The following is a 52372-nucleotide window of genomic DNA, read 5'->3' as shown; positions in this document are numbered from 1 at the left end:
CATTATGTTGACAAAACCATGTATTGCATTCAAGCTCTGACATCAGGGTGACGTCAGATCTCTCAGTGCTGACAGTTTGACAAAGAAATCCATAAAGTCAGGATGATTTTGGGTCCACCACTGCTCTCTGAATCAAATCAAGATCAAAGCAGTCATTTCTGGTGCACTTTAACCTTTGTGAAGCTCTAAAAAGGCATTGCTATGGAGGACACCTTGCTGTGGCCCACTTGGTCCTGGTTTTGTGGTGCCTCTTTGCTCCAGATGATGCTGCTGACCAAGGCAAAGTGGAGTCCAGACAGCCTGCAGGGCCATGTTCATCCTCTGCTGCTTTATTTTTGCTTCTGGGTGGGAATCCAGCAGTTGGTTTTAATCCTGCTTTGAAGACATCTCTCAGAGCCTGGCTGCCTTTGTGCAACGCAGAGATATTCCGGGACACTCTTACAAACCATGACAGAGCTGCTTTCCCGGAGGCATGGAGTTTTTCCATGCAGGGCCATGTGTTTGAGCAATCCCAGATGAGAAATCTACTCTCCCTTGTGGCCCAGTGTAGCTTATTGCCGTCCCTAAAGCCATGCCACCCTTGCAGCCAGCTCCATGGCCTCCCTAAAGCCAGGTGCCCTGGGATCCGTGTGCTGGCCAGAGCAGCACAGGGCTGAGGACGGCACTTGAGGCAATGTGAGGACATGAAGCAATACGTCCATAGCAATGGGCTGTGCTCAGACTAGTGATCTCCTCAAGGGAGCCAGTGTGCTTTTTTGAAGGCAGATCTGTTATTCTTCAATGCCAAGTAATCCCTGCTGCTGAGATGAGAGGCAAACATTCTCAGCTGTGATCCCATCCTCCCAAACTGCAAATAATTGAGGAGCCCGTACTGACACGAGTAAGGGTATGTACACACTTACACCTCCTGGCTCCTCTCACAACCTTACCACCCATTCAGATGCAAATGGAGTTTAAGCCAATGTTTGTGATTTGGGGCCTAAAGCAAAGTGAGGCAGAAGGTCTGTAGTTTGCTTCTAACTCTCCTCCTTCCCTAAGTCAATACTGGGACAGGCAGCAGTGAAAAAAACTGACATACGGAGAAGGCATTTGAAGCCTGAAGAGCTTCAGAAGCCACCGGACCGAGCAGCCCCACAGGGCAGAGGGCAGTAGGGGCACCGGCAGGTGCTAAGTGGGCTGTGAGGCCATTTGTCTCCCAGAAAAAAAGACATTCGACTCCTTAGCTATTTACAATGGCTTCTGTCCACCCGAGCTGTCTCACCACTCATATATTTTAACCTCCTATGAGCAGGGCTTCATGCTGCTGTTTTCCTGTCCATGGTGGAGGACAAGGCCATGCTTTCCAGCACTGATCCAACCAGCCCCCAGCTGCACAGCTGCTGATGTTCTGGAGGAAAGCATTTCCTCAAAGCCTTCCTGTTGTCAGTTTGACTAAATCCTACTGCTTTGGAAAAGAATAATCTTGAAAGCTTCATAGATTCATTTGGACCTCCCGAGATTCTACTTGCTGCCTTCTTAATGAGATGTCCCCAACAAAGTTTCATAAAGATATGGATTTAAAAAACGTTTTTTTTTTTTTTTTTTTTGGTAATAGAAATACAATGCGAATGAAGAGAAAAATAGCTAAATAGCTAGGAAGAAGAAAAGCAGGTTTGGTGATAGATAGGAATTGCAAGAATTTATTTGGATTTACTTTGGCACCACAAATGTTTCTCCTGTCACAAAGAGAAGAAACGGAAAATTTGAATTCTTTTGACACCAAGGAGAACACATTTCTATTCCTCTTGACTATAAAAATAGAAAATAGGAATGGAGTGAACTGTTCCTACCCCACTCTTTTTCTACAATACCCTTGACTGACAAAGAGAGCCAGCAAAGAACATTGCTCTGATTTAGGCATCTTCTGTATCTTGCTACATATGTCATTCCAAGAGTAACACCTCCTATTTATTTCAGTGGAAACTGAACAGACACAAAAAGTACAATAACACTATTTGATAGAGTAAATTCTCACAACACTATTTTTCAACATTGTTACTGCCACAGAGCCAACATCATCCCAATAGCCCAGCTCATGAATTCAACAACAAGTTCTCTGGTCAAAACAGGGTGCACAAATCTCCATGTTCCCATACTTTTGACATAAAAAATATTTAACTCCTCCATCTGACTTAAAAAGCAAGAAAAAAAACCCAACAAACCACCACACTGTTCTATAGATGCCACAAGGAACCAAAGACAGACACAGCTGACTTATATTTTTCTCCTCTTTTCTTCCACACTTTAAAGAATGTTCTGATTAATCCATGTTGAATATCTGGGACCACTGAAAAGGCATCAAACCTTGTGATTCTATTGGGGCTGAATGGCAGACTTGGGACACTCATCCAGCTACACAAAGTAGCAGCACCTTCTCAACAATTGCAGTGAAATAATAGCGAGGTCATTTTGACTGAGGACATGAACCTAACCAATGAGGTGGCATTGGACACGATGACCGTTAAAGGACACTTTGTCATCTGATTCATCAGAGTTAGAAAATTGTACAGTAATCTGTTGGTCTTCAGTATTTCAGCATTCCTTCAGGGACTCCATTCAGTGTTTGCTTCTCAGAAACACTCAACAACAGCTTTCTGAAAACTGCTCCTCCTCAGCAGGAGTTTAACGTTCAGATACAGCCTTCAGCAAGAAAACAAAAATAAATAAATAAATAAAAACCCGTTGACAAGTAAGGTATAAATGTATGAGTAATTGCAATGCCCAAATTGCTTTGGGTAGAATAGTGAAATGCATAGGTTTACCCTCACAAAGAGGCTTGCTATGGCAGCAATCATAATACTTTCATGGATTTTTTTAAAATAACTTGGAGAATGTCCTGCAAAACGATGGTTGTGTACATGACACACTTTAACCACACTTGGTTTTCAAGGGTTAATCCAGCTAGTGGTACCAAAGTGAAAGTTTTAAAATACTGCTGCCATGGAGAGCAAATGCCTTCAAAGCGCCTATAGCGTATGGTATTTAAAAGAGCACTGAAACAACGTTCTGGTTTGAATTATTTTTCTTCACAGTGCTTCTCTAACTTTATTGCCAAAGAAAAGACTTCCAGAGCCAATTTTTAATCTTAATTATACCAGATTCAATCTGGAATATTTCCCTTGAAGCTGGAGTTACACCAGATTTACACAATACAGAATCTGTCCCAGTTTCCCCATTAGACACTTTGTTTGTTTCCAAAAGATATTTGAGACTAAAACCAGAGATACGTGACAAGAACAACCAGCAGTTTGAAAGTCAAAGCCTACCTAGATGTTCCCATTGCCTTCTTTCTTGAACCTCCCCCAAGCTATCGCTTCCCATCCGTGGCTGCAGGGAGCAGGGCTGTGCCTGCCTTTTCCTCATCTCACTTTCTCATTTCTCCCTCTGCGACCGCCCCACTCAAGTGAAGTGCAAACAACTAAGCGCCCTAAAGGACTCTCAACAATGGACAAGCAAATAAACACGTAACTGGAGCAGCAAGTACTCCCTGGAGAATGAGATGAGGTACAGGCTAAAACCTGTTGACCTCAGACAAAAGGAAAAGCCTCATTACTCATTTATCGATGTGACAGTAAAGAGAGGAAGGATTGTCCTCTACTTTTCAGTGTGTCAGTTCCTCCTACTGAAATAAAGCCTCTGACCACCTCCTGGAACTGCTCTAGATACAAATTCTTGACTTCCTCTGTCTCGGATCAGGGTTGTAAGAATAACCTGAATGTCATGTCTGAATGCAGTAAAAGCTCAGCACTGCAAGAATGGCAGCTCCTGCTGACACACCTCGAGCACAGCCTCAGTGCTGCAGCAAAGGAGCAGCTCAATTCATTTCCCAGTCTGGAGCTTTTGCTGCCTGTGTCAGCACAGATGTTTATTATTCCCATTTCAAAAGGCTGAACTATTTTTGAAGAGTACTGGGTGAAACTTGCAGCTTAGGAATCCCAGCTCTGCGGGCTTTTAGGAGGCACTGAGGGGTGAAACCCAACTCAGAATCTCTCCATGTCACAGTTTAAGACGGACAGTGCTTTGTTTGCCATCGTATTCAAGATCAGAAAACATCCGTGGAAAAGAGGGACCCTTTCAGAAAGTCACTTGCAATTCAGAAACAGTGGCTTTAGCTTCAGTTATTCTACAGCAGACTGTTGCAAAGGAATGTGTACCACAGGAAAAGTTACCATGGAATGGTGCCCTCCAGAGCCGGGCACCTGACGGTGCTCAGCTGCCTTGGCTCTTCCTTGCCCATGCAAGAGACACATGGTAGACACAGGCAGTCCAGGCACGTCCAAGGGACTGGCACTGGCCCAAACCGGGGCTGGCTGTACCCAGCATAAGGGTATTGGTGTCCCAGGCAGCTCCCCTGGGCACACCTGAAGGCCCCGAGCACAGCAGCCTGGAGGTGCAAAACCCACACCAATAGGAACCAGACACAAGAACAGAGCAGCCAGACTCAGCTGTGCCTGTGTCCTCCTGCAAACCTTTAATTGCTACAGTTCCAGAGAACAAAAGCAAAAATAACGGTCTGAGAATCCATGGATCAAAACCAAACCTGGGCTGAATCAGCAGAGGAGGTCCTTTTATTTTGGAGGGAAAACATCTCATTTGCGGTGGGGCAGAGACTGCTCTCGTAGCTTTGCTCGCCACATCCCAACAGCCTGGGACCTACGCAAGGCCGGACCCGCAGGAGTGAAACCTTCGCGCTGCTCCCCAAACCCGCTCATCCATAACTAAAAACAGCAAAAAAACAAGCACTCGCTGAGCAAACACCACCCTCCTCTGAACCTCGCTTATTTAAGACTCTAGATAATCACCCCCAGCTGCAACGCGCGCACCCAGCGCTTCGCTCCCTCCCTAATGCGGGAGGGGGGATGGCTTCGTTTTGCTGGGGGCGGGGGTCTGCCGGAGGGCTCTCCTCCGGTGCCCGCTCTCCCGGCCGGGCCGGCCCGGGCCGGCCCGGGCCGCTCCTCTCGCGGGCTGCGGTGCCCCCTAGCGTCCTGCTGCCCGCTCCGCCGCGATGCCTCGCCCTGAGCCGGGCTGGGACCGGAGCAGCCTGTTTATTCTGCCCCAGTCACAACGCCAGGGCGGGAGTAGAAGGAAAAGCAAAGCCTGTTTCTTTTTTCTCTCTCTCTTTTTTTTCTTTTTCACCACAATGAATAAAGCCTTCCCGGCTGTTTTGGCAACTCCTAATGTGAAGAGCCAAATGTAACGCTAAAAGCAAAACAACTCGACGTCGCTGAAGCAGCGGCCTTAGCGGGAGCACGGCAGCCACGGGGAACTACTTTAAACACCATGGGGTGAATATAAATAAAGGTGGGGAGAGAAGGTTGGGGCCGGGGAGCTGCCGTTAGCTCCTTTTCTCTGGCCCCTGCTCGCCTAGAGACAACGGATCTCCGCTGAGATGTTGCTGAACAAACGGAAAGGGGGAGCTGTGGAAAGACTGGAAACAAATAACCTCAATGATAAACTCCCTCGGACCAAGCATCCCCGGTGGGGCCGGCGCATCCCTGTGCCTTGCTCCCGTTTGTCCCAGGCAGCCCTGGCGGCTGCGTTCTCCTCCCTCAATGATAGACTTGAGCACAGATTGGTAGTGACAAGGGAGGAGAGACCGCTCGGCTTTCTCCCTCTCTGGAGGTTTGACGGCTCTCTGCGCCGGGTTGGGGCTGCTCTATACAGTGCTGGGGTTCTCGCCTCGGTGAATGTTTTTGTTCTGGACAGGACAAAACCCCGGGGAGGGTGGGACGGAGGTGGTCGCCCCGTCGGGGCCCATTGGGGCCGTAGAGAGCCCCTGGGTGCGGGGCGGGGACGCAAACAGAGGGAGCGGCCCCAGCGCGGGCGCCGCGGTGCTGTTCAGAGCGTGCTGCTCCCATCTGTTGCCACATAAACACACGCTCCGGGATGCCTGATGCGGCAGCACGTCGGGGGGAGGAGGGGAGAGCAGAGGGGGCTGCCGTGCAGAGAATCCCCCCGCCCCCAGCCTGTCCTCTCGGTAACCCCGCGCCTCCTGGACGGGACCCCCCTGCGCCTTAAGGGGGGTGGGAGGCAGCGCTCGGGAGCCGTCCCCGGGATTTGTGTCAAATAATGCCCTCCTGCGCGGGACCAACCCGTAGGCACCGCCGCCGTCAGCTGGACGGGACCGAGGCGGGTGGCAGAGCCCGGAGCGGCCCCCGGGTCCCTCCCGCGGTCAGGGCCCTCTCCTCTTTTTTGCTGTGGTGGTGGAGCCCCGTCGGGGGGAAGGGACATTGCCGGCCCGGCCCGGCCCCGCGGGACACTTTGACAAGCCCAAATTCCACTTTTTGTTTGTTTGTTTGTTGGCTTTTTTTCTCGCTCTTGTGAGATCCCACATGGAAGCCGTTAACGAATGCTCGATAATGATCACGACAAAGGTATTATTCAAATGAGGCAGGTAATTGCAACCAGAAGGCGCCTTCTCCCCTTCCTTTTGCTTTTTCTTTTACCGAGAGCACCCTTCGCATCACATCTGATCCCGGCGATGCTCCATCAGGGATCGTCCCACCCGCACGTCCGCGGGGTTACCGCGGGGCTCCCAGGTGCTGCCCACAGCCACATCCTCGCGGCACTCGAAGCCCTCAGCTCCATAGAGGGAACTTTTCCTCCCCAAATTCCAGGGTCGGGCTGCTGGGGCTGCTGCGTGCGTTCGCCCCCGGGCAGAGAATCTTCGGGTGTATTGGTTTGTTTTTCTCTTGATTTTTTTCCCTCTATGCTTTTGATTCACTCGCAGCGTTGTTTATTCACAAGCATTCCGGTATCCTGTTAGCATTCCGAGCAGAAGCCGCTCGCAGATCCGACTCCGACGGTTTCCTGCAGAAACATGTGGAAGCAATAGCGGAGCCGTGTGCTCCCCCGAGCCGGTGAAGCCCCGGAGCGGAGCGTGCCCGAGGCCGGCACCCCGGGAGCCGCACTGGGGGGGGGGGCCCAGCTCCATCCCTCGAGAGCACGTCGGGGATGGCGGCCTCGGTTTTGCTCTCGCTACCTTCGGGGCATCTTCTCTTCGGAGGCTGAGCCTTCTGATAGGACGGAGAAAACCCACCGCATCCTGTCGCTGGAAATTAAGGACCAAATTTTGTTTCACGTCAAACAGGAAAAAATAAAGAAGTTTCAGACGGAAAGCATGAGACGGGCGAAGCCTCGGGGCTCAGCTCCGATGCCCTTCGTCCTCAGAGAGGCTGGGGCCCGCCATGTCCGGGGCAGCACTGCCCTCTGCCCGTGGCTCAGCGCCCGCGGGAGGAGCGGCTCCCGCTTATCGCCCGCAGATAGCGGCCCGGCGGTACCCGGCCGGGATCAAAGCCCCGAGCGGCCTCAGACGGGACGGACTCTGTTGGAGCGACACAAAGACGGAGAGAAGAGCTGTCCCGGTCCCGTCGGAGCAGCAGGGCTTGGGACGGCCAGCTCCCTGTGGCGGTTACCTCTCGTTGTGGCTCTCATTCATACCCACACTCCGTCTCGCCCCCTGTGTGTCAGTGCCTCCCGCTCCTGTGCCTCGCACCGTCCGCCCGCTCCGTCCCGAACCCCCGCTCCGCCGCGTACAAAGGACACGAGGGAGCCGCCAATTCGTTTCCAGCTCAAACCGCCTGGCCGCAGCCTCACACCGTGCCCGCCCCGTCGTCCCGGAGGGTGCGAGGAGGAAGGCTCATTCATGAAATGGGGAGCACTCGGAGTTTGCATGTAACTTTTTTTTTTTTTTCTTATAGATTTCTTTTTTTTCTTTCTTTCTTTCTTTTTTTTTTCCCCCACTCAGTGCAGAACGCTCAGATTCCCCCTCCCTCCCCCACGCCCCTGCCATATGGCGGCCGCCCCCTCCCCTGCGAGGCTGGGGAAGGCTGGAGGCTGAGGCTGGCCCCCTGCCTGCGTAAGAGCCTCCGCCCTTGGGGCCGGGGGCGCGGGCCGAGTCGGGACGGCTCTTATTGTGAAGGGGCCGGAGGGGGCTTCATTTCCTGACAGCTATTTACTTAAAGCAAATGATTAGTTTTGGAAGGATGGACTATAACATTGAATCAATTACGGGACGCGGGTTGTGAGACCATTGCAGTCGGAGCTGGAGGGAGGGCGAGCGGGAGGGAGCGCGCCTGAGCGGGGAGAGTCACAAAAGCCGTGGACATATTTTGGATATTTTACAATCTGCAGGACGGAATCTGCGTGTTATAAAGGAGGAGGTAAGAGGTGAGGGGCAGTTTTCCCACCTTTTTTTTTCCTTTGTTTTATTTTTTCCTTTCTCCAGTTGATTTTTTCTCTCTCTCCCTCTCTCACTCCTTTCTTTTTCTTTTTTCTCCCCACGTATTTATTTGTTGGTATTTCATTTTTCCCAGACGCTCTGTCCAAGCGCGACGGAGCCGGGCGTCTTTCGCGGAGCTGCGGGCGCTGCCGGCTCGGCGTCCGCGGCCGTCGGGGCGAGCGGCGCGGGCAGCGCTAATGATAAACACATTGGGACACGCGGCGGGGCCACCGCACCGCATTCCTACCTCCGCAGCTCTGCGGGCAGCGGCGGTGCGCGCCTGGAGGGGGCCGAGGGGGGACGCGCCCCGAAGTGAGGCAGGGGCGCGCCCAGAGCTCTCCCGCTTCTCGCAGTCGCACCTCTGCTCCCGCTGCTTTCTCCCGCTCCCTTCCCCCACCCTTTGTTTTTCGCCACCTCGGATCTCCCCTTCCCCACCTCACCCCCCGGCTCGTTTCCCTGATTCCCTCGGCGGGACACGCTCGGCCCTAGCCGCCCCGTCCCCACGCGCCCCGTCTTTTTTTACACGTCTCAGCGGAAGGGAAGATGCTGAATTCGGGCAGGACGGGTACCTGGAGCCCTTCCAGCTTCCATATACCGCTCTCGCAACGGGACCGCCACTGCCTCGCGGGACGGCCGGAGCTCACCGCCCCGCACACCGGGGTTCGAAGTCTTTGCGGCCGCCGTTCGGATTTTTGGTGCGCGGAGCTGCGGAGTTGCCAGCCGCTGCCAGGCTGGAGTCCCCTGGAAAAGTCCTGGGAGCGAGTAGGAAATGGCTTTTTGGCTGGCTGCGGCGTTGCTCAACATTTTTGGACGGAGACCCAGGAGCCGTTCCAGAGAACAGGACTCGGGCTGCTTTCTCTGGAGCGAGCAGTGACAGACCCAACGAGGCGGCAGCGGGGAGTTGCCGCTGCCCCAGTCTTCTTCCACCGCCCCTCGACGGCATTATCGGTGCGATTCTCTCAAACGCTTCGGCGTCAGGAGCCCGCCGCTACACGGCCCGACCGAGCAGCCTTTCGGGACGGGTAGGGACAGACGGAGCCGTCCCGGGATCGCGGACGCGTCTCTCAGAGCCGGGGCACGGCGCCCGTCCCCCGGGGGGGTCCGTGCTTCTTCCGACGGAGTGCGCTGGAGAAGGAGCGCAGCATACTTCAGGGCAAAGACTCTGTTTGCCTCTCTCCTTATCCTCCTGTCCCGCTTCGGTTTTTTTTTTTTTTTTTCTAGTTACCTCGTGGTTTTTTGGTTTTTTTTTTTTTGTTTTGTTTTTTGTTTTTGTTTGTTTGTTTAAAAGTGCTCCGGTTTGGCACAGCCTTTCCTATCGTTTCCTGCACAAATAGCGCAGTGGCCGGGAGTTACCGTATTTGCGAGGTCCGCTCGGTGTCCCGACAGCCTTTGATCCGCAGCAGCTTCAGCAGGGAGCTCGGGGACGCCCTGCTACCCGCCCCCTCGAGGACCACTCGAGCTTTCTGCGGGCAGAGGGAGGAAAAGCCCCGAGAATGGTGTCTGAAAAGTATGAGCCCATCTCGTTCCAGCTGGCTGAGGGTCTCCGCTATCTCCCCACTGGGGGACGGTGGGCGGTCGGCTATTCCACGTCTCACTGGTGTTGCCTCCTTTTGCTACAGCTCCCTCAGCTGATGCTGCTCAGGGCAGCGGGGACACCGTGAGGCACCCCGGAAAAAGAAGAATATCCTCAGCATCTCTCTGGGCTGGTGTGGAGCCCAACGCTGGCCCTGGATGGGGTCAGAGACGGGATCAAAACCAGTAGATGAGCTTCAAAGGTCCCTCTCTCGTTGGTGGATCAAAATCCCAACTGCGGAGATCTGATTTTTGACTCAGAATCTAGCAGTGAAAGAGCAAGCTCACCCAGCTAACAAAGAGTATTGTAGAGCCTACAGACAAGCAGCAGTTTAGCCAACCTCAACGCTTGAGAAAAAAAAAAAAAGAGACTGCACAAAGCAGTGGTATTTAAGAGTCGTAAGCAAAGTGGCTCTCCCAGCCTGCAGGCAGACTCCTGGCTGCAGAATGAGCCTGTTGTCCCAGTGTTGCTCCGAGGAATAGTGTGGCGCCGGGGCCATCTTTGCCACTTGTTGGTATATGGGAAACCTTCATGAGGTTGTAAGAGGAATACATAGGTATTAGGTTTCAAGAAAGCAGCAAGTAATAAATATTTTAAATGAATACATCTCCATGGTACTGCAACATCAAGAAAGGATTTGAGTACCATTGATATAGACAGAGAAAAGCTCTGACCTCGTTGCTTATGTGCAATGGTTCCAATTGGTGTAAAAATGGGTGAAATCGATAACCTTACAGAAACCTCCCCTCGCTTGTATCCTTAGGTCATCATGACCTGTCATGATGTATCTGTCATGATGTATACCTGTCATGACATGTCATATGTATCAACATTATGAATTTCATTGAGACATATCTACTTTCCTCATTTTAAAGACTAAGGTATAGTTTCTGAGAACTCCTTTTTTTCTGTTGCTGGCAAAAATTGCTGGTAATTTAAGAGAAACGAACAACCAGAACAACCAAGCAAGCAGTCCTGTCTCTCCCTCTTGCCTTGCTCTCCTGTTTGACTCATCTCTTGCATGTCAATAAGGCTTTGCATGGGTGCCCAAGGGAAAAGCTTGCAATAGTGAAGCTTTCTGGTTTCTACGGTGGATAGAAATTGTTTGGCTTTTCCATGCAGTGCTTCTGAGCACCTAAACTGGGATCTGAGGGGTTATCTGAAGTTCCTGAACCTGAGAACCTGAGTGAGATGCACTCCTTGGAAGTGTCCGTCATGATGTCTGTCTTCTGGGACTGCCTAGGAAGTCCTTTCTGTAAATTCAGATGTGAATTGCTCTCCATTGTAATTTCCTAGTCCAGTGGGGTCTGTCCCCACGAGTTAGGCTGAAAGGCTATGGCTGACCAGGAGGCTCACAGGGTGCCAGCCCTCTCATGACATCCTGCAGAGCCTTAAGATGTTGTTGGAGCTCAGCAGGGGCTCAGCTTGGTGTGTGGCTGTTCCCATGTAGCTCAGAAGGGACGTACAGGCTACGCTAGAGGCAAACATTTGCAAAGGGGTGTGAAATTAACCTCATTTTAGGAGAACATTCATGCTAGATTTTTCAGATAAGAAATTTTCTTGAGTTATTTGTGTTGTTTCTCCAGTGAAACCTTCAGATCCCCCTGTTTACTGTTTTTGCAGAGAAATGAGTTTGTAATTTGGGATATGCAAACCAAGAAAAGTTTCAGGAGGTCCTGACTGAATATTTACATTCAACCAGTGGTATATGCCACAGGGAGGAAACATTCTCCTCTTTTCTTGGTCTGGCTTTGGCTCCTGCTGGAAAAGATTTCCCAGCGGGACAGATTTCCACTCAGACAAAATCTCCCCTGAAATTATCCAGCCATGTCACAACAAGGATAATCACATCATTACGTGCCAAGATATGCAACTCACATACTATCGTATAATTTATGTAAAAACAAGCAATAGAGACTTTTTTTTCCAAAGAAGAAAAAGCGTCAAATTCGCATGAAATTAAGATACAATATATTGTATTTTAAGTTGATGTAGGAGAGCTGGTTTGGGTTCCAGCTGCTGCGCTGGAGACCAGCGTCTTCATCCTCTGAACGAGATTTGGTTTGTCAACGTGGATCAACATTGCCATCGTGTGGCCGAAAGGATGAACTGCAGCCACTCGGTAGCGGACAGGAAATGAGTTTTGTTGGTCTCCAGGCTCCTGGTAGATGGGATGGCTTTCTCCCCTGAATGAGCTCTTTGTTTGATTTACTGCAGTATAAAAATATAGACTGCTGGTTCTTTTTATTCCACCATCATGCTTTCCCTCTAGGTCAAGCAGAACAATCGCCTAGGAATATCATCGTCTTCTAAACACATATTTCCATCGGCTTTCTGGATATTGATTTAGCTTCGTCTTCTGCGCTGCAGCCAATGAAATCCTTCCTGGCAGAAAGCCAGCATTTGGCAGTGAGAATTTGGAAGACTGGCTCCTTGCTGATAAAAGTTCTTCTGATGTTTTTGCCTGATTTTTTTTTTTTTTATTATCATTAAAGCACACAACAGAAACACCAACTTTTCAGCCAGTTCCTTTTGAAGCCCAGTGATTAGGGCAGATGTGATGATTGCTTTACCCTGTGCAATCAGCTTCCACTCCTGTGAGCACAGCTAACCCTCCCTCCTCCCCTCCTACCCCCCCAGCATCATTGCGCTTTCACTGTGTGTTCCCATGTTTCCTATTTTAATATGTTCAAGCTATGCATGGAATCAAGGTTGGCTGATTCTTACACTGCATGCAAATTGGCAATACTTGCATAAATCTGTGGCATCAGCAAGATGATAGCAACTTGGGGTTTGATGTGGTGATGCTAGAAATAGAACTCGGTGTGTTTGTTTGGGGCTGAGATGAATGTAATTTAGGAAAAGGAGGGTTTCCCTGCCATATAGAATGTTAAAAAAAAAAAGCCAAATAAGTGCAGGAAAAAAATAAATAAAAGGTGTTTGTAAATAATCAACAAATGCTAAGCATCTCTGCTTGGAGTGAGAATGAGGAATCTCTCTTTTGCCCAAATCAGAGGTGTTAATTGTATGTATGTTAAACTGTGATTTTGGCATGCCTGAGCCTGGTGCACAAGGTAATTTAATCCAGTTCAAACAGATGTTGAGCATGGATGATGATGAGTCTTTAGCAGGCTATTCTGTCTTTCACAGTGAATAAATGTTGCACTGGCTTTTGCTGAGATTATGTGGTCATTCAGGCAAGATCAAAACTATCGATTCAGAAAGAATAGCCATCTGGAAAATGCAAATTTAGTAAATTCTTGTGTTACTTTAAACTGCAAGGGTAGGCTGAGGCACTCATCTCTTGCTGATTGCTATGGCAGTCCAACAGAGACACTGGATTCCAAGTAGCACATTGGCAATGCCAACGCCTGTGTTTAAACCAGATTAGTCACAGAACTGCAGTCCTCTCACAACTTTGCAGCAGTGTAAGTCCTCTTCAGCAGAGCTTCTGCAGTTTTGTGTGTCAATGGGTTAGTTTTGGGTTTTCTCCTTCTGAACTGTATCCCTTTGCATTGAATGGCCTGGCAAAAAAAAAAAACCCAAAAAATCCAAAAACACATTACAGCTTGGGGAGAGAGATCTGCTCTCTTCTGACAGAAAAGGAGAAGGAAAATTGGCAGACAATGGGGTAACACTGAATGTGGATCTTACTTGGGAGCTTAGGAATCAGATCAATGAAGCTGACTATGGGAATTCTTTAAAGATTTACAGTGGGTTGCTTTATCAGAAAAAAATACTGAGAGATATAGATGTGATAAAAATGAGTAAAGAGGTTGAAATGAAGGAGCTTCTTTGATGTCAGAGAGTCTGCTATCAATGGGAGATGATACATAAACACATGACAATTATTGCTAATTGAAGAATGGGGATAAACGGCTTGTCTCTGTTGGAATGTTGTCAGCTGAATTTCTGAGGTTGTTTCTTTGTGTCTGGAGGATTGGTATTTTGTAAGACTTCTAATTCTGCTTCTGAGACCTTTAAGTTTGATCAGAGTATCAAGTACTTTTTGCTTTGCAAAGGAGCACCACCTGCACCACACGTTGCAGGAGGAGAGAAGGACTGGTTCAGAAACACCCCTTGGCATGCTGCAATCATCTTGCTCCCATATGGTGTTGGCATTGCCTTTATGACTGAATGAACCTATGTGCTTTCCTGTCTCAGAACTGGGAGCAGAGTACCAGAGGATGAATTGAAATTCTCTGGGACCTTTGAAAAGTAGTCTCTGTCTTCACACACCATCCTTTATTTTACTACTTGGTCTGTGTTTCAGGTTCGGAGTTCTTCTGCACAGCCTTTTTTAAATGCATGTTGGATTTGTGCCAAAACCAGTTACTATTAAAATCAACAAGAAATCCTCATTGATCTCAATGGGAGCAGGGGTTATAGGAGCTGCTCTTTTGCAAAACATCCAGCAGTCTGCTCGAGGGCTTGGAGTAGACAAAAATTACCATGATGCTTGTTGCTGTTGTTGCCTCTTCACAACAGATGATTTCTGACTATGTGTTTGAAAGCTGAAATTATCATGTATGATGTATGGCTCCTCATGCTGCTGAGGAGAAGAGGCACTCAGTGATGGCAGTGCTGGCCTGCAGTCTGTCGAGTATTTATTCCATCAGAAGATGTTGGCATATGTTTTAAATAGCATGTCTCTCAATCAAGAGAATTCTAAATAAGCAATAAACGCTATTGTCTTGTATTGTATTCAGTAAGCTATATATATGTACATATGTACAATGGCAAGACAAAAATATCACTTACAATTGCGAGATTTATAATAAAAGTAGATTTAAAATACACAATTTCTCCCCCAAAAAGCTGCAAGCACCAAAAGGTCAGAATTCAGGAGTGGGATGGGCCAGAATGGGTGAGGAGCAGCAGTTGTGCCTTGGCCGCAGCCCCACGCACTACACCAAGATGTGTGTGCAAATGGGGTCCCAGGGATGTGCCTGCCTTTAGCAGCAAGGGATCCTGCAAGCTGCCATAGCTATTAACTGTCTCCCTGTTGCCTTCTTTTTGTTTCAGTTGTCGCCAGCTATGGGTCCTCCCCCAAGGACATTCCTGATCCTGGGATGTTTTCTCACAGGTAATATTCCTCACTCCTCCAAGCCATCCCCGCTCCTCTGTATATCCATTTTTAAGTTTCCCTTCACTGTGTCTGCAATAACCCACAGCACATGGCTGGCCAGCCACCTCTAGCTTCTATTTCTCTGCCCTTCCCGTTGGTAGGCCAAGACAAGGCATGGGTCCAGCTGCCAGCCCTGCCATGCAGGAGCACTTCGGCACAGACCGGGCTGCCTGTGTGGGCCCGGCAGCCCCGTCCCCACCACAGAGCTGCCCACATCTGCAGGACGCATGGCGCTGGAAGGGGAGGGCAAGGCTTGCCACAGGGCTGCCAAATATAGAACGGGCCCTGCAGGCTCAGATAACACGTGCAGATGTGGGAAACTGGTTTCAAAGGACGTCTAGCTCCCAGCGCTGGTTTGTTGTGCAGAGCTCACTTTCACACTGCTTCCCTGGTGAATTCCCCTTTCGTTTCCTTCAGGAACCGTGGGTGTGGACCTTCTCATTTTTCTTCTGGGACTTGGCCCTGCCCCAGCCCACCTACAAATTACCTATGCTTGCAAATCTGATCACATAAACATAGTTTGCATCTGAAAAGCGGTGCCATCTACAACATCTAGTTCAGCGAATTACAGTTTTATTTGGCCATAAACCCTCTGTACACTTTGGCTAGAGGTAGACCCATGCACAAACTTTGGATCCAAGCCCCTGCTCCAACCCTTTGCAGAAATAGAAGCCAGATGTAAAACACAGGTGTTGGCCTTGGGAAGCAGTTTCTAACTTTTGATTGCAAGCTTGAAAATTGTCTGACTGCTGACTTCCTGACTGTGTTACAAGGAGCAGCCCTGCAGCCCCGTCCTGCAGTGCCCGTGAACCAGCAAAGGGCAAAAAAGCAGTGCCCACAGCTGGGCAGGAAGCCGAGGTGTGTATTGGGAGCCTTCTCTAACCTCACCCTCTGTCTTTCACCTCTGGATTTGCCAAACAGCACGCTGCAAGCAAACACTGCTTGCTTAGCATTTCAAAAGGAGGCCATTTGCCTTCCACTGGGAGCAGCTCTGGCTTTTAACAAGGGTATATTTCCTGGGGTGTCAGCATGTCTGAAATGGCCATAAAGATGCCTTCTCCGGGCCCACACTGCATCCTCTCCCATTCCTGTGCTGAGGATGGGCTGTGTGCTCATGTGTTCTTTATTTGTGTCTTTTTCCAGGACCGCTCCTAACACTTTGCCAGCTTCCTCTGCCGACTATTGTTCCCAATAGAAATGAGATGGTTGTACAGCTGAATTCCAATTTCACACTCAAATGCTCTGGAGACAGCGAAGTGAGCTGGCAGTACCCAGTGACCGAGGGAAGCCACAGGATAGACATCAGACACGAGGAGAACAACAGTGGCCTCTTCGTAACAGTGCTTGAAGTCGGAAATGCCTCAGCCGCTCACACGGGCACGTATGTTTGCTATTATAACCACACGCAAGTGGAGGATGGGGAAGTTGAGGGGAAAGACATCTACATCTATGTGCCTGGTAAGTGGGGATGCCACGACCCTACTTGAGGGTTGGTGGGAGGGCTGCCATGTGTGTGCTCACAGGACACATACTCGCAGGGGCAGCTTGCAGTTAGGGAAAGGAAATGACCTCTGAACTGCTCCCTAATATGCAAATTGAGACCAGCACCTCTGAATCTATAGATGCATTCTTCTTTCTTTCTGCTTGTTTTCATGTTTTTGGTAGAAACTTCAGTTCTCAAGAAGGATGAGTTTGGAGTTGAACAGCATAATTGATCCTTTCATCGGTGACTTTGGTGGATGCTTTGGGATGCATGCTGGCCTAAGTAGTCTCATGCCAGACACTGAAGCAGTCACCAGCTGGGGAAGGCCATTTCTTGTTCTTCACTTAATTTAAACTGAGAATGAGGAGAAGCTCACACATGTACAGGGCCTGGGAAGCATAAAGCAGCAGAACTGTCTTGAAGTGGCTGTTTTAAGCAAGGCTGAAGCAAGAAATGCTGTGGCTAGCCAGCAATCTCACTGAGGCAAGATTAGAAATATGGTATTTCCATGAAGCATTTCGTGCAGTACCTGGTAATTTTCATGGCAACCACAGCCTTCCTTGTCCCTGTGCCACCCTTCCCTGTAGTGGTGAAAAATCTGTTGGACCCAGAAGATATGGCACCCTTTATTTTCAGAATTTCCTATCACAAGCTTTGCCCTTCCACTCCCTTCTTCTGGCTGGAAATTCCTTTGAAGGATTTCCATGCTATCCATCAAATAAGAATGTTTGGATTTTTTTTTCTTTTTCTTTTTTCCTGTGACTGTGATAGGCACTGCAGTCTGAACTGCAGCTAGCTGCCTGGCAAAGCACTGATCATTCCCTTGGTGTTCAGGGGATGAGTGGCAGAATAGCATGGCCAGAGGAGTCCAAGCTATGATGTTTGCAGTAAATAGTTTGAGCAGGAAATGAAGGAGAAAAGAAGGGATTGTAGGTAATCCTGCAAAACTTATTTAAGTTTTAGAGGAGATGATGTCTGAAACTGAAAGGAGAATTGTGGAAGGGGAAAAGGTCAGGAAAGTATAATGAAGCTTTTTTAAAGCTATTTTGAAGTGGTATTGAGTTTTTGCAGTTCATGATGTGTGATTTGAATACAGTGATTCTTCCAAGACTTTCTCTACATTTCCCACAATAAACTTAAAACGTTTGTATTCACTCTTGAAGCAGTAAGAGGTTTCAGGCTTTGGCACGTGCATTTCAATTTCCAACCAGGTCTACCCATATTGCCAAAAGATTTTGTTGTTAAGTAGGCTTGTAATTCACCTAGTAAAGGGATAGAAAGGCAAGAGACAATCTTTCCTCAAGAAAAGGTTTTTCAGTTTGATTTTGAAGTGCCTCTAGATTTCAGCCTACCACATATGCAAGGCAGAGACGCCCTGTAATTTTTTCCATTCACTGAACATGAAGATGTCATAAATGCAGAAACATATCCTTTTCTCCAAATTATAGAGAATGATTCTGTTTCCACTCTAAACTTTCTTTACAATTGTTTTTCCTGCACTGAATTATGAGGGCAATGGGTGGCAGCAACCCACTTTGGCCAAGAAAGATTACTTTGAGACTTCACACAATATCCTGGTTTCACTAAAAGCACAGAGAAAACTAAACTAGGTGAATCTTGTTTCTGTTTCAAATTACGTTGGGAAGATGAATACATGGATTTGGCAGTGTGTTTGGGATAGAGGGCTGTGTTTGGACTATTGCTACAAAGAGCCTGCCAGTGCAGCATAAATACTATTGTTGGAGGGATTTGTATTGCTGTTTATTAAATTTCATTATAAAGTTTCACACAGAAGCTTCAGGCTAGTGGGGATTATTTGTTTATTCCAAATGGCCAAGTGCAGATAATTTGAGGGCTCTGCTTTTTATGTTTGATATGTTATGCAATTATGTTTTGAACTCAGTCTTTGGACTGGCCGGATAGGAAAGCTGGCATGTGTTTTGTTGACTTTAGAAGAACTAAAATTACCAGGTGTTCATTTGTTTTTTTATGGTTGAATACTATAGTCTGAAAACCACATGCTGTGACCATAATTAACTATGTCTCATAACTGCAACGTTAGATATGTTAGAGAAGCATGAAGATGAGCACCCTGAAGTATTTTTGATGAAATGTGTCTTTAATGGTGTTATCCATATAAGCAATACCAAAACTTATTGGTACTGTACTAATTTCAGTTAAATCCTATATACAGTCACTGACATCCAATTTCTCTACATGGACCTCAAAAAAACAAGGTGATGTAAACTTGCCTCTTATTTCTTACAGACCCATACATGCCTTTTGTTCCTTCCTTACCAGAAGACCAATTCATCCTAGTAGAAGAAGGTGATCCCACCGTTATCCCTTGTCGAACAAGTGACCCAAGTGCTGAAGTGACTTTAGTTAACAGTTTAGACAAGCCTGTCTATGCTTTCTATGACAGTAAACAAGGCTTCATAGGGAACTTCCTTGCAGGACCATACACATGCAAAACAATCGTTAAAGGCGTGGAGTTCAAGTCTGATGAGTTCCTCGTCTATATTTTAAGAGGTATTTATTTATTTTCATTTGGAAAAAAAGAATAACAACCCAAGAAATAATGTGTAGGTCAGTTAATTTTTCATATATAAGAGCTATATTAGCACCAGCATCGTGGGGTTATATCTGGTACCTCTCTGATGAACTCCTTGCTGCTGCAGCTATAGTGTTAGTCACTTAGTTCCTAGCTCACTTAGCAGTCGCACACAATTTTCATGAGAATAAGATGTCTCGAACTTTACCCTCCTCTCTCAAAAGTTCACAAAAATCTTTTGTAATCCATGTGTTTTCATCCTGTTTGCTGAACCATAACTTAAAAGCCTGACATTTCCCAGTGATTTCAAATTGTAGGATTTTGGATAATCAGGAAAAAAAACAATTCAAATATTTTGAGGCCATGGTTTTATTGACAAGAAGTAGAATTTCAGATATAGTCACTGATTACAAATGGAAATTACTTTTGTACTGTGTGCTTTCTCACAGGTGCATTGAGATAGGAACATAAATTTTAGTTATGGATCATTTCTTAATTGAATTGGTTTAACTCAATGCCTATATACTTAATACTTTAAATATATAGTGTCTATTTAAATATATGATATTTACTGATATACATACTGATAAAATGATATACTGATTCATATAATATCAGCAGTACTTTCATTGAATTTTCCAGGTTATTGTGCAGGGGAAGTGAAATGGAATCTCCCTGAAATCACACAATGTGAACACTGCATACAGTTTTAAACTAAATTTGCACTTTCTCTCTTGTCTTAGCTACTTCACAGCTGCCAGTAGAAATTGAAGCTCTTAAAACTGTCTACAAAACAGGCGAGACCATCGTAGTAACTTGTGTGGTCTTTGACAATGAGGTGGTTAATTTACAGTGGAACTATCCTGGGAAAGTGGTAAATATATCTTTTTTGTTTGTTTGTTTGTTTGATTGGTTGTTTGAATGTTTGTAGTTACTTACTGGGAAGAAGGTAGTGTTGAAAATAATCTCTGCTCTGAATGAGGACAGCTAAGGGAAAAAAAAAGTAATTTATTTTACTTTCAGGGTACCGCAAAAGAAAGCTGGTATCAAAAGTTAGAGTGTGTTATTAGTAAGTATGCAAAGCATGAGTGGAAGGTGAGGTGTGACTGTGAGCCCATGTGCAGAGGGAGGAATGCTGCCTCTCAGGTCTTGTGCTGGCTCAGAAAAAGAAATGTGGAAATAGAAAGGTTTAGGAATGTGTCAGACATCTGCACATAGCGCTACTGCTGAGGGTGTGAATCTCTAAAATAGCTTTCCTAAATCCTGGATTCTTCAGCATAATATAGAATGATGGGGAATCAAGTTCAGAGCCTTAGTTACATCTTGTGCCAGTGTAAATTAAATGACTCTTGTAGTCAGTGTAATTACTTACTAAAGAGAACTTCCAAACAAAAAGAACGTATGAGAAAAAGATTGTAAGAAAGCCTTAAAACTTTGAGACAACCTCAGAACTTTTCAAACGTGCTTAACATCATTCTGCAGTAAACATTTTTATTCAGTGAAATTTGATTAATGTCATTGGAGAATTCCAGAGCATCCCGTATAAAAGTCTGGTAACTGAGGCCATGTAGTAGTAGAAGTGACTGCCTAATTTTGATCCCAAATAACAACTTTTAAGTAAGTTAATATCCCAAAAGAAAAAATATTTTTTGTTTTCTATGTTAAACACTATAGCCTCTGCTATATGACATCTATCAAAATGATCTGCAAAATATTTTTTATTCTAGCCTCTCCTGGTTGACCATTCTCACCATTCTTACTCTTGCAAGATTCTCCTCCTTGTTAAATTATTATTGTTTTGAGAACAGAGAGGACATAGCATCTAATAGATGGTTACTTTTTGTCTGATGGAGAGCATAAAACTCCACCCTACTGAACTAAAGAAAGAAAATTAAAAAAAAAAACCCAAAAACCCAGCTTTTCTATCTGAGGAGAAGGTAGCAGAATCAGTGAAATGCACTTATAGGCTGCTCGCTGTTTGGATGACATTTTGTTTCATATGAACAAAATACGAGCTCTAAATCTCCTCATTGGTCTGTGGCTGCCCCCAGAAGGACATGATTTTTATAGACACACCTTTTATGCCTGTGGCTTCAAAATATATCCCTGGCTGAATAAAGAATCCTTCTGCCATACAGGGTTTAGATGGTTGCCGTCATTCCACTGGCATCATAAATCCTCATTTTTCAGCTAATTTACTTAAGCAAGGTTCTTTTTTTCCTTCTCCAAATTGCAGAAAGAAAAAGGTCTGATAAAACTTGATGATATCAAAGTCCCATCGCAGAAGCTGGTTTACACCTTGACCATTCCTGATGCATCAGTGAAAGACACAGGGGATTATGAATGTACTGCTCGACACGCAACCAAGGAAGTTAAGGAAAATAAGAAAGTCGTCATTACAGTTCATGGTATAGTCTGATTTCAGTGTCAAAAAATATTAATGTGTTGGAAAACACTCTTCTTGAAAAATGCTGCACAGCATTGTTCATGCATGGCTTTTTCATTTACAGACAAAGGGTTCATTCATCTAGAGCCTCAGTTTAGCCCTTTGGAAGCTGTCAATCTACATGAAGTCAAAAATTTTGTCGTCGATGTGCAGGCGTACCCCGCTCCAAAAATGTACTGGTTGAAGGATAATGTGACTCTGATTGAAAATCTTACTGAGATTGTTACTAGTTCAAACAGAGTCCAGGAAACACGGTAAAAATACTCTTACGATTCTTACTTTGCCATGTTGGCTTGAGAGTTTCTTCCCTAGAAACCTGAGAACTTCTGCTTTCTCTTTCTACTGCAGTTTGCTTCTTCTTCCTCAATAATATTTAAAAATCCTTTGTTTTCTGCTTTCAGTGGTAATGCCTTAATAACATTAACATCTCCAAACCATACAAATCTTGGATTCTGGGTACGAATCCTCTTCAGTACCTCCAAGAAATCTTCACTCCAATAATCTTTAGCTATTTTCAGAAACATCACAGTCTTTATCAGAGCCATGCAGAATATAATATTGCCCACATCTTTCTTGGTTGTGTTTTGATAACTATTTACTATTTGAACAATGATTTTAGTGCAAAAGCGTGCCAGACAAATCATGTATCAGCACGTTATAATATTCACATATCCAGATTATATATTGCATTGAAGTAGATTTTTTAATGCCTGCTTTAAACATATAAACAAAATGTAAACATACAAAAATACAAACCAGAATTTTCATTTCTGAAGGTTTCAAAGTATACTAAAATTGATCCGGGCCAAGGAAGAAGACAGTGGGTACTATACTTTGGTTGCTGAAAATGAAGATGAGATTAAACGATACACCTTCTCACTGCTAATACAAGGTAAGAGCTCCCAAAGCCTTGCTCACTAGAGCTGATGGGCCACAGAAAGAACTTGATCCACTTTCACATGGGGTCAACAATGAGTACTGGACTGTCTGGACTATGGAGATAAGAAAAGCATGAACTGGGGTGTCTGGCACTGTGCATGTGTGCTGAGTCCTCACAGATCTTGTACTCTAATCATGGCCTTGACTTCTGCGCTGGCCTTGTGCCAGAAGGAAACTTTATCCTCCTGTCTAAGTTATTCCAGCTGACAGTGGGAACGATAACTCATTTAGCACAACATGAAGACGTGGCATACACACAGCTCTTTCTTTTCATGGCTCTAGCCTGTGATACCCCATGTTCCTCAACAGACTAGGACCTCTTGGCCAAGTCCCAAGCTCTAGCTGCCACTAAGCTGTCAGACAAAAAAATACCTGCCCTGCTTTATGTGAGATTTCAGGCTGCTTTTGTTGAATGTTTTAACAAACTCCCAACTCCTTTCCAGTTCCAGCCTTGATCTTAGACCTTATGGATGACCACCAGGGCTCTGCTGGCAGGCAAACAGTGAGATGCTTGGCTGAAGGGACTCCGCTTCCAGATGTGGAATGGCTGGTTTGCAAGGATATTAAGAAGTAAGAAGAGGAGGAGCTCTGTTATCTAAAACATGACTGCTTTGTTCTTGACTAGCTTAAAATTATTAATTATCGTGCCATGTTTTCCTCATCAAGGGCCACTAAGCTATAATTCTGATGTCTTTTCAGAGACATGTTACTTATATTTTGAGAGGTGTTTGGTACCCTTCCTGGTGTTTATGTCCTATAGAAGAATGCACAGTGCATTCATTTAACTTTGATAAAAGCTTTGTGTTCAATAATTGAATGTAATAGATGTTTTATGTACAAGCCCCTCCATTCTGGGGGCTCTTGCTACTTCACAACTAGCTCAGCTGCCTCATTAACACTCTTGTGTGCTTCTAGATAGTAAATTGAACAATTTTCCTCCAGATTATAATTTTCACCAAGTATTCTAGACATATGTAGTAATTATTCCTGTTTTTGCTGGTTCTAGACTGTTTCCTTCTGTAGCTGCTGGGATGCTGAACTCTCCCTGGGAGGCTGTATATGCCAAGGAAAAGGAGACTAAACATGGAAGGAGGCTAGGAGCCCTGGGACCTCCCAGCTATGCTCCATTCCCTTTGCACTAAAATCTACTCCTGTCATTTGGGACAGTTGTCCTCTTAGTTCTGCCCTGGGAACCCTTGTGTGGCATGAAGGGTTCAGGTAGAAGTTCTATGGGATACCTGGTATCACCAAGATCTATCTCTACTGGACCACTGGGCTACATTATCAAAATTTCAAAGTTTCAGCAATAATTAGACCAGAAGGCTGATTTCACAGAGGTGGTTTTAAATATTCCTGGTCTTTAAAATTACAATTGTCAGAAAAAAAATATAGGAAAAAATGATTCCTATTGTGGTGACTCTATCAACACCTACACTCAACATGTGTTTCCACTGTTACTCTCTGCAGATGCAGCAATGACACTTCCTGGACTCTTCTGACTAGCAATGTGTCTGATATACACATGGAAGTCCACCTGGATGAGAAGAACACGGTGGAAAGCCAGGTGACCTTCCAGAAGATAGAGGAAACCCTGGCTGTGAGATGTGTGGCAAGAAACGACCTTGGTGCTGTCACTCGGGAACTGAAACTTGTGGCTCCAAGTGAGTTTGCTTTGTCCTTCTGTGAGATTACAGCAGCCAATTTGACCTCTCATTAACACACCTCATTTTAGTTTATAAGAAAGCTTAGTAGATAAAAACATAAAACTGCTGCAAATAAAAATAAATGAAAATGGATTTTATCCACCCAGAAGCATCTGAGAATGAGGCATTTTACAGGTCTTTATGGGGTATCTGATTCATTTTATCATTTTATTATGATTGGTTATGAGATGTTCTTCTAAACAAAGACAGTATAGCTCTGATTTCAGAAGGCTTTACAGTCACCAGCCCCAGGTGCTCTTTCCACATTTGTAGGACATGGGAACTGCAAAGCCATGGGAGATGGGTGTCTTGTGCATAGGTTCATAAGTTCATAAGGTTGGAAAGGACCTACAAGATCATCTAGTCCAACCATCCTCCTATCACTATCCCTACCCAACTACTAAATCAAATCCCTTAGCACCTCATCTAAACGCTTCTTGAACAGCGCTAGGGATGGTGCCTCAACCACCTCCCTAGGCAGGCCATTCCAGTGCCTGACCACTCTTTCAGAGAAAAAATGTTTCCTCAGGTCTAATCTAAATCTTCCCCGGCGCAACTTGTGGCCATTCCCTCTTGTCCTGTCATTATTTATCAGGGAGAAGAGGCCCACCCCCTCCTCACCACAACCCCCCTTCAGGAAGTGGTAGAGTGCAGTAAGGTCTCCTCTGAGCCTTCTCTTCTCCAGACTAAACAATCCCAGCTCCCTCAGCCGCTCCTCATAAGACTTGTGCTCCAGACCCCTCACCAGTTTTGTTGCCCTTCTCTGAACACGCTCCAGGGCCTCAATGTCCTTCTTGTAGTGAGGGGCCCAAAACTGAACACAGTACTCGAGGTGCAGCCGCACCAGAGCTGAGTACAGGGGGATGATCACCTCCCTGCTCCTGCTGGCTACACTATTTCTAATACAGGCCAGGATGCTGTTGGCCTTCTTGGCCACTTGGGCACACTGCTGGCTCATGTTAAGCCGAGCATCAACCAACACCCCCAGGTCCTTTTCCTCTCTACATTCTTCAAGCCATTCTGCCCCAAGCCTATAGCATTGCATGGGGTTATTGTGGCCAAAGTGCAGGACCCGGCACTTGGTCTTATTGAACCTCATCCCATTGAGCTCAGCCCAGCTATTCAGCCTATCCAAATCCCTCTGAAGGGCCTCCCTACCCTCAGGCAGTTTGACAGATCCTCCCAACTTGGTGTCATCTACAAACTTACTGAGGGTACACTCAATCCCCTCGTCTAGGTCATCAATAAAGATATTAAACAAGATGGGCCCCAAAACTGACCCTTGGGGGACACCACTCGTAACAGGACGCCAGCTGGACTTAACTCCATTAACTACTACCCTCTGGGCACGGCCCTCCAGCCAGTTCTCCACCCAGAGAAGAGTGAACCTGTCCACACCACGGGCTGCCAGTTTCCTCAGGAGAATACTGTGGGAGACCATGTCGAAGGCCTTGCTGAAGTCCAGTCCAGTCCTACATCAACAGCCTTTCCCACATCTACCTGTCTGGTCACCCAGTCATAGAAGGAGATGAGGTTAGACAAGAACGGCCTGCCCTTTGTGAACCCATGCTGGCTGGGTCTGATCCCCTTGTTGCCATGCACATGTCGTGTGATCTCCCTCAAGATCATCTGCTCCATAACTTTCCCTGATACCGAGGTCAGGTTGACAGGCCTGTAGTTCCCTGGGTCTTCCTTACGGCCTTTCTTGTAGATGGGAGTCACATTGGCAAGCCTCCAATCTTGTGGGACCTCTCCAGATAACCAGGAATTCTGATAGATGGCAGAAAATGGCTTGGCAATCACCTCTGCTAGCTCCCTCAGCACCCTTGGGTGGATCCCATCTGGCCCCATGGACTTGTGACAGTTCAGATGGAGGAGTAGATCTCTGACCGTATCTGCTTGGATCACAGGGGGTGCATTATGCGCCCCATCCCGGACTTCTAGGTCAGGGCTAGTACCCTGTGGACAACTGCTCTGTCTATTAAAGACAGACGTGAAGAAGGCATTGAGAACCTCAGCCTTTTCCTTATCATCTGTGGTTACATTCCCTGCCTTGTCAAGTAAAGGAGAGAAATTTTCCTTAGTTTTTCTCTTGTTAATATATTTGTAAAAGGGTTTCCTGTTCTCCTTTACAGCAGTAGCCAGTCTAAGTTCAAGCTGGGCTTTAGCATTTCTAACTTTCTGCCTGCAAATCTTGGCCAGTTCTCTGTAGTCACCCCAAGTAGCCTGTCTCATCTTCCAGAGGACATAGACTCTTTTTCTCTCAGAGTCTCAACAAAAGTTCCCGGTTCATCCACACTGGTCTTTTTCTCCTCCGGCTCGACTTACGGGACTCTGGGACAGCCTGCTCCTGTGCCTTTAAGATTTCCATCTTGAGGAGCATCCAGGCTTCCTGGACCCCTTTACCCCTCAGGAGCAAGTCCCAAGGGACCCTTGCAACAAGTGTCCTGAACAGGTCAAAGTCTGCCCTCCAGAAGTCCAAGGTAGCAGTTTTGCTAGTCACCCTCTTGACGTCACCAAGAATAGCAAACTCCACCATTTCATGGCCACTCTGGCCAAGACAATCTCTAACCTTCACATCTCCTACTAGTCCTTCCCTGTTAGTGAAGAGTAGGTCTAGCAAGGCATCTCCCCTGGTAGGCTCTTGCACCAGCTGTGTTAGGAAGCAATCATCCACACATTCTAGAAATCTCATGGACTGCTTCCTCTGTGCAGTATTATATTTCCAGCATATGTCAGGGAAGTTGAAGTCCCCCATGAGAACGAGTGCTGGCCATTGTGCAACATCTACGAGTTGTTTATAGAACACCTCATCTATTTCTTCATCCTGACTAGGCGGTCTATAACAGAACCCCACCACGATGTCACTCCTAAAGACTATCCCCCTGATCCTTATCCATAGGGACTCTACTTTATCATTTCCAACCTCAAGCTCTTCAACATCAAAACACTCTTTAATATAGAGAGCTACGCCACCACCCTTTCTTCCCTGTCTATCCCTTCTGAAGAACTTGTAGCCATCAATCCCAGTATTCCATGGGAGTCATGGGAGAGGTCCTACCATGTTTCTGTAATAGCCACAAGGTCATAGTTAGCCTGCCTCACAATGGCTTCAAGCTCTTCTTGTTTACTGCCCATGCTGCGTGCATTGGTATAGATGTACTTCAGCTGAGATATCTGCTTCACCCCTTTCTCCAGCACAGCCTCCTTAGGCTCTTTACTGGAAAGCCCTGTTTTATCCCCTTCCCCCGTCACAGCTAGTTTAAAGCTCTCTCAATGAGTCCAGCTAGCTCCTGTGCTAGGATTCGTTTCCCCCTTTGAGACAGGTGCATTCCATCAATAGATAACAGGCCAGGAGCCGAGTAAACTGTCCCATGGTCAAAAAACCTGGAGTGTCTGTCTCGACACCAACCTCTCAGCCAATTATTCATCGCCTGTGTTTTCCTAGCCCATTCTGTGTCCTTCACCGCCCCAGAAGGTATGGAAGCAAACACCACTTGTGCTCCCATCCCTTGAACTAATTGCCCTAATCCCCTGAAATCTCTTTTCATAGTTCACAGACTTCTCTGAGATATTTCATTGCAGTCTGCCTGAACTACGAGTAATGGATAGTAGTCGGTGGGGCGTATCAAATTTGGGAGTCTTCTAGCAATGTCCCTGATCTGGGCCCCAGGGAGACAGCACACTTCCCTCCGGTTTGGGTCTGGTCTGCAAATGGGGCCCTCAGTTCCCTTTAGAAGGGAGCCACCCACTACGATCACCTTTCTTTCTTTCTTGGTAGCAGCAGTCTCAATGCACGGAGTTGACTGCCTTGCCATTGGTGACCTCCTGTGGGAATCTTCCTGCACTTCCCCCTTTATCACCTCTTCAACTTCCAAAGCTGCAAATCTATTGCTTAGGGGTATCTGGGGACACTGGGGAGGCAGAGGGGGAGATTGTCCACGGTACCGAGCAGGGTACCGAGCAGGGACTCTCTGCCAGCCCTCCCTATCCCTCAGATATCCCCCTTCTGCCCTACGGGGACAGGTCAGGGAGTCCACCACCAATTGCAGGGGATCTCCCCGGTGCCTTTCTCTCTGGCGCTCTAAGGAGCTACTCCACCAGTCAATCTCCCGCTCACAGTCCCTGATGTCCCTCAGTCTCTCAACCTCCTCTTTCAGTTCAGCCGCCATGCTAAGCAGATCTTCCACCTGCTCACACCTTGCACAGGAGAACTGCTTAGCACCCTCATCCAGCAGTAGCAGGCTCTGGCACTCCTTGCAACCAGAGACCTGTGTAGTCACGCTTCTAGGCAGACCTTCTGTCTGGGTCGCCACAGCCTTTTTAAGGCAAGCCCTCTGTCTAGTAGAGACCATGGCACAAAAAGAATAAAAACAAATAAATGAAAATTGAAAGTAAATAAATAAATAAATAATAGTTTATAGTAATAATATATATAGATATGAATTGTAATAACTTAAAAATAAATAAATAATGATAATAATTAATATATATATATATAAAATAAACACAAACAAACAAACAATGGGTAGTGACACTTCGCTGCCCTCCCTGGGTCCTAATCAGCTGAGGAGTGTGGGCGAGGGCACTGAAACCCTGGCAACACCTATGCCTCGTCAGCCTCTCGCGAGAACAGCCATTGGGACTGGCCGCTCTCACTCGGTTCCGTGAGACAGTAACCTCCCGAAAACCCACCCTGTACCTCAATCAGCCACTGCAGCTCTGGCTGTGCCGATTTCAAAGCAGTTGATCACAAGGACTGAGTGTGCAGAACTGCATGTGAGGATAGCATATGTCATGTTTTCATGGCTCAGGAGGAAAATATGACCTATCTTTTTACTCTACAGCCTTGCGATCAGAACTGACGGTGGCTGCTGCAGTCTTAGTCCTGTTAGTGATTGTGATAATTTCACTGATTGTCCTGGTCATCATCTGGAAACAGGTAATCTAGAAAAAAAATATTTTGGTTTGGATGCTGAGCCCTGTTGGGTTTTCATATAAAGTAAGTCACAAGACTAATGATTACATTCATTATGGTTTGTAGAAGCCAAGGTACGAGATCAGATGGAGAGTCATTGAGTCTATCAGCCCTGATGGCCATGAATACATTTATGTAGACCCAATGCAACTACCTTATGACTCCAGATGGGAGTTTCCTCGAGATGGGTTAGTGCTTGGTAAGTTTCCTCATGGCCATGAAGGCCAGAGTCTCTTTTTATTTGTTCTCTATTGTTCTTCTACATCCCCTTCTTCTGCATTGGTGCCAGCCTTGAGCCACTTGTGTTAGTGTTTCCTTCACCTTCATTCAAGCTCTGCAGGGCTACAGATGTGCAGTGCCCATCTCAATATGACTTAGACGGCCTCTGCCAGAGTTAAATTCCATCTCCAACAGTCATTGCTGCTGAGACACCCACGAGAAGTGAATCAGTATTTTTAATTTTCAAGACATTTATGTTTATGTGGAGAGGCTAAGGGAAACCTGCAAGTAGTTATACAGTTTTATTAGAAATATTTTTAAAATTATTAATCCATGATGTGAATATATAATGAATAATGTGTTTTTGTGGCTACTGCCCTTCTTCCTTCCTCCTTTGCTTTCTTGCTTTGTTGTTCCTGCATTAGAGTTCATTCAGAATTCAGCTAACTGGCCTAGTTTGTCATCTACATCAGTTAGAACTGTAGTGATTATAAACAATTTTAAAGTTCTATCCAGAGTGTACTTTAAATGCATAAATCAACCCTGTCTTGGAGATGTCTGTGCATCAAAATGCATACACAAAATGCAGGAGAAGAGAGCTAAAAGGAGCTTTTTTGTTTGATGCTGTTTAAAGAACGCATTCCCCTGCTGTAGTTCTCCTTGCCCCACCATAGAAAAAGAATTGGTGCTAATTCTTAAAAGAAGAGGCACAAAATTTCAGGTTCAGGAATAACATCCTTTAATTAAACTCACATTGCTAATTGAAAACTAGGAGAGGGTGAATGTTTAATAGAATTATTTTATTATAACTCAGACTTTAATTATCTGCCTAAATAGGATTTGTCAGATCTGAGTTAACAGACCACCACTGTGACTTCATCTCCCTCTGACTCATGAGCACTGGTCTCCTTCAGAGCTTTCCTGTTTACAACTACATTAATGACCATCAGAGCTTTAAAAATGGGTGCTACTTGTCCCTTTAGCAAATAGGACTGCTCCAGCATTATTCTTGACATGGTTAACATTTCTCTGCTGGCAGTTTTGCCTTATTAAATGTTTCTTATCAGGCTGATGGGGACCTGTTTTTCTTCTGGGTCTGGTAATTCTGGTCTGAGGGGGTTTCCCTTATTGCAGTGGAAGATGGCAGCAAAGGAATCACATCTTTAACTCAGGGAGGCTCTGAAAGAGGATGAAAAAACATTTTGGTTCATTCAGATGAGTGTTTCTCACTCTAGCTGAGTAAGCCAGCTGGTATTTATTTGTGTGCATGGGATTTATTTATTTATTTGTTTTAACAGCTAGTAATGCCTGGAGTGCAGAACTGCATTAAATGCCAACTCTGAACGTTGGCTGTCTGTAGTTTCAATTAATAAATTTGAGGTACAGTGCACATTTCCCTTTTATATCCCCTCTCCACTATGTGTGTAATGCTCTGCTATTTAAAACACCCAGCAGCTAGCATGGGACTGGGATATTTGTAATGACAAGAAGTTAGACAATGCAGTGAGCTGCTTGTGTGTCATTCTCCCTGGCACTGCTGAGAAACAGTGAGGTCCCTGCATGACATCCTCTTCAGCTGGGGAGGCAGAGGACAGGGCCCCTTGAGGAGAGGGCTCTCAGTGCTATGGGATCTCAGGGTTTTGGGCTAGCAGTAGAGGTTGCAGAGTTGCTCCCATCACTTCCTAACAAACCACCCATATGTCACAGTGGACTTCATAAAAGGAAATGCTGGTCTAATAGACAGAATCAGACCCATCTCCATTTGCAGCTCGGAAAAGGCAAATTAAGGTTTGAGTTTTACAGCATTTAGGGACGTAGTACCTAATATCTAGAAGCTGGGTATAGATTATAAAGCTTGCTTAGCTTTTGGTATTTGCCAAGAAAGTTATAGTTCAATATGGGGTGAATCCAAGATCAATTTCAGCCAAAGAGCAGTCTGGTTGAGAATACTGTGTGTGGTACTTCATCTCTGCAGGTGTGTCCCCTAGATCAGAAACATGACTCCTCTGTGCTGTTCTCAGAAGACATTGCAAACCTGAGCAGAGGTTGGACAGAAATTAGCTCTCATCCCAAGTACAGTTTCTCCAGCAGCCTGAAGAGCCTGGAAGTTATGCTGTCTGCACAGTCCCACTGTTGCAGAGAAGCAATCCTGATACTCCAGCAGGCAGAACCCAGTCGTGTCTTTATACTAAGAATAATAAATACAGGATTTAATTTCGGTCTCTGCTGAAGGCCTTGACATCTAGAAAGTGATGGAGCTGGTTGCATTACAGATGCCTCCAACTTGTAAGCAGTCAGCTCCCACCTGGCTCTGATAATCAAGTGTAGAACAGATGGGATGTGCGTGGAGAGGGGTGAAAAGGGGAATAGCAGCAATAGCTCCCTGCCACTCCGGAAGCACTCCCCCAGCCTCCGAATGCACCCAGGCTGGGCTGAGGAATGGGAGGGAGACGTGTGTCTCATGCTCAGCCGGCAATATGGTTTGGGGAGGAATTGGCTCATGAAGACAAGAAGATCAAGGAGCATCAGTAAACGCGATCACTTTCTGAAGGGCTGCATCCTGCCATGTGGCTCCCAGATTTTTGGGCTGAAAAATTTCAGGGGCCAAATTTCATGTTGTTTGAATTAGTTTGAAATTTAGTGGGAAGATTTTTCACATCCTGACCAACTGGAAAGAATAACCTTTGGAGCACAGAAATCTTGAGAAGAAATGGCATGGTTTTTGTGTGCATGACAAACTACACTGTCATGATCTTGGAGATGTTCTTAGGTGTAACTCGTCTAAGTATGCACCATTTCTTGTGCTTGTTAATGATGTAGATATTTCTTTTTGTTTGGAAACTTTTTTATTAAAGAGTGTATACAATAAAAGTGTGGGCTGTAGCCTCAGGGTAACAGAAACATGTGGTAGTGCATGCCACATAACACCCTCATATGTGTAAAAGGTATCAAGTTCAAACTTTAAATGTCATAGACAGAATTCCATTAATCTCCATAGTAAAAAGCCCTATATAGTCTCCTCATGTTGGAAGTTAAATAAATAAATAAATGAAATGAAATGAAATGAAAGAGCTCATTGGGAATATGAAAATGTCCTGGCATCTGGAGCTCATTCAAGGGTTTGTTTGCTGAATAAACATTGCCTTAATGAACTTGCTGTCCAATATGGAATCAATGAATTATAGTATTTTGGATTATGTTTGTGCACTTCATACTCCTCCGGAATCCTGCTTAATCTATACACAATTCTTCTGCACACTGCATCCATAACAGAAGACAGGATATAATAATCAAAACTTTTTGTCTAAATTGATTTGTGGGAAGAGTAAATTAGTATAAATACTAGCTGTTTCATCATAGTGCTTGGAAATTTATAATAAAGTTTATTCAACCAGATGAAACACACTTGTACGTTAAACTTCAGAGGAGTTTCCCTCATATGTGACCAATATGTATTTCATTTTCCTTTAGATTGCTGATGGTCCTGCTTGTCTGTTTCTAAACGTGCTGCTGACTCTCTCAAGCCTGTCTTGTTGCTAGCTGTATCAGCAACAATATAGCAGCCTAAAACCACAGCTGGAGAGCCCAGTTCAGATTTGAAGTGAAGGGCACATCTGTATTGTAGTCAGATACTGACTAAGGCAAGCTTAGACATGGAAAGTTCAATACTTAGGAAGGGTGAGGGTGGAAGGGCAGAATAAGAGACAAATATTTATGAAATGCATTGTTTTTTAAAGTTCCTCTATATATAGCGGATATATCTATATCTACATATATATATAAAGTTCCCATATATAATGTGCTTCTAATGTTTGCTTGCTTTTAGGAATTGTACTTAATTTATTTAAAATATATTTACCTTTTCTTTTTAACAGCATCACATTATTATTATTATTATTATTATTATTATTATTATTATTATTATTATTATTATTATTATTATTATCACCAGTGTTCTGTCTAAGTGAGTGTACTCATAGCCTGAAGAGGAACAGCAGCAGGAAATGAGGCTAATTGCTGTTACACACTAGAATTAATAATACTCTTCCTCATGTTCAGGTCGAATCCTCGGTTCTGGTGCATTTGGAAAAGTGGTGGAAGGGACAGCATATGGACTGAGTCGTTCTCAACCAGTGATGAAAGTAGCTGTAAAAATGCTGAAACGTAAGTTGTCACCACTCCATTTTCCATTCCAGTTGGTGCATGTTCCCTTTGGGTTATTTGAGCACTGCTTATGTGTAAATAGCTTATCCATATCTGAAGCTGCAAATCTTCCTGCAGTGTGGATGGATCTGGTTTGCACCATTTGCTCAAGAACCATGAGAAACTGTATAGTGTTGAAAAAAAGCATCTTCTGAGGTGCCTCTGTGCCATGCAGGCAATCCAATGTACCTCTGGAAAAGGGCAAACAGTCTGCATCAGCTCTTGAGATAGATCAGATAAATCCTCTTTCCTGATGGATATCTGAAACTTCTTAGTTCCTTACAGTGCTTCTTAACCAGGAAATTTTATTTTTCTCCTTCTACCTTTTGTCTCTTCTGCCTCATAGAAGAGTCCTCTATCAGCAGAGCTGATGCTTATTCATTAGGAGTTCAAGAAATGTGGGGATGTGGTAGTTAGGGACATGGTTTAGTGGGCAAAATTGATGGTAAGTGGATGGCTGGACTAGATAATCTTAGAGGTCTTTTTCAACCTTAATGATTCTATGATTCTATGACTTACAACTCTTCTTCAAGTCTTAAGAAATCCTACTGCCAAGAAAAGGACAGTTTTCTTCAAGAATTCATTTTAGAAATGTTTTTTGAAGGCAAATAAAGAGATAACAGCTGTTGTTGTGAAAAAGTTGATTATCCTCACCCTGTGGCTGGTGTGCTTTTTCAACAGCTACAGCTAGATCCAGTGAAAAACAGGCACTCATGTCTGAACTGAAGATAATGACGCACCTTGGTCCCCACCTGAATATTGTGAACCTGCTTGGAGCTTGTACAAAATCAGGTGGGTTTGGCTGAATAAATGGAAGCTTGCTGTGGAGCAGTCTTTTTTTGTTTAACAGTCACACAGATGTGAAATGTGATTGACCTTAACATTAAATATAAATAAATATGAGATTTCACAAGCCTAATTGTTATTTGACAGTAGTTATAGTCATAACTTAATAAACTGAAACATATTAACTCCTAGTAATCTGTATGTTTTATATTTGATTTTCTGCTGTCTTTGGGAGCTGTCATTTTTGAATGATGCATTATTTTGCCTTACTTCATCAGGTCCTATTTACATAATCACTGAATACTGCTTTTATGGTGATTTGGTGAACTATCTGCACAAGAACAGGGACAACTTCCTCAGCCGACATCCAGAGAAACCCAAGAAAGATCTGGATATTTTTGGGATGAACCCAGCTGATGAAAGCACAAGAAGGTGGGAAAAAGGGGAAACAAATGTATGAGCTAGAACATAAGGAATAGCATTACTAACTCTTATTCCTTTCCTTTCATTCCTTGGTTCAGAGCTCTCTCACTTTCATCTCAATGGTCTTGTGTTTATCAGTATTGTTAGATACAGAAAGGTTTCATCAGCTTCTGTTCAATATCCCTGACATGCATCCTAGATCATATGCAGATGCCCACGGCCCCAGGTCTGCTGCATGTTCTCCATAGACACAGCTGCTTACAGCCTTCTTTCTAAATAGGATCCACACACCTGTGGGAGAACACAGATTTTGCAGACCTTTTAAACAAATTCCACTCTGCCCAAAGTAGTGCAAGAGATATATGGATTTAGGGGAAAAGCCGTTATCTTTACAGGACAACAGTAGTCCTGCACCTGCATTGTTACAGCATCTCTGGAGCACACAGTCAATCTTGTCTCTCCTCAAGCTCCATTCCCTCTTCCTTATCTGATCCTGAGCTCCCAGAGCACATTTCTGTTAATAAAGCATAGCCTAATGTTCCTCCTTTCTGTATAGATGTCCTTTTGTCTCTATCCATTCAAGTATTAGAGGTGAAGCACAGCTATCTGATTTCCTTGTTTCCTGTTTGGGAAATTTTCACTGTTTAAATAAAACTCCTTCCCTTCAAATAACACTACAGAGATCGCTCTCTGTGTTCAGGCATTTTCCTTTATCTGCCAATGGCCTAGCTAGTTTGTGTATTGTTTCAAGCAGCTTTTGACGGTTGATGGTGGAGGAAGCTTGTCGTTATGCATTCAGCAATCAAGCAATGTCATAACATCAGCCAGGATTTAACAAGGTGCCAGAGATTCCTTCAAAAAAACACACTGGCAAATAGATCAACTGACTCAGTAGCCAAGTCCAGCTGGGACCATTTGTCTGAGGAGGGGTTTGCTCAGCTGGACTGGGTTTGATGCAAACTATCTGAGTGAATAAATTGGCCTATCTTTTTGAACTCCTAGAACAACACCCGAGGTAGTAATAGCTGAGTTCAGTGGGACTGTTGGAAGTTAAACGAGATATGTCTATATGCCTCACTGCTGACAAAAGGATCAGACTGAGGCTCTTGTACAGGTTCAACTACTGTAGTTCATGGTAATGTGCATGTGGTAATACATGGCTGTGTTGTCATCCAAATTCTTATGTGTTCTCTGTCAATAAGCCAACTCTTAGACCTTTGTATTTCTTAGCAATGCAACTGTGTGCCCTAAGGACTCAGAACACAGAATGCTTTGGCAGGGAAGCCACCTTCCTTGATAGCTGATGCAACCATATTTTTTAATTTCAGCTATGTGATTTTATCATTTGAAAACACTGGAGAATACATGGACATGAAACAAGCTGATACGACTCAGTATGTGCCAATGCTGGAAAGGAAGGAGGGATCTAAATACTCTGATATTCAGAGATCTGTATATGATCGACCTGCTTCATATAAGAAGAAATCTTTGTCAGGTAATGTAGAGTTGTCCCACCTGCATGCATCACTGACACAAATAATGATTACATGAAGATGTCTGATTTTTGTCATGTAAGATACGGATGTAAACTACTCATCTGTGTTCTGTAGGCATGTGAGAATCAGGTATAAGCTAAAAGCTGGTGCCTTATGATTCTATGATTCTGTGACTGTCAGTGTGCTCTGGTTGCACTGTGAGCTGCTGGGGCAGCAGGGGTAAGGGCTGTGTGTTTGCTTCTGTGCTGAAGTGCTGAGGGGCCATATTCTTCAGTGGGGCTGCAGACATTCTTTGGAGGCAGTGGTTTCATTAGTCTTGTAGTCTGCGAGATTTTGAGCAGTAGAAACGAACAACAATAATAGTAATTTACATTGCTCTGTTTCCACTTACATTTCAACCAATACCAAATGCACAGTGCTCCAAATACTTTCCTGGATTATGTAATGAGGATAATGAATACATCCTATTCCCTGTTCCTTTTCTCAGAATCTAAATATGCTTTACTTAAAAATAGGCATAGTCACTTCTGGCTCTAGGCCCCAGGAACTGAAGCATAGCCAGCCCCAGATTTACATGGCAGACTAATGTACTCATACTGTGCTCTAGGACAGTAGGGATAAATGAATCACAGAATCATGACTGTTTTTTCGCTGACAACTTTCATTTAAAAAAATAAGATTAGTTGCCATAGAATTCCTGATCCTTTTTGCTGGTATTGGATCTGTTCCAATGAATGGAAAATGCAGCAGTGTTCAGAAACAGTAAGTGGATAAGAATGTACATGTATGCACAAAAACCTGGTAAATGTTTTTGAACCACACATTGAGTATTACAAACAACCTGTATAGCACTTCAGTGGGCCTTTTAAATTTCTTTTTTTTTCCTGCAATTTTGTGGGAAAAAGCATACAGAAAGGAATAAAAACAAACATTATATTCAACACTGAAAGCAGTATGTGTCAGCAACTGATGCAGACATCAGCAGTGGTTAGATACTGTGAAGACTGTTTTGGTCATAGCAGTCTGTTAAAGTCATCAGCTCAGAATCATGACAGGTAGGAGAAATGGATGCTGCTTTCACACTTTGCAGCTCAAACATATATATACTTTTCTCTCTTTTTCAGTAGAATCAGAAGTAAAAAACCTTCTTTCAGATGACAGTTCAGAGGGTCTGAGCCTACTGGATTTGTTAAGCTTCACCTACCAGGTTGCACGGGGAATGGAATTCTTGGCTTCTAAAAATGTAAGTAAATAAAGCAGTAAGTAAAAATGCAAGAAATGTCGAAATGTCTCAATTGTGTCTTTCAGTTTAGATTCTGAAAACATAATACAATATAATAGTGTTCTGGGGTTCTCGACAGATTTTTAACTCAGCTAGAAACAATGTTTGTCGTAACTGGAGAAATCCTTGTTTTCACCCTGTGTCATTCATAAAGTCCTAGACCCAGTGGTGGATCTAGACAGGGTTTGAGTGGAGGATCCATCTATCCATATGGACCAGTGTGGCCCAAGCACAGCATCGGTGGAGTGCAGTAGACGGGCACCACTTTTGCATCCTTACTGTTGTTGTAAATGCACGTGAACCCCCTCTGATTATGAGGACTCATACCTCCATGACTCTGTTAGAAGGCAATATTGGTGTTTTCAGAGAGCTTTGGAAGTGAAATGGCCCTCTAGGAATTAGCACGTCCTTGAAAGACTTGTTTCTCTCCATGCAGTGTGTACACCGTGACTTGGCAGCTCGTAATGTCCTTCTGGCTCAAGGCAAAATCGTGAAGATCTGTGACTTTGGGTTGGCTAGAGACATCATGCATGATTCCAACTACGTCTCCAAGGGCAGTGTATGTACTTCTTAATCTCCTGAGCTCTGTTTTAACTGCAATGAGAAGTGTCAGCTTTAAATGCTGGTTAGCAGTGTTGGTTACACTAATTGACTGCTGAGATGAGTACTCTTCAGAACAGTTTTTCTTCAGTTCATTAATTCATGTAACTCTCCTAAGGTTGCTTGAAAACTGGAAAGCTCTTTGGCCACACTTAGGACTTCACATGCTTAAATTTTAACTGGCAAGTTTTGTGAGTGGATAAATTGAGGAACTGTCACTCTGTAGAGTAGTAACACATCCATCAATGACATATCAGATCTAGATCATCAGTACTGCCCTTTGCATTATACCTCCTATCAGCCTAGTCATTTGCTAGTGAGAAAATGAATACAGTTGTAGCTTAATAAATTACTGTGGGGAGCAAATAGTAGCATTGCTTCTAATCCTAATATCTCCATGTAAAATGGAATTAAAAGCCATATTCACAAGCTTTTCTTATGAAAGGGAAGCTAATCCTGACTATCAGACAGCAGCTGAAACAGGATGCATTTCTTTAATGACTAATCTACGTGGTTTGGGGTTTATTTCTTTCTGTTACAGACTTTCCTCCCAGTAAAATGGATGGCACCTGAAAGCATATTTGACAATCTGTACACAACATTAAGTGATGTCTGGTCTTATGGTATTCTGCTGTGGGAAATATTTTCTCTTGGTATGTACTGTGAACAGTTTCTTACATGTTGTAATTAATTTTTCTCAGTCCAAGCTGTTCTCTGTTAAGTATTTCAAATCCTATAGTAGAAACATAGGTGTGAAGTCAACTTTTAGTTTCTTCTACATGAGATTTCAGGACCCAGCATTAAGTCTGAAGTGAGAAGTCCCTATTCTCCTAAAGTGTTTTTTTTTTTTTTTTTTTTGGCCATAAAATTGAAAGCAGTAAGTGAAAAGCTTTTGTGGAAAAAGTATTGGTGACAGGATGGAATTTCTGGCCAAACTGTGGAGGAATGAACTTCCTCGTGCATCAGGGTGCCTTGGCTGCGTCTCAGCCGAGTGGCTATTTTGAAGCAATCTCTTTGTATATGTTTCAAAATATCCCATCTAAGACCCATTACAGAATGAAAACAAAATGTCAATCTTCTGGGACACTGATTTCTCATTTCCAGGTCAGCACCATTCTCACAGTTGGTTTATGGCAGCATGAAGTGGTTATGACAATGTTTAGCAGTTACAGACAATATACAGTTCCCAGCTGGGAGCAGCCTGGCTCTTGACTCAGGCTGATTAATTAGCCTCCCATGTGGGTGGCTGGCCTGCTTCAGTAAGTGTGCTTTGCCCAGATTTACTCTGAGCAGAATTAATCATGCCTGTAGAGTATCTACTACTGCCCCATGGCAACCCCAAGCCTAACGTTATTTTCTAGAATAAGCTGTCATAGAGCTGCTTCTCAAAAACAGTATTTGCACTGCTGTTTATAATATTGATAACTGCAATCGCTGTGAGTTACAGGACCCTGTAAACATCCATTCTCAAGCATTGCTGGGAATCACAGAATTGCTATTTAGATGGGGAACTGAAGCACACCTAAGTCTGTGCTTCATTGTTTTATTTGTTAGGTAGGGTCTGAAGCCTATTTTTTGGTGAAAACCTTGCTTTTGAAAGGGCTGAGGTCTTTGGAATAAACATTACAGCACGCATGCACCTGAGAAAGTCCTCTCTTTCTTGAAAAGTGAAACATACACAAGCAAGTGACTTGCCAAAGCAGCATGGGAAGACAGTGGTAGAGCATGACCTTAGGTCTGCTAGATGCAGTCTGACAACCTGATCTGGGGATCATCCAGCCTCTGTGCCCAGTTAGTACACTTCAGACATGCTGCAAAGGGATTTTTTTTAAGTGGTACCAGCCTCAGCCTTTCCTAGACAATGTTTTTCATCAGAGCATACCAGCAATGCCTTGCAGCTGATGCAATACATTCATTTCTGTCAGCTTCAGTTTAGTTTCATTAATTTTGATGTTGTGTCAAACTTTGGTCTGAGCAGCTAGTCAGTATTTGTGGACACTATCTGGGGATCATTTGGCTTTCCAAATGAAATATCAATATTTCAGTTTTATAAACAGGTTCCACTTTAGAGCCCCTTGACATTGCAAATAGTGAATTGCAAAGGTCCAGTTCTGTACAAGTAACTTCTGAAAGGAAAGAATTATTGAAAGTAAAGAATGTTTTATACGTGAAGGCACACATGCCTGCAAACATCTTCCAGGCTTGTCTAATACTGTATTTAAATTTCTTATCTCACACCACAAAACATAAAATGATCAATAGCCGGAAAAGCTACATGGTCCTCTGAGCAGTTCTCGAAAGGATTTTAAAAACCACTCACATCTCACCCTTCTACATTCACAGGCATCCTCAGCACTTTCCAAAATTTAAAATATACCCCAGTGAAGTATTAACCAGACAATTGAATCATCTGTTTTCTCCAAGTCAGCATCTTTATGTAGTTCAGCAAACACTAGCTAGTTGGCATTTGTGGATTTGCAAACATTTTTATTATCATAAGTTGTGGCTTATTTCAAGGTTGCAAGTATTGACACAACATAGAATATTTTTTTTTATTCAGCTTCATATATAGTATTTTTTCTTCTGTTTTATCTGCAGGTGGAACACCATATCCTGGCATGATGGTTGACTCCACTTTCTACAATAAGATAAAGAGTGGCTACCGAATGGCAAAACCTGATCATGCTACCAATGAAGTGTATGTGCTTATTTGTCTTTCCCATGCCTGGCCAGCCTCTGGACAATTTTGGCTTTTGTTTTTGCCTGATAGCTTGTTTTCCTTCCCAGATGATTAAATTGTTTTCCATCTTATCTGTAGGTATGAGATCATGGTAAAGTGCTGGAACAGTGAACCAGAGAAAAGACCTTCATTTTACCACTTGAGTGAAATTGTGGAGAGCTTGTTGCCTGGAGAGTACAAAAAGGTCTGTATTTTGTCCATACGTTTTTAGAGGGAAATGTGACTGTTGCTGTAGCCATCAGAGGCACGAACACTGGACTGACACATCCTAACCTATATAAGTTATATGATGCAGTCTGGGGCATTACATGTTCTGGGGAAAGGAAGCTGAGGAAAGCATTTTTGCAGTTTTAGCTGGGAAGCAGAACTCTCTAACTCCAGTGAGTGATATCCTACTAATTCAAGGTTTCTAGCAGAGCATGTTTTTTATACCTTTTCACAGAATTTTCCAGGCAGTATTCCAGAAAAGGGAATATATATATTGCCCATATTTACACTTTCTCTCCCTCCCTCTTCGGACAGAAGTTTGAGTTTGGATTCAAACTTCTAACACTCCTGGAAAAGCTTTGCCTGCTCCATCATTTGGTGTTCCATTTCCCAATCAGCCCTTCCTTCTCTCCCTACCCCTCTGTCACATCTACTTGTCTGCTCTGTGCTGCCACACTCTTTTATCTTCTAAAACCAACTTGTCATTTAGGACTCTCAGTCACTTGAAGGTGCTGGGCTTTTACATCCAGTGTTGCAGACTCATTGAGCAAATGCTTTGGGGGTTAATGAATCATAGCTACTCAGCTGAATAAAGGTGGTCTTACTGAATAACATCTAGTGATGTTGAAATAAATATTTTCAGAGCTATGAGAAGATTCACCTGGACTTCCTGAAAAGTGATCACCCAGCTGTCACTCGCATGAGAGGAGACTGTGACAATGCTTACATTGGTGTCACCTACAAGAATGAAGACAAGTTAAAGGATAGGGAGAGCGGATTTGATGAGCAGAGGCTGAGTGCTGACAGTGGGTACATCATCCCCCTGCCCGACATTGACCCTGTTTCTGAAGATGAGCTTGGCAAAAGGAACAGGCACAGGTGGGTACAGTCTGCAAATCAGGTAGCCTATAGTCTCCGTTCTGAGTCACACTTATTGACATGCATTCATACTTTTTAGAATGCTACTTCACATCTCTTGGGCTCTGTTGGAATTATGCATTAGGAAGGTCCTGTGCAATGTTACTGGCCACAGTGTTTCCAATGTGAAATACCTCATTTTGGCTCTTCTGTGACTGACAGAGGAACACAACTACGATCTTGGCCAAGTCACAGCAACTTTCTGATGGTGCAGAAGGCACTTTTTACATCACATTTTACATCACATTTGCCCCTACAGCTCAATGACTTCAAAACTATGTTTCAAAGTCTGTTCACAAGTTTGTTCACTAGCTCTAAAATTCAGGATATTGTTTTCATTATCTTCAATAGTATTTTTTTCATTGCTAACAGCATATTCATAATTTTTACTGCTTCCTTACCAGCTTACATGAATGATTCCACCAAAGCACAACTCCATATAATTTCTAACGTAAATGGCAGTGGCTTAATTCAGTACTTCCTTTTCAGCAGCATTATACATAGGTCATTCTGAAAGCGATACCTCAGGGCATCACTTTACCTGCTAAAGGCTGCATCCTGAACTTTTCCTTCAGTGGGGAATTCACCACTCCATGAACTGCCATTTTGTCTCCTGCTTGTTGTGGTGACACCACATTTTGTCATGAGGAATGATGCAATCCAGTAAACTGTCACCTTCATCCTCACATTGGTTCAATAGGTCCTGACAAACATGCATAAGGGGCACTTTCAGTTCCTGTGTGGTCATTCACGGGGCTCACCTGGCACAAACTTTGTAATATTTCAGTGCTGCCACCATAGTTTCCAATGTACTGAATCCCGTATTCAGCTCCATTCACAGTTCCCTGGTCGTAATCCACTGATTTACACAGCTGGACTGATAGAGATGCTCTTCATTTCATAGTGTGACAACCATGCATAGTCATCTGGAGCATGGCTTGTCATTCATCTTGCTATCACTATTGCTGAAATGCACCACATACCACCTCACTATGCTGACATCCACTGTTCGGTCTCCATAACCATTCAGCTAGAGTCTGTGAATGTCTGTGGGTAAAATTTATTTCCACGTGGAGGAGTTCAGTGACACCTTTGTTTCCTAGGCACATCCATGTCAGATGCACTCTGTCAGACTGCCACTCTACTGCCATCTGTCACACAGCAACAAAATGTAATGGAATATTGTCAGGAAGGTTCAACCTCTACCCTTATACCACCAACATCCACCTCTGATGTTGTGGACCAACATAATAAAATAGAAGGCATAAATTTTAGAGCAGCCCTTGTATATAGGATTAGCAACCTAGCAAAGTCTTTATTGAATGTTTTTTTCACTATTTTGGACAGTGGGACAAATGAAGTTTCTAAGAAACACCAACCTGACTAAGACTTATTACCTCTGTCTGTAATTCTTCATACTGTCTATTACTTTTATTGGTATCTATTGTCACCCAGCCTAATCTAGTGTCCCAGCACTGTCATAAAGCTATTCTTCTTGTGAGTCAGAAAGTGCTTGGAGGAACATAGGAACAACTTCTTCCTTTGAATTTCAAGGATATTCATTACTCTTGAGATACAAGATATGTCGTGTTCTAGCAAATGTGATCAGAGTAAGATTATGTCATGTCAGAAAGTGTGTGCAGATGTGTTGTTCAGTTCAATTCAGAAATTGAGGTACTTACTTGGTGCCTTTAAATGTGTATTTTAGCTCTGAGGTCTTTGTTTCTTCCAGTTCCCAGACATCTGAAGAAAGTGCCATTGAAACTGGTTCCAGTAGCTCTACTTTTATCAAGAGAGAGGATGAGACCATTGAGGACATTGACATGATGGATGACATCGGGATTGACTCGTCGGATCTGGTAGAGGACAGCTTCCTGTAATCCCAGACACCTTCTAACTGCACATGGGGAAGCTTTCTGTGCTGTCTACAGACTTCTGCTACACAAAGAAAACCACTTCATTGCAATGTCAAGGATGTGAAGGGAAAATGGATTTGTACAGAGAAATGCCCAATGAGGGCAAAGGAATCAGCCTGAGAATGAAAGAGAACTGTCGAAGATGGATTTTTTAGTGTTGCTTCTTGCAGTACTTCATGAGCATCTCAGTGTTGCTTGCCATTCAAACTGGTAGAGGATGATGGAAAGGCCATAAACAGACCAGTTTTGTGTTTCAAGGGCATTCCTATGACTTTGATGGATAGAATTTCCACTGCAGCAATACTTCATCATTGTAATTATGTAAATAAATATCAGCTCAAGGATATTTTGAGGTGCACATTGAACACACTCCATGGATTTTAGAAGAGATCATCCATGAATTTTGTGCACTTCTTCCCTCAATCTCAGTGTCAGCTGCTGTTGAACTATCATGTGAATTAAAGAACATGCAAAAACCACTTTTGGACCAAAAAGGTCTGAAACCACAAAAAACTGACCGGTACAACAAAACATGTTATTTTTTAACATTAATGCAAGGGGAATAATAATAATAATAATTAAAACAAGTCTATAATAGGTGTTAGAAACCTAGTAAGTCTTTATTAACTATAGAAGATAGCTGTTTTCATGATAATACTACTACTGTTTTCCGTAACACTAAACCTATATTTTGTAATTCATTGTCCTTCAGTAAAAGCGCAGTCTCAAGAAACATTATTAAGTACAAGGAAAAAAATTATGACCTGAAAATTTGAAGAAACAACCTTTATCAGGCCCTAGAAAGTATGATAATTGCTCTGACTAGCTAAAACTACTTTAATATGGAGAAAAAATTGCATCCTGTAATACACTAAGATTTAGGTTTCTATTATGAATAGAACAGCTTTTTTATCAGCTATACTAGAAGCAATTATTGTCCTCCAATTAGGTGAACTTCTAGCATTCATTTTTTTTTCTTAATTTAAATTTATGCCAGATTTCCAGGATTTTGGAGAGTGGAAGATTATGATAAACCACCAGCAGCATCCCATTGTTACTGTTTCATAGCTTCTCAAAGGAAATCTTATTCCAGGATTAGCTATGAAGAATCAATTTGATATTTCAATGGATTGAGGAAAAAAGACATCTCTCCCAGCCTTGAACTCCAGATCATAGAAACAGAAATAGTTCTGCAACAAATACCCTTGTCTTAGTTTTGAAGTTTAAACAGGAGCAGAAAATTGACTATTATCTTTGCAGACTGTAACTACAAATGATAATTGCCTCCAAGTGTGCTTTCTGGAGGAAGGTGCATGGAAACAAACCTGCTCTCAGCCTGCAATAGTCATTTTTTGACATCACTCACAAGAGCAAAGTATTATGATTACTGCTATCACTGTACAAAGTGTTATTGACATTTTATGTTTTGGAAGACTTACATGTGAAAGAAAGGTACATCACTGCAAAGGGCCCCATCCTTTCTGGTGCTCGTGTTTCAAACTTCACTCTAATCAGTGTGATGAGTGCCTCACAGGACACGCCCAGCATCTGGCATGGCAGAACCAATGCAAATGTGGTACAAACTCATTCCTGCGTTGCAGTACTTTTCCTAGGAAGTATGAAAGAGGGACCAGCAGCAATTGACAGCACACGCTACCTGGATCTGAATAACAAACTAAACTACCTTGAAACGGCCCAAGGAAAGCTACAAAATTCACCTTCACTTCATTTGTGGATGGTTGTGGATTGAATCAAAATAAATGTAATGCTGTCATTTCTACAGGCAAATAATTTTGGCTCTGAGTTTCAAAACTGTCACCTTGCTGGGGCCACATACAAATGTCCTGCAGACGTGGAAATGTGAGCTGAAGTGAGGCACCTGCATTTTCAGCCCTGGCGATGTTTGACAATCATAGCAAACCATGAGCAATGATATGTCCTCCTTTTTCTGTAGTCAACAGACCAATACCAAGTGTCTTTCTGAGCTCCGTACGGGGACAACTGTGAAATATAAAGACTGTTGATATAGCCTGGACACACAAGATGATGTAAAGTCCTCCTCCAGATATGAACTATAAATTGAGGAAATAGAAATTGTCTAATGGATATCCCAGATATCTGAATGGCCATTTGAGACCACACATGCCTTAATTTGCATGTGTAGTCATTACAACTGCATGCTCAAATTAGGCAAGCAATTTCACCTGCATTTTTGCACATGGCCCAGTGTTCTTCAGGGTTTGAAAAACAGGCCCAGCATGTTTTACTATACCAGTTACTGGAATACAAGGACATTTTCCCATGATCTCCCCTTCTCCTCACTGATTTCATTCTGTGTTGCACAACATACATTGGGGCTAGACCCAAATGGTGGATGTGAGCCAGAGCCTGCACACTTTATGATGAATGGTAGACTTAGTTTTCTATCTACTCATAAGTGTTTGTGTACATTTATTTTACCTGTGGCAGGAGTCTAGCCAAACCCAACTCATTTCAGGGTGGAATCCAATAAAATTGCCTATAAACTGGAATGAGAGGCAGAGGCAGAGTGGGAATTTATTAGAGAGGGAGAAGTGGGAGGAGATGATCCTTCGATTACACAATATTTTCAGTATTACCAACATTTTACTTTATGGCTTAATTTTTGAGAAGCCACTGGAAAAGATATTCCCAAATCTTATTCTAGGGTAATTGTATAATGACAATCAGTGTTAGCCTATCACAGCATTTCATTTGGAATGGCCAACCAGTTCCTTACAGTGTGGTCTGCAACTTGTACAAAATGGTCCTATTACATGGTGAAGGACGTGAGATATGGTGATGTTATACATCAATATGTATATAAGTATTTTTATATAGACTTTTAGAATACTGCCAAAACATTTATGACAGCTATATCACTGCCTTTGTTTATATTTTTTTTTACTGTGATATATTCCACAGGCACGTTAACTGTTGCACTTTGAATGTCCAAAAGTTATATTTTAGAATAATAAAAAAGGAAGTGTTTCCAAAATGGTGGCTGTTGTGAAATATTTGAAGGACAAACCAGCCTGAGTGATGGTAGGCACAAAATGTATTACAAAATGCCCCTGTTGATATTTTGTCTTTGAAAAATCAAATCCTGTAAATTAAGATCTCTATATTTCAATAAATGATATATAATTTAAGGATATGTGAGGGGTCTATACTCACTTTTTGAAAGATTGTTATAAGGGATCAGTCGTTTGGTTTTTTTTATTATTATTCTTTCTGCCTGAGATTTTGGGTTAGTTGTGTGATTTGTGAAGGCATCAGGCAGCAAGGACAGTTCCCTGAGCCTTTCTGGTGAGAACAGTGAGGAAGTGCCAATGAGCAGGTAACATAACCCGTGAATTCTGTCCATGTTAAGCTTCATTCACCCCAAACTGCAGTAAGTGTAGTGCTCCAGTGACTGATGTCTGAGCTGCCCACAGAAGTTGAAATACTTCTGGTCTCAGCACTGGTAAGTTCAATGCTGCCTGTCTGAACATGTTGGGGAAAGGGGTGCATGGGATGCAAAAAACAACACTATGTCATGTGTCTACTGTATGTGCTCTGCTTCTTCTGGTACAGGTGTCTAAACAGTTTTATGCAAATGTTGTTTTTAACAAGGGACTAAAACTGGCTTATGCCAGCCTTTTGTCTAAAGCTCTTGATGAACACAGGGGATAGATGAGTCTGTCTTCAAATCAACATGGTCTCTCTTCCTCAAGCCACAGATATAGGTATTTTTTTTAAACCCGTGCTGAACTGACTTTCTTTATGAACCAAACCAGATTTTACTCTATGATGCTGTACACCCACAATAGTTTATATAACTGAATGTGAATTTGAGAAGAATTGTATGATATCAGCTTGAAAACAGTATAAAAGTTGTCAAATGGAATTTCTGCTCTGAAAACTGACTCTGTTTCATAGAATCATAGAATCATAGAGTCATAGAATTGTAGAATCATAGAATCATAGAATCATAGGGGTTGGAAAGGAGCTCAAGAGATCATCGAGTCCAACCATCCTGCCAAAGCAGGTTCCCTACACCTGCTGTTTGCCAGCAGGAAACAAGAAAGTGAGAAATCCTTGTGGGAAAACCCTGTGAATGGGCATGTTAGCAATCTCCTGTCCAGAGAGTAGTCACTTCCATTAGAACATTTCTGGGGTGAACTCTCCACCAAACATATCCTTCTTCACCACTTCTTCACAAAGCAATACTTCTCCTTACATCAATCAGGGTGCAGAAGCCCGAGCTCTTGCGTGACGTAAGAACTGTGGCAGGTTTCCTCTCCTTTGCACCCTTCCCAAAAAGGATTCCTTATCTCCCAAAACTATGTGGACATATAACTCTTCCCACCACTTCAGGGGCTGTGGAGGCAGTCATGGCATTATTGTGCCCTTAAGTTTGTCCCTCTCAGCCTTGCTTTCTGGAGGGCTGGCAGCCATATGAGACATGGTGAGAGATGGACTTACTAATCCTCAAGCCACGATTAAGGGGGTAATATCAAAATCTCTCCTCACATAAGAACCTGCAGCTGGATGTGGAGCTCTAGTTCAGCTCTCAACCTTCTTCCTTTTTGCAGAGCAGGAATGAATAGGGTATGGCTGTATTTGTGCAAGTGTATTCACTCAGGGAACCCTCCTTTTGAAGTAAACCCATCCTGCGCAATAACCCCACTCCTCACTGCACTGGAGACCATGACCAAGCTGCTTATGACCCTTCTCCCTCCCTCAAGGCCCCTGCAAGTATTTGGCTACCAATGGGACCTGCGGACTTGTGGAAGAGGCATTTGTCCAGGAAGCCAGAGCTAGGCTGAGGGCTGCAGTGTGCCCTGAGCAACAGACAGGGGTGGGCTTCTGGCAAGGATGAGAAGGAAAAATTAGAGAGTCACACTGTACATGGGCCCTAGATGGGACACTTCAGTGTATACAGGTGAGCAGACCTTTGGCTAATATTACTTGCTATGAGCTATGCTGAATGGAAGAAGCAGTTTCAACAGGTGAAACCGAGTTGTCCAGACACCCTGAGAACTTTCTAATAGCACCTGATGACCTTGCACCTGTCCCAGTGAGAAGACTATATCCCATCACCTTCTGGCATGGGAGCAGTGTGGTGGAATAACCATTCGGAAAAATCAGAGAAAATGGAAGGTAAGCATTTTGTATGCTCAAGAATGATGAAGAAAAGTCATCTTTCAGACCTGGGCTGTCTTGTGAAGCTGATAGCTGCATGAGAGTCGATACACCATGGGAGTCCTGGCATCGATTTCACAGGGAGGCAAAGAGCCTCATCAACCCAGCCCTCTCTCTGTTCTGCACCCTTTGGCACTGACAGCATTCCTGAGTCCAAAACACAGTGGGTGATGGAGGGGGAACCCAGCCCTTCCTCTGCCAGCATTCAGTCTCTTCCAAATGGAATACTCAGTGTAGTTCATCCCCCTTCACATAACTAGAGAAAATGTTTGGGACACTTTTACAAGTTTTAATCTTTGCTTGCGTTAATTAACACCTCAATTGAAAAAGCAAGCAGAAGTTATCTGTGTTGACCACAAGATGGAAGCATCACACAAAAATCTGTTCTATAGTTCCTATTTCCTTTTTTCCTCTTTTGGTTTCAACAGAAGCACAGATCTGCTGCTACTGCAGAGGCAGCTGGAGCCTTTAGGGAGAGGAAGCGGTACATATGTTGTCCATTAGCTTCAAATGTTTGATCTGGAAGTACTTTGAACTTGTGATTGACAATCATAACAGAAGACCTGTGGAAAATGCTCATGCTAAGTATAAAATACATGCTCAAGATTACTTGTACCAAGACAAACTGGAACAGTACCATGAAAGACAAGGAAGTTGCCAGGTATATATTTGGCCATAGTTATCCATTTTATGTTACAGTGTAAAGACCAAACTGCAAAGCTGGAAGCTTTACTGACCACTGCTGTGCTATCTCACTGTCCTGATGGCTCTGTTGGGCACACTCACTTTTGCCTCAAAAAATTTAAAAATATACTAGTGGAGCCACTCTAATGCCTGGAGACAGAGTCCCCAAACTCCCAGCAGGAGTCCAGGTTCAAATTTGTATTGAGCTTACAAACTATTCAAAATCTGACAACAATCTCATGTATCACACATTTCATTATCCTGCTTGCCATTAGCAGTGCTGCATTCCACCAACAAGAGCTTCACCTACTCCATCATTTTCCCATGAAAGGGATGCAAATTTTGTAAGAACAGGGATGTGGTATTTTAGACCAGCTGATATAACTGAAAAAAAATTAGAAGAAACTCACGTTAGGACTTGAGGTCAGACTTGGTATCTAAAGCTTTTCAGCTACACTAAATGGTCTTGAAAGACTACACTGTGCACTTAACTTCTTGGGTGCCTGAGACAAGAGCCATCATGTTGCCAGTAGCAGTGCGTGTCAGCTGATGCTTGAATCTTAGAAACGACAATTTAAAGCGAGTTTTAAGATTTGAAATCAGAGCCACCTTGCTGAAGGTAAATCAAGTACGGATGTACTATCAGTGATGGCTCTGTGAAAAAGTGGCAACTACTAGTAAGTGTATTTGAGTGTGCTTCCATTTATGCGAAGTGCATTAGTGAGCTCTTTGATTGATGGCTTTAAAAGGTAGATTTTATTTTGTTCAGAGTCTATTTGGCATGCAAAATGGTTGGTGCTTTGGTAGGTAAGATTGCTCCTGTTTTGATGTGGGAATGATGGTAATACTTTAAAGCCAGCCTTCCATGATAAAAAAAGTCTGCTGTCATCATTTAACCTGGCATGCTCTACAACACAGACCAGAGTTTTCCCAAATTAATTCCCATTTGAACCAGAGGCTGTCATCTAGAAAATAAAAGCAGTCTTTTCTCATCTCTGTGAATCCTTGTGTAAATATCAGGTTTTGCAGCTGCTTACATGTGAGACAAGTGCTATTAGTTCAACACTCTGGGCATAAACCAAAGCGTGACTTACATTTCCACGCTGTTTGCTTGGAGCAGCTCAGAATCCCGTTAGCCATCCTTCAGAGTCTGGCTGGATGAGCAGGGGAGTGGGATTTCATCAACACATTGCCACCACTTTCAGTTTAGCTCCTCATTTCTATCTTTGGCTACATGTGTATAATACTCTGATGCTCTGTATACTCAACAGGAGCTCTTCTGGCTGGAAGTCAGGGGAAGAAAGGTGCCTGAAGCCAAGAAAGTGGTATGACATTTTGACCATGAGTGAACTCAGTGAAACATGAAGGTTTTCCCTTTCTTTCCTAGGAGCTCCTCAGTCTTTTCTGAGCTGTGCCACCAATTTGCACTGAGCACTGCAGGATGGATGGTGCTTGGTTCTTGTTTTTTACATGTGCAAATGCATGAATCTTAGAATCATAGAATGACTTGAAGGGACCTCAAAGTTCGTCCAGTTCCAATCCCTTGTCATGGACAGGACTGACAGCCACTAGATCAGGCTACTCAGGGTCACATCCAACCTGGAGTGGAGCATCTCCAGGGATGGGGCATCCACAACCTCTCTGGGCAGCCTGTGCCAGCGTGAGGAATGGATGGAGGACGTTTGTTATACTGATCCCAGCTACACTATAAGCTTGTAGAGACAGAGCTATATGCTGCTGCCTTTAGCTGCGAGGAGGGACTGGTTTCATCCACTGATCTAGAAGGGAGAGGCTCTTTCTGGCTGCAAGGTGGCTGAGGAGATGCTGTACCATGGATTATTCTACTTTTTCTGCTGTCTTGCAAAGGCACCGTCCACAATACTACAAGCACTGCTTGAAGTCACTCCCAAGAGTCAGCAGAGCTAATGCATTCCCACAGCTCTTCACTGTCTCCTCAGCTATTCCTCTCACAGTGAGAAGCCCTCAGAATTAAATACCATGAAAAGCGTTATTGAAAATGTTCAGTGAAACAGCATTTGAAAGAAAATGAGTTTGAAAATGTCAGCATTCTGTAAAAGAAGAAGAAAAAAAAATAGTGTGAAATTATGTTGCTTTACTGTCAAAAACTGAGCAGCCCAAACCTGTCCTAAGCTGCCAAAACTAAAAACTTCATATTTTGTCTTGAATATTTTGGTATTCAAATTTTCCCCTGAAAATGCCATGCTAGCTATGGAAAACGTAAGCAGAAAGATCTTCTTTTCCCAATGAAATCCACTCTTCATCCCCCTTTCCAGAAAAGATCCCCCTTTCCCTTTGTATGATGGGAGCTGCTTGCCTACTTTGACACCTTGCGCCAGGATCAAGCCCACACCACTGCAGGTACTGGTGGCAGAAACAGCTGCCAGAGGTTGCCAAAACAGGGACACTCCTGGACCACATAGAAAAGCAAAGGGACAGCTGAGCATTTTGTCCTGAAGAAACCACCAGAACTTCAGAAAACCGTAAAAGCATCTGCTGAGAGGGGTTCTTACAGGACTCAGGGCTTTTTGTTCTCTTTTGATGCTGCTTAGTTCTAGATGCGTCTAAAGAAATTCTTGTTGGCTTTTGTGCATTGACCCCTCTCTTTTAG

General features: G+C 43.9%; 1 protein-coding gene across 3 annotated transcripts; it reads left to right on the top strand.

The window, feature by feature from the left end:
- Positions 1-7990: 7990 nt before the first annotated feature.
- PDGFRA (platelet derived growth factor receptor alpha) lies at positions 7991-47029 on the top strand. Of its 3 annotated transcripts, none has more exons than XM_065737032.1 (23): positions 7991-8201; positions 14859-14919; positions 16105-16419; positions 18713-18976; positions 19742-19872; positions 21235-21406; positions 21509-21698; positions 22221-22336; positions 22827-22953; positions 23851-24044; positions 28934-29028; positions 29131-29263; positions 33343-33447; positions 34168-34278; positions 34551-34704; positions 36024-36190; positions 37316-37434; positions 37910-38032; positions 38615-38726; positions 40672-40771; positions 40892-40997; positions 41664-41899; positions 43671-47029. In XM_065737032.1, the coding sequence occupies exons 2-23, from the start codon at positions 14871-14873 to the stop codon at positions 43816-43818; spliced, it is 3267 nt and encodes a 1088-aa protein (XP_065593104.1). In that variant the 5' UTR covers positions 7991-8201; positions 14859-14870; the 3' UTR covers positions 43819-47029. The 3 variants fall into 3 exon arrangements, with proteins under 3 accessions (XP_065593104.1, XP_065593105.1, XP_065593103.1); XM_065737033.1 differs by having other exon boundaries at positions 7991-8208; positions 37319-37434; XM_065737031.1 differs by having other exon boundaries at positions 7991-8208.
- The last annotated feature ends 5343 nt before the right edge of the window (positions 47030-52372 follow it).

This window comes from Cyrtonyx montezumae, unplaced genomic scaffold (assembly GCF_038088225.1).
Source record: "Cyrtonyx montezumae isolate F1298 unplaced genomic scaffold, pur_monq_1.0 scaffold_2, whole genome shotgun sequence".
Taxonomy (NCBI): domain Eukaryota; kingdom Metazoa; phylum Chordata; class Aves; order Galliformes; family Odontophoridae; genus Cyrtonyx; species Cyrtonyx montezumae.
The sequence above is the reverse complement of the archived record's forward strand: the minus strand, read 5'-3'. Positions and strand labels throughout refer to the sequence as shown.

What these genes read in the sequence shown, in the direction of transcription:
- PDGFRA (XM_065737032.1), top strand. Translation starts at nt 14,871, where the DNA reads ATGGGTCCTCCCCCAAGGACATTCCTGATCCTGGGATGTTTTCTCACA. An exon ending in CCTGGGATGTTTTCTCACAG is followed by an intron (nt 14,920 to 16,104) that starts GTAATATTCCTC and finishes GTCTTTTTCCAG; the next exon opens with GACCGCTCCTAACACTTTGC. An exon ending in ACTACGTCTCCAAGGGCAGT is followed by an intron (nt 38,033 to 38,614) that starts GTATGTACTTCT and finishes TTTCTGTTACAG; the next exon opens with ACTTTCCTCCCAGTAAAATG.